This window comes from Vipera ursinii (assembly GCF_947247035.1).
Source record: "Vipera ursinii genome assembly, chromosome: Z".
Taxonomy (NCBI): Eukaryota; Metazoa; Chordata; class Lepidosauria; order Squamata; family Viperidae; genus Vipera; species Vipera ursinii.
This window is the reverse complement of record NC_139517.1, coordinates 20,978,660-21,050,748: the sequence shown is the minus strand read 5'-3', so window position 1 is coordinate 21,050,748 and position 72,089 is coordinate 20,978,660. Positions and strand designations below refer to the sequence as shown.

At 38.1% G+C, this 72,089-nt stretch overlaps 3 protein-coding genes and 1 long non-coding RNA gene across 8 annotated transcripts; all 4 read right to left on the bottom strand.

The window, feature by feature from the left end:
- Positions 1-27,818: 27,818 nt before the first annotated feature.
- On the bottom strand, positions 27,819-48,215 carry LOC310650328 (vomeronasal type-2 receptor 26-like). Of its 4 annotated transcripts, XR_014494350.1 has the most exons (7): positions 47,799-48,215; positions 44,923-45,049; positions 44,171-44,244; positions 36,419-36,918; positions 35,199-35,394; positions 28,492-28,528; positions 27,819-28,105 (listed from the first exon to the last, which is right to left on the bottom strand). XR_014494350.1 is itself a non-coding variant. In XM_083379229.1 (6 exons), the coding sequence occupies exons 1-6, from the start codon at positions 47,834-47,836 to the stop codon at positions 28,072-28,074; spliced, it is 810 nt and encodes a 269-aa protein (XP_083235355.1). In that variant the 5' UTR covers positions 47,837-48,215; the 3' UTR covers positions 27,819-28,071. The 4 variants fall into 4 exon arrangements, 3 of the variants coding, with proteins under 3 accessions (XP_083235355.1, XP_083235354.1, XP_083235353.1); XM_083379229.1 differs by lacking the exon at positions 35,199-35,394; XM_083379228.1 differs by lacking the exons at positions 27,819-28,105; positions 28,492-28,528; positions 35,199-35,394 and having other exon boundaries at positions 36,221-36,918.
- A 1,472-nt stretch (positions 48,216-49,687) lies between these two features.
- LOC310650367 lies at positions 49,688-52,528 on the bottom strand. Its single transcript, XR_014494352.1, has 3 exons — positions 51,979-52,528; positions 50,524-50,594; positions 49,688-49,734 (listed from the first exon to the last, which is right to left on the bottom strand). It is a non-coding gene; the product is annotated as an uncharacterized lncRNA (long non-coding RNA).
- Positions 52,529-63,793: 11,265 nt separating this feature from the next.
- LOC310650325 (vomeronasal type-2 receptor 26-like) lies at positions 63,794-70,963 on the bottom strand. The gene is made up of 4 exons (XM_083379219.1): positions 70,649-70,963; positions 67,673-67,900; positions 65,256-65,382; positions 63,794-64,775 (listed from the first exon to the last, which is right to left on the bottom strand). Exons 1-4 carry the CDS (start codon positions 70,685-70,687, stop codon positions 63,874-63,876), a joined length of 1,296 nt encoding a protein of 431 aa, XP_083235345.1. The 5' UTR covers positions 70,688-70,963; the 3' UTR covers positions 63,794-63,873.
- LOC310650334 (vomeronasal type-2 receptor 26-like) lies at positions 68,666-70,699 on the bottom strand. Of its 2 annotated transcripts, XM_083379240.1 has the most exons (3): positions 70,300-70,699; positions 70,137-70,207; positions 68,666-69,603 (listed from the first exon to the last, which is right to left on the bottom strand). In XM_083379240.1, the coding sequence occupies exons 1-3, from the start codon at positions 70,367-70,369 to the stop codon at positions 68,728-68,730; spliced, it is 1,017 nt and encodes a 338-aa protein (XP_083235366.1). In that variant the 5' UTR covers positions 70,370-70,699; the 3' UTR covers positions 68,666-68,727. The 2 variants fall into 2 exon arrangements, with proteins under 2 accessions (XP_083235366.1, XP_083235365.1); XM_083379239.1 differs by having other exon boundaries at positions 70,137-70,699.
- Positions 70,964-72,089: the final 1,126 nt, after the last annotated feature.

The window sequence follows — 72,089 nt, the reverse complement described above, 5'->3', positions numbered from 1 at the left end:
GTCCAAAAACACTGGAGTGCGAATATCACCAAAGAGGAGAAATATATTAGCTGTGCTGGTCATGATTCTATTCCATACTTTAAATTTCCATTTTTTAATATTCCCATATTCAATTTTCATTCCTATATTGTAGACCGTGTCTATAAAAGCAAAGCAAATGCCATGAGTAACAAATTCTGGAACCATAATTTGAAATATCCATTCAGAATTTATTCCAGTTGCAGTGAAAAATCCAACCCAGGTCCACCTGAAATAAAGAAGTAATTTGAGAATCTCCCTGTACTGGTGGGCTTCATTTGGAACCATCTGGTAGAAGTAAGTGGTATGGGTATGATCCGTTGTCAGTGGAGCAGAGCCATAGGAAAGCTAAAAAGATTGGTAATAAGAGAAGAGACAACGAATAAAATGGAATGGAGCAATATTACTGTGTCCATCTGCTTATTTTTCTTATTATTTCATATTTCTTCCAGGTTCAAGGGAAATATCTACAATGCTTTCTCCTCCTTTTCCCCTAAAAAGAAAAATAGTAAACAGAAAGACAGTGACTAGCCCAATGTCACCTAGAGAGCTTCCGGGGCTGAGAATGGAAAGTTCTGCTCTTTCTTTATCCATTATTTAAAATTCTGCAATGCATATCTATCAGTATTTAAAATGATAGAGTGTATCCTTTTGTTAGAACCCAAACCTCATTAATATGCTAAAGAGATAAACTATATTTCCTAAAAATATTGAAAATACTTTTGGGTAAAAAAGTACTTCCATTTTCTTTTGACTATCATTTAACATCATTCAATAAAAAGAGCATGGAAGCAAAACAGATTGTGATAAGCCATTCAAAAGTCAGACTTTTAAAATGTTTAAAATATGTACCAACATATGCAAATATATAAAACATATAAAAATACCAGCAGCACTGAAAACCTTTTTAACGCTGGAATATTCTGGGCTGATACTTCTCAGATCAGCTATATTGACATACCAATAAATTTGATATGATTACAGGAAGTAAATCCATATCTACCTAGAGAATGCATTAAAAAAGATAACTGGATCACTTCTAAAGTGACAGAACTCTCTTGGCTGACAGATTAGCTATGTTGCCACACCAATAAGCTTAATAATAATAATAATAATAATAATAATAATAATAATAATAATAATAATAATAATAATAATAATAATAATATCAATCTCTGTTTAGAGAATACATAAATTACTTATGAGAAAAAAATGATGATTGGATTACTACTAAATGCTTGTAATCCATACATATATCTTACCTGAGGCATCTTGTAGATGCTAAAAATATTTGGGACTTGATAGGAAGATTCAATGCCAAGTCCTTCAATGATTGCAAGAAGATTGTCTTTACTATCACAATGGTAATTGGGGAGAAAATGATTCTTTGGAGAAATAAGTTGCATTGCAGAACGAAAGGCCCATCTAGTATTGATATGGCTATCATAGATATGGAATCCAAGGGTAATGTTGGGTAAGATCTGGGGATCTTCATTGATTTTCTTTATTGCAAATACCAAGGCCAGAATATGCTGGTAGTTCTGAGTCATAACCCTGCAGTGGGATTTCCATTATGTGTCAGACTAATTTATATGCCATAGTATAAAAGGCATATAGTACTTGGTACACAAACTTGACCAATCACCCCAAAGATGATCTATCGATTAGAGGAAGACAGGGATGGACCCCATCTATGTAGTTTCTAATAAAATTACATAAAATGTGTGTGAAATTTCTAGAGTAAGGCAAATTAAGGATTTATCTTTTTTGGAAGAAATAAGATTCTCTGCCATAAAGGTGAGTTCTAGGCTGTAGTTTAAGAGTCATGCTTGGTATGATATTTTAAAAGTTTACCTCAGCCTGAGGGCCCCCAGCAAGCTAAAGGATGTGATTTACCTTTCAAGGTTTATTATTTATGGCAGGCTATTTTTAAAACAAAACAAAACTTGCACATTAAGGAGATGATTTATACTTTTCTAATATGCAAGCTTCTTTTCTTTCACTCACAGGTTGATTTTAGAATTCAAAAATGTAACTGTTGATGTATCTCTACTCAGACCACTAGTCAATTTTGGCCAATCACCCCAAAATGCTACTTTCAGAGAGTCCAAGAGAAAGGCTGAGGTGGACCTCTTCTATACATTACTTTCTACCAAGAAAGTTACATCAAACTTATGGGAAATCTTTGGGAGTTGAACCTGATTTTTATAAAATTTACATTGCCTTTTTACCTTATGTATGTTTATATTTGTATCTAAAGACATTTTCTGATTAATTTAAGATTGTTACACATCTCTGGTTCCTGTAGAGGGATAATTTCAAAAACAATTATACAGAGTAGAATTCTAATTTGAAACAATTGTTAAATTAAGAGAATCTTGGTCTAAATGAAGGAAAATGCATTCCTTAGTAAAAAGTTAAATGTGCATATTGCTCTTTTATGTATTTACCTAGCTACGTTTAGCAATCTTACTAAATTGTCTTAAAATCTAACTAAACACTATTCAGTCTGTAACATTTTGACTTCATTAAAAATATCTTAAACACTGACTATATAAGTAATATTTCTTTGGAGAAGCAGGGGAACAAAATCAGATCTGAAATCTTACTTGATTTCTAGCAAAACAACCTACTCCATTCCTTGCTGCAATAAATCGTACCAATAAAATTGATCTGCTGCATACAATCTGTGCAAAAGTTTACTGAAGGCAAACCCAATTCCTTACTGGTATTTTTCAGAGTATGTTGGAGATGGTGGTTTATCAAAAGTTTTTGAGCTGGAGACAAAGAAGGTTTGACAAACAAGGCCACCAAAGAGAAGATCCCCTGGCTGAAGATACATGTGAAAAATGTGATGGTGATCCACAGTTCGACACTTTACATTCATCTGGCATGTCACGCAAGGCAGCAGCAGAACAAACAATGCTATTACTATCAACATACTAAGTACAAATTGACCCTCTAAACTAAAACACAAATACATGTATAACTACATCCATGAAAACAAAAGATGGATTTAAATGAAAATTGAAATATTATTACTAAATCACAAAAAGCATATGTTTGGAATGATCTGACTCAAAACCTATCTGTAAATCTTGTTTAGTCCTGTATTTATATATATTTGTTACAAATGTCCATGTGTGTGCCCGTACACAAACATACATACACACATAGTATGAATACAACTACACAAGGATATGCTGTCATATGTGTAAACAAGTTGTGATAAAATCAACAGGGACCTTGGAAAGCAATAGAAATAATTATAGTTGTTTGAAACTTGTGAATACTCCATAGCTTTGCTGAGAAATAGGTTTATCTTCCCTTGATCATTTATTATACTTTTGCAGCCTGACAATTTTTTTTAGATATAAATTGTTGCACCATACCAAGTAATACTTTTTTCCCCCTTCTTGAAAGGATTGAAAGAATAAACCTAAACTATCCTTGCCTCATTTTTCCTACTTCTCCTTTTCCTTCTCCTTCTTCTGGTAAATGTGTGCCTTCCTTTCATACTGTCAGATCATGGCAAAATATCTTATATGGACTGGAAATCTCTGAAAATAGTTTGGAAGGGATTCTGTTGGTTAATTCTGTCGAGTGTTGTCAAGTAATCTCTGGTTCTACACAAACAGGTCATTAAAATATGTAACTCATTTTTATATCTGGGCAATGCATTATGTATTCTAGATATGGAGGGATTTCCATCATCCGATTGCCATGATAAAATTATATGATGTTGCAGAGTTTACTGATAACAATCTTTTATTTAATAAGAATTTTATTTCCAAAATTTTACAATAATCAACAGTATAAATAAAATGGTGTAAAAAAGGAGTAAAAAGCAATTCACAAAAATCAATATTACCATTTTTAGTAGCCCTTTCAGATATTAATATATTCATCTAGCATAAAACAATTATAGTTCTCCAGGTTAGCATAAAATATAAAATTGGATCATAATATTTGAGGAGATGATTGATAGCTACCCATGTGAGCCCTACATGGTATGAAAAGACCTAAATTGTTTCCAGGAGGTGCTTTGGGAATTTCCCAAACATCTAGCAGGACCTCAAATAAACCCTGTATAAATCACTGGCAATATACAAAAGAGACCGAGTGCCCAAACTGCAACCCAAAACCCACTTATATATCGCAAAGTGCCAGCATGGCAATTTAATCTGAATACTAATGTTTTAGTTTATGAAAAAAAACCTCATACATTAACATCTTTTGCCTTAAAAGAAAAACACAATAACAGAGCTTTCAATGATACAAAGAACTTTTCATTGAAAGGTAAAAGTTTGCATTTGGCATGCTTTTGAACAATTGATGTGATTTTTGCTGTTGTATGCATGCTGATAATTTGTCTAACCTTGGCTCATACTTTGTAAGCTTGAGAGCAACACATGCAGTACTCAGGTCATCTGTTAGTCTGTTTCTGGTGTCAGATTTGATAAAATTCAAAGCTGAAAACAGCTGCTCACAAGCATAAGATGATCCAAACAAAGTAAGGAAAGCAATCCCAAGTGCTTTCATTGACTTAAAATTATTTGGCAGAGAATTCCACACTATAAGGATTTCATTTTCAGAACTAACTGTGCTGTCCTTTGTCATCACTTCTATCTTCTCAAGTGTTTCACGCAGGTCATAGAATGTGTAGTGCATGTTTCCCATACTCAGGAGACATGCAGACCTCCATCATCCATACAAGCTCTCATTTTCCCCTTAGCAGGAGCCCAGGTTGGTTCCTATAGACATCAGCCAATACAAAGTTCCCCCTGATACAATGAGTGCCAGGCTTGTCCTGTCGTCTCATATAGTACACACACCAGCTTTTTCCTCACTGATGTAACCTCCTGTGCTGCTTCCCTTAGCCTTTGCTGTGCAGTGTAGAATGCTGGCTGGCTGGCTGTATGAGTGGCTAGAACATAGGAACATAAGAAAATAAGAAGAGCCCCCTGGATCAGGCCAATGGCCCATCTAGTCCAGTTCTTGTATCTCACAGTGGCCCACATGTATAATAAGGGGGTAGCACATAGTTTCAGGTCTAGTACCCATGATGGACTTTTCCTCCAGAAATTTGTCCAATCCCCTCTTAAAGGCTTCTAGGCTAGATGCCATCACCACTGCCCTTTCTGGTGGCTATCTGCTAGTGTAGTATAAAGTAACATTTTTTTACTATGGTAATTCATTATAAATACATCTTTGATTAAAGAGCTGACTTCTATGGGCTTTAAAGTTCTTGTGGAAAAAAAATAAAGCTTTGTTGTGTGGATATATACTGGATTATACACTTTTGTGCAGTGGATGAAAATCACAGAATCCATTTTATTTATCCTCATGTGTAGAAATATGTATGTTTGGGTAGTAAATTTGTGGGGAGTATTTCCAAAAGTAAACTAGGATTTCATGACTTTATATCATAAAAATATAGATTTGAACTTTTACAGCCCAGTCAAAAAAACAAATGTGATATACCCATCATTACTTTGGGAAGGATACCTCTAAACAAATAATTAAGATCATTTTAACCTTCCTGGATCTGACTACTGAGAACAATAAAAATACCAAAAATATTGGCCATTTCAGTGTTGTAAAGGACAGAAGGTAAGTGCTTCAGTACTTCCAATTCACGTGGATTACAATAATCCTAAATGGAAAGATTAAAATGGTCTCACAATCAAGAGCTCTTGTCTTTTAAGCTGATCTGTTCAGAGGAATAATAAAGAAACATTTCCATTGCTCAAATTTCAACAAGAGAGCCACAAAGCAACAACATGAAAGACAATTTGGGTTGTTGGTTAAGCACTAGGCTGGAAACAGGGAGATTGTGAGTTCTAGTCCCATTTTAGGCATGAACTTTAGGTCAGTTGCTCTGAGCAACTTTAGGTCAGTCATTCCCTCACAACTGAACTCATCTCACAGGGTTATTGTTGCTGTGGGGAAAATAGGTCGAGGAAAGAGTATTAGGCTTGAATTATTTATAAAGATAGGATAAACATGAATAAACATAAACCAAGATGTACCTCAGCAGAAGTGATGGTGGAAGTGAGGATGGAAGCCAACTGCGTAAAATTATTAAACAGACTATGATGTTAACAGCGCTATGAAGGCTACCACCAATGGCTTAATAAAATAACCAACCACCTTCATGGGATTAAAAATGGAGGAAAAGTGAACATGACAAAAGCTATGGTCCAAAGAATTTCCCCCTTCCCTCCCCGTCTTCGTTTAAAAGGCAGCTCTTATCCACCCTCAAAGCTCTGGGTGTGGCAAAGCCTTGGCCACTCACCTCAGGGCGGGGTCTGGGCAATTTTCTGATTAAGCATTGGCTTAGGAGGCATGTAGGTTGCGTTTTTGGGGGGAAAGATGGGGGTTTTGTGGGGTTGTTACTTTAAAACAGGGAACACCCGTTATTGTTAGCGGGAAAGGCTTTGCTTTGACATGTGGTAAGATAGTAAGTTCAAGGAGGCTGTTATATTCCATTCAGCCATGGGGTGGCTTTTCCATGATACAATTCTTGTTGTGCTTTAAACAATAGCTTAAAGGTCCTGGGGGAAAAATGCAGTGAGAGTAAGCAAGCGAAGTTTGGCATATGGGCTGCCTAAAGTGAAAGGGTTTTATAAAACCCAGCTTAAAAAGCCACTTGCCCAGAGAGATTTTGATGTAGGTTGCTCAGATGGACAGGACGGCATGCATGCCCACAGAGAGGGCTCTGAGTGCCCCCTCTGGCATGCATGCCATAGGTTCGCCACCACTGAGCTAGAATGCTATTACCCCCAAACAGTATCTTCCTAGACCTTTAATTAGGTCCTTTATTTCGGGAAATGAAGTACTTGAGAATGCCTGTGAATAATATTGCTGTGGGGTCCTGAGAGAAGGAACTGAAACAGTTTATGTCCAGAATGTGAGGGGTCTGTACATATTTTCTCAGTCCACCTTCTGACCCACACAATATACAGGTCTTCTATGGAAGGAAGGCTGATTGTGATTGTTTTTTTCTGCCATCTTAACTATCCTTTGGAGTCTGTATATGTCTTGTTTGGTTGTGTTACCAAACCATAGTTTAGTTGCAAAGCAAACTCTACAGTTCCTAAACTATGGAATTATAGTTTCTAAACTATGGAACTATAATTTAGGAACTATAATTTCTAAACTAGTTCCTACTGTTTAGGAGCTATAGAGGTTGCAAAGCAAGCACCAGTTCAGGTATCAGTCACTTTACTGGCACTTTACTTCCAGTTGTCACTGGTAAGCAACAGTTATTAAAGATGTCAATGACTTATTTCCAGGTAGAAAGGAAGGCATTTTTTTGTGCTTTCATTTATAAATCTTCAAATGTACAATTTTGTTGTGAATCTAGAAATAAAAAAGGGAGGGAAGGAAAATTACTTTCTGAAATATATTTGAAGTTTTATACTTCTATTTTCCCCTAAAGACAACTCACATTCAAAATTATGGTCAGTTAAAGCAGATTTCAGATTGTGATTAATTCTTGATGCAAGATTTACCTAATCTAAAAATTTCAAATAATAGGGCAGAACATAACTAATCTCTAAGGGTCATGGGAAGATTCTAAATTTGATAAAGAAATACAGTTGTACAAAAATTTATTAAAAAATAACAATATCTAAATAAACATTAGAAAAACAGATTGGATTCCAAAAATGTATAAATCCAGTAAAGGACAATTTATTTCTAGAAGTATACACTTGGGAGATGGGGTGATAAGTTTGGTCTATTTTCCAGATTTTGATTGAAGAGCTTTGTTTTGTTTATTTAACATTTCAGTTAATGTTTATTCACTCACAATAAGGAAAACTCAGGGAAGTAAAAATCCTTAGTTTAAAATTTCTAGTGAGTTTTGAATTAGATGCACTCTGCATGTGAAGCCATTGTTACAGCTACTATGCCAGTGAGAAAGACATTCTGTAAAAATAGCTTCAACACACTTCCTTGAGAGGAAATGCAGGATAAGGCTTTTGTTTATTATTTATTTTATTCTAAAGCTATTTGTATTTGTATTTGTTTTTATTGCTTTCTGAATAATGACAAAAAAGGAAAAGAATAAAATACAGTACAATAATGGTGCATATACAATGCAAATATTATGTATGCTTTTAATACATTAATATGGCTATCATTTTATTACATTTTTGTTTTTAATCTGCAGTATACTGAATAAATGACTTCCTTATTTCATTATATTTTTCCATTCTGAGTTTACATCTATAGGTATTCCATGCATAAGTGGCGTATGTATATTTTCAATGTTGGAACATCAGTCTTTTGGCCATAGTTGTCATAATCCATGTACTAGATATACAGTTCCAAATAATATTATCCTATGAAAACTTTATGTTTTGTCTAAATTTTGCATTCATAATTACATAATACACCACTTTCTCCAAACCATTTTTAAGCTACTGGTTTCTATCTTTATATCCTTAGCTTTGTACATATACATTCAATTTAAGTTTGTATTATATAACATTGTAAATGTGGTGCCTATATCAGTATATAAATGTATATATGTATATATGCCCTGAAAGAGGGAAAAAAACAATTGAAAACTACTTTTTTGAAGCAGAAACTTGGGAAGGTATACCAGTAGTATATTTGTCAAATGAGAGGACATGCAACTTGAGATGTGGATCAAATATATTGCAAAATACTGGCAAAATGTCTCACCCAGCCAGCCCAACTGCTTCAGAAACAATTCAGCATAATCGATTGTCGAGATTATTGTAAGGATGCAGTGAAGATACCTTTTGTTAAAGGTGAGAAATCTTGCACGTTCAGTGCAGATTGTCAAATTACCAACCTATACAACTGCTGAAAGAACTTACAACTCTTAGAAGAGAGTGAGGAAGTTCTACTGCAATTGTGTCTAAAAATGGGAACTAAAATTAAGTAAATTGTCTTTATCAATTTCCATTTCAATTCATGCCCACTGATTCTAAACACTTGTATCATGTTGTGTTTTAGCTGAAAAAGAAATAATTAAAATGAATATACAATAATAAACTGACAGTGACCTGGATATTTTTTTCCTTTATTGGAGTTTCAAAAGAGACTTGCAAAAGATTAGAATAATCTTGTGACAAAAGAAAAAATGAAAGGAAATAAAGTTCAACAACATTATTTGAATGGACTAAAGGTTAAGTTTGTTACACATAAAAGGAATGAATATAAAATTGGTTATTTGATCAAAGTTAGGTAAAATACATATGCTCCATTGCTGGTAAGCTTTAATGGACTTTTACTAATAACAGGACTGTAACAACAAAGATTTACCTATTTGTTTCTACATAATAAATAGGACATGGGAAGAAGAGGTCCTTTTGTTGTATTTAAAGAGGGTCTGATAAATTTCTAAAATTATATTTGTAATGAAAGTGTAAATTGTTTATATTTTTATTGTATTACTACTTTACTTGTTTTCTCTATTTTTTTCTTTTCTTTTCTTAACTTCTACTCTTTCTTTTTCTCTTTTTAGTTTGTAATAATTTTTATTTTTGTGGATATATTTTTAATAAAGTTTAGTAAATACTACCATACGAAAAGCAAATATACAAATCCCACCAGAATCAGCCCAGATAGTTTCAAATAGTGCATGAGTAGACTCTTGTTTTAAAGTGCGCCATATTGTCTTCTACCTGGAAGAGATGTTATAGATTCTTTTCTTCTTCAGTGGTTTCTCCACTTAAGTTGATCCCGGTTGTTCAGTTCAGGTCTCACAACAATAATGTACCATTTGGGGAAAAATACAAAACTCAGCAATCCAGCACCAGAAGCTAAAATAGAAAAAATCTCCACAGCAACCATGTATTTTCCTTTCGTGCTCAGGTAAGTTGGGACAAATGACAGCCACACACTGCAGAAAACTAACATGCTGAAAGTGATAGATTTGGCCTCATTAAAACTGTCAGGTAAATTCCTGGCAAAAAAAGCTACTATGAAACTGGCAATGGCTAAAAAGCCCACGTACCCAATCACACTGTAAAACATGATGGGGGATGCCTCATTACATTGCAGAGTAATTTCACCCATTCCTGAATGCATATCAGCATCCAGGAATGGGGGACTGGTTGACAGCCACATGGTACAAATGCCTACTTGAATAAGAGAACAAGAAATAACAATGGAACTGGCCAGCCCTTTCCCCATCCATCTTGTCTTTTTTGTCCCTGGTTGGGTAGCCATGAATGCCAGAACCACAGTGATGGTTTTGGCCAATACCGAAGAAAGAGCCACTGAGAAGACAATGCCAAAAACTGATTGCTGCAGGACACACATAACCTTCTGAGGCTGCCCAATAAAAAGGAATGTACAGAGAAAGCAGAGAAGAAGAGAGGCAAGAAGAATATAAGAGAGATCCCGGTTATTAGCTTTGATGATGGGAGTATTGTGGTGCATTCTAAATGTTTTTAACAAGGCAATAGTTATTAGGGAAAGGAAAAGACCTCCAGTGGTTAAACCTATTCCCATAGGTTCATTATAGGATAAAAAGGTTACAATTTTGGGAATGCAGGCATTCTGATGCTTATTTGGGTAAAGATCTTGTTTGCACTGAACACAATTGGGCATATCTGTAAAACAGAAGCTTAGTCTTAGATACACACATGTATTATACTGAGATAATTCATATAACTGTTAATGAGGAAGAACAGCAATTTTCTATAATAGATACTTTTCTCTTAAAAGATGGCCCATTGTTAATCAAACTTATTTTCCTAATATGTATCCCACTGAAATGCAATCAGTCCAATAGTGGGTCTACTAGCTTCTCTTGTTCTTTTTTTTATTCCCACCATTGAAAGTACTGAAGGAAAGTGTTCCATGTTCATTAATAGAAAGCATCATTTTATGGAACCTCTTTGCCATAAAACAAATATTGGCAGTATTCAGAACTGCTATTTACCAAATTCAGAACTGTTATCTACCAAACTACAGCAACTTTATATTTTGTTAATAGCTTTTTTCCACTAAGGTAGGTTTTTTTCAGTGAGTACCCAGATTTCCAGTGAGACAACATCAGGAATTCCTTTGTACTATTATCTCCTTCAGCCCCCATTTTCATTGTTACAATTTTATTTCTTCCATCTGCATGTTTAGCCATGATTCTTCTTCAGTGGAGGACTAGTATTATTAGTATTATGAATTTTATAGGCAGCTAGATAACCTGTTGGGTTACCATTTCAGAGATATTTTCTTACCTAAACAAATAAATACAATCAGTCCAACCCTCCTCCCTCCTCCCTCCATCTCCTTCTTCTTTCCTTCCAAGGATCCCATCAACTGGTAGGAATCTCTCAGGGAATGTTGAAAATGAGGTTGACATGAGTGCAGCAGATCATGGTAGCACACTGGCAGTGATGAAGCAACAAATATGCTTCCAAATTTCATTTCCTCAGAGAAATAGACTCTGGCATTCTTTAATTTAGCCCATTTGGAGTACTTTCCTTGACAAAGACTTGCTCTATGATGTACAGTTTCACCCAACTGAAGATTACAACATTTCAAACACAGAGAAGTGTTTTATAATATATAGATAAGGATATAAATTGCAAGAATAGCATATCATGGATCATTCCCAGAAGCTAATATTCCACATAAATCATGTGTAGAATAACAATTAATCAGAGTGAAAATCTCTTTGATGTTTAAAAAATTTACTTTAAAAACATATTTGAAAAGCTATATTTTTAATTTGGAGGGAGGGCATTTTCTGCATTAGAAAGCTTCTATATACACACAGCTTCTATATACACACACTTCATTAAACCCCCCCCCCCCAAAAAAAAGGAAGGAGATAAAATTGTTGCACTTTGTCATGAGTTCAAGATTCAAACATAATTTCTGAAACCTGCACAGCTTTTTTTTAATAGAAGTTTTATTGATTTTTTTAGTTTTACATCCAGGTATTTATGAAGCAATACTGTGGTTGGGTAGTTAAAAGTAAACAGTAATAAATAACAAAGTCATTTGTAGATAGGTCAAGTTACATCAGCAAGAATTCCCTCTCCAATTCTCTTAGTTATGATAGCATAGTCAAATTAATCAAATTAATACATTTCTAATTGTAACACAATCAGTTATAACAATTTTCAATATATTTTCACATATACATATCCATGTCCTGTTTTTAAGTTTTACTTAATTGGAATAATATATTCCGAACTAGCCTATAATATATAAAAGAAAACTTAATTTTTGGGTATCCCCCATTTCTCCCATTTCATTATATAGTAGTTATCCTGTCTAAAATACATATATTGTTCATTTCAGTGCATTCTTATGTTATACAAATTTATTCTATTTAACATCTTAATAGTTCTTTTGTTGTCTCCTTCCAAATTCTGTAATATAAGTCAATTCTAATAGGTAACTTTCCTTTCCTTTAAAGGTCTAAAAGTTAAGTATAAAGTCAATATGTATTTTTTAAAGATTCCCCTTAGCCCATTAAGAAATTTTTTTAGCTCTATCATTACAACAAATATATTCTCTTTATCATCTTAGTAGTTCATCAATTTTTAAAATAGTATCTTTTATTATATCATTGCAAATTCTATAATATAATTCAAAGTTATGTTCTGATAGCTAATCTATTTCATTATATAGTAATTATCATGTCTGCAATACATACATATTCTATTTGTCATCCTTACAATTCATCTATGGTTAACAAAGTATGTTTTATTGTTTGTAGCTAATTTTAATTCCCTTAAAAATCTAGATCCTAAGTATAGACTCAGTTTATATCTTTTGACAGTTCTCCTTGGCCCGTTGAGAGAAAAATGTAAGCTTTATTATTGCAAGTCCCAACACTTACAACAGAAAAAGAAGAAAAGTTCATTTTTTCCCTTAAATCTAATTCTAGCTTTCTTCTTGTGCCAGGCAGGGTTCAATATCATTGCCTTTAGCTTCTCAAATGTGTCTCCCTTTCTTCCTACGCACGTTGCTTGAATCCAGGAAGACCATCCAGTTATCCATTTTTCATAGAGAGTGACCCCTTTGCAGTCATTAAATTTTTGTTCCAGTAAATCCAATCTCCATGTTTGGTGTAGTGCAGTTGTCATTAATTCAATCTGGTCTTCTTCTTTCAAATCCATCTGGCTTAAGTAAGAGGTCATGTCTGGTGTTGTAGTTATTGCTTGGTTGGTTGAAGTCTTGGTGTACTGTATTTGAAGGCCTTTGGCATCCTCCATCTTAGTATTGCTTTCTTCAGCTTCTGTTGCTTATTGAATTGTAGGTTTTATAGTTGAAATCAATGTTTGGGCATCAAGGCTCTCAGTAGACTGTACTTGTTGTACTTTAAGGTTCCCTGTTTTGTTGTTAAATTCCTCATCCTCTGTTTGTTTTTGGATTGTCAGTTCATCAATTGAAGTAAGAGTCTCATTTGGTGAGTTTGTGCTGTCAGATTTGTCTTTAAGTCTGGCTTTTATTTCTGCAGTCATTGCCAAAATTGTATCAAGTATGAGTTTATAGTCAAGTGCTGGAATATATTCTTCCATTTCTTTAGTATTTTACAGATAGGCCTTTAGTGGAGGCTATTTTAATAAAAGTTAATAAACGTCCACCTCCACTAGTCCTAAAAGTTGTTTTCAGTGCCAGGTGTTCCCAGTTTTTATCTTTAAAGATAATGTCAAGGACAAATCTGTTAGAGCCAAATCTCAGAGAAAAAAAAAGGTTTACTTGCTATACCAGGTTTAGCCACAAGATGTCCTTAATAGCATGTATAATCCTTTTGCAGACTAATATAGTATAAGTCTTTTATCCAATTAATTCATTTTTAGTAGTAAATAGGGTAGTAGGTCCTCATAAAAATAAGCAATAAAAACTTTTTAGTGGCCCAAAAATTTCAGAGGCACAAATAAGGTTGCTTAGTTATTTAGCTTAGTCATTTGATTTCTTTTGAGGGTTTAAGGTTGTAAATCCCCAAGTAAGCAGTTGCTGATCTTTCAAGAATGAGGAAAAAGATTTTCAAGAAAGTCCCACAGGAAAGTAATTAGGGAAGTAAGAAGGGTAAGGTCTCACCCAAATCCTCCAGATTGCTTTGTTGTGCTTGGTAGTAATTTTGGCTTTTGGCAGGGAATGGCTTAGTGATCGGCCATGTTAATGGCCGATCTCTTCTTCTTCAGACCAGAGGAGTAACTCCAGATCAAAAGGAGGGCTGCTGCCCTTCCGCAATCACAGAGAGAGCCTCTTCACGGTGATTGCCCCTCCAGGGCGACTTTTAACCCTTTGGAGGGTCCTCTGAGGGAGAAAGACCAGATGGTGGGGGAGAGCTTCTCTCAGAACATCCGCCAGCACTGCACACACAAAGCGCAAGCCCCAAACCTGCACAGCTTTTGTTCAAGTTTAGGAAAGGACAGTGCTTCTTTACAGAGTAATCCAGAAATGGTGTCAGCTCAATCATATCCCTTTAGAAATACCATTTCCATTTCAGTGTAGCCAAGATCATCTTCCTGTTTATTACTGTTTCTTGGCCTTTCAACTAAAATAAATTGTAATTCACAATTTCCAGGATCCTATACTTTATTCTCTGATAATAATATTAGTCCATCTGTAGTTATTCACTGTTTAGTACCATTTAAATGAAGATAAAATATAATTCCATTCCTATTTGTTCAGAAATACACTTGTTGATTTTACAAAATGCAGAAGAGGGCAATCTATTCTCCAATCTTATATTGCAGCTCTAGAATGAAATTATTATTGTGCTAAAGACCTGAAGAGCACTGAATCCATCTCTTTCTCTTTTTACTGCTCAGAAATTTCAGAAAAACTTTATGCTTAAGAAAAAAAAATCAGGTATAAAGACTGACTTTACCTACTTAGGACACTACCTAACTTATCTACTTGGGACACCACCTACCTTCATATGTACCTATCTATTTTTTAATAATAACCTATTTTATTAAAGAACAATTAAAAATCTGTTTTGTCTCTATAATAGTAAAGCATATAACTGTTTGTCTATCACCAGTGCTTTTTTTGTAAAAGAAAAAGGTGTCGGAACTCACACATGTCATACAACCCGCCTTGCCTACCATACAAGGTTCCATCCAAAAAAGGTGCCGGAACTCTGTTTTGACGTTCTATGACAAAAAAAGCCCTGTTTATCACCTATCTATTTTCTCTTTAGGCTAAGAAAATGACTGCAACTTAAAACCAACATGAAAAAACTCAAACAATGCAATTTGCTTTTTTTCTGGGGGAATAGCACAATTAAAACTGAAAATGAAATTTAGTGGCAGCAATTGATGGGTAGGATTTTGTTTAAGCTCATAACTTCCAATATCTAAAGAGTAGAAGAATACATTAGAGGAAAAAAATTGTAACTCTAGTGTGATAGTTCATATAATTTCATATAATTTGAGAAAAGCACATCATCTCTTACCTTCCCACTCAGAAATCTTGCCTTCTGGGCAAGGAATGCAATCATAGCAGCAGAATGGTTTTCCTTCTTTCTTTTGTTTTCTGTAACCAGGTTGGCACTTATTACTACAGAGCGAGAGAGGTTGCACCTAGTTCACCAATGTGAGTGGATATCAGAAATTAACATCAATCTTCACAAGAAGAATTGCAGAATCTTTACAGACCTTTCACAGTTCAAAGTCCTTCAGGTTAAAATGTTCGGATGCCACACTATTGTTTTCTGACTTTGGATCAGCTATTCCAAGCTCACTGGAAGAACCCCAAATTTGAAACAGGCTATTCCAATCTTCCCTATGAGGAAATTCACTTGTTGCTAAAAGACTTACTCTTTAACATTGGTTCAAATTCATAGTGCCAATTATTCCATGTATTGCTTTTAGATACACCACTTGCAGATGTAGGTTATGTATTAATTATTAAAATTGAATATAGTGATTCAATTGGAACCAAGGTATAAAACTTTATATATAAACATAACTAGACACATGCATACAGTGCATTCAGAAAGTATTCAGACCCCCTTCACTTTTGTCAATTTTGTTATGCTGCAGCCTGATTATACAATTGTTGAAATTCATTTTTTCTCATTAATCTACACTTAGTACCGCAGTGAAAACAAAAGTTTAGAAATATGTGTAAATTTATTAAAAAGAAAAAAAAATGAAATATCACATTGGCATAAGTATTCAGATCCTCTGCAACAACACTTGAAATTTAGCTCTGGTGCCTTCCATTTCTCTTGAAGTTTGTACACCTTGATTGGAGTCAATCAGTGGTAAATTAAATTGATTGGACATGATTTGGAAAGGCACACACCTCTCTATAGAAGGCCTCACAGTTGACAATGCATACTGTAGCAGAGCAAAAGCCATGCCCGGCAGAGTTCAGAGACAGGATTATTGAAAGACATAGACCTGGGGAAGGCTGCAATAAAATTTCTGCTGCACTGAAGATTCCAAGAGCACAGTGACCTCCATAATTCTCAATTGGAAGAAGCTTAGCACAACCAAGGCTCTTCCAAGAGCTGGTCGCCCAGTCAAACTGAGCAATCATGGGAGAAAGACCTTAGTAAGAGAGGTGACCAAGAACCCAGTGGCCACTCTGACTGAGCTCCAAAGATCCTGTGTGAAGATGGGACAAAGTTCCAGAAAGACAACCATCACTGCAGCCTTTCACTGATCTGGGCTTTATGGCAAAGTGGCTAGACGTAAAACACAGTGTAAAACACATTTTAACCTGAAAGCCTGCTTGGTCTGATGAAACCAAGATTGAACTGTTTGGCCTCAATTTTAAATATTATGTCTGGAGGAAAGCTTGAAAAAAATGTTTTGCCAAAATATATCAAGAACCAAAATTGAAATGAACAAAAATAAATTCATCCTCCTATATTAGAATAAGAGCAGTAAAAAGAGACTATTATGGGTAGGATAAAATTATATATAATTTTTATATAAATGCATGTCCAATTATAGAAATTTGTTGCATAAATGTGCATGTTAGAGGAGCATAATGTTTGTACACTTCAGATGGAATTTGTTTTTATGCATCCATTAAAATCAGTATTAAGGTTGAAGAAATAAGAAACAGAGTAAAACTATACAATATTTTGCAAATATTCTTACTCATGGTGGGTAAGAAATATATCCTGAGTCATATTTTAAGATAGTTATCCTACCTGATTAAACCAGTCATGCCAAACAATTAGATTTTTGTTCATCATCAATTTGTGGTCACTTGCTACTTGTGAGTTGATCATTCCGACTTTTACTCCAATTAAAGACTCATTTGGAAACAAAACCCAGTTTATAACATCAAATGTTGTTAGAAGTACACCATTCTGGTCAAAGGAAATCTTTTCCCCTATGGTATTATTAAAAGACACTTGCTTCAGAAAATAGAGCAACTGAGGATGAAAAGGAAAACAAATGTTTAAGAAAATGTTCCAATACATGAAAGTAAACAAAGATGAGAACAATTGTGTCAGGCTCCCAAACCAGGAAAGACATGTGATGATTTCTTTCAAACACAGTTCTTTATTATTGCACACATATAATCAGAATTTTGCTACTTTACTCTTGAGAACTGTTCGGGAGGGGCGGTTTTCACCCTTTTCCCCTCACACTGACCTGCCTCTTATTCTTCTTGAATGCACTCCCCCCACCAGACTCTTACCTACTACATTCCATCACAATTTAAGTTAACACTAAACAAGTTGTTATACCTATATACCCACAGACACAAGCATATATATGTACTTAGGATTAATGAAAGATAAGAGACAGCCTCAAATGCCTCTCACAGTATCAAGTTCTAAGACAATCTAACTACTTTTTAAAAATCAAATTATCTTAACAAGGAAAAAACCATCTGACAATTCATTATTCATAGTGTTGAGAAATCCAGTAAATGGATCTCAAAAATATTGTAAATTAGGACTTCAGCGATAAAATGAACTTTGTGATGGAGATAAAGTTAGCTTTCATTCAAAAGGAAGATTTATTCCAACTGAAACCTAAATAGTTTGTGTGAGAGCCAGTCTGTGAGAGCAATGGTTAAGATACCAGGCTATAAACCAGAGCATGAGTTCTGGTTCTGCCTTAGACATGAAGCCAACTGGGTGAGCATGGATTCTTACTACAAGTTGGCCCACCAGGGTTTATATAAACTACTATTACTATGCTTTTATTGTAGTAATGGCCCCACCAGTGAAAATTATGCATTAATAGACTTTTTAGATTTACATTACCTTCCATGACTGCTGAGTCAGAGATGTCCATCTCTCCCTCTCCATCATTCTGTTGTGCTTGAATCTGGATGAATACATGGCATGCAAAGCATGAGCCACAGCGAAGGCAGCATTATAGATGCTGTAGCTATGCCCAGTAATGTTTTTTTCCAAAAGGTTTTCAGAAATGTTCTCCAAGCTCTCCAGCCCAGTGCAGAGATCACTATTTGTGTGGTTCAAAATCCAGTTGGGGAAGGTGCAACCAAAAGCAGAAGACCAAAAGTCTCTTATTAAGAAATCTTCTTTTGCATTGGAAGGCTTTCTCTCCAGAATGAATTGCAGAAATCCTGGCATCCCATTGGAATGGACAACCAATGATAAAGCTCCAGAATAGATAAGCTTAGCAGATTTCTGACCCTGTTTATTACTATAGGACTTAAGTTCTAGCTGAGCAGTCAAAATCCACACTTTCCCTTTTGCTGTGTTTGTTCTTTCACTGTCTCTTCCTAGGCCTAGCAACCAGTCCAAAAACACGGGAGTTTGAAGATTACCAAACAGGAGAAATACATTGGCTGTGCTACTGACAAATTTATTCCATAGTTTAAATGTCCATTTTTTAATATCCCCATATTCAATTATCATGCCAAAGTTATGGATTGTGTCTATAAAATCAAAACAAATCCCATGAGTGGCAAATTCTGGTACTATAACTTGAAGTACCCATTCAGAATTAATTCCAGTTGCAATGAAAAATCCAATCCATGTCCACCTGAAATAAAGAAGTAATTCAAGAATCTCCCTGTACTGATAATCTTCATTTGGGACCATTTGGTAGAAGTAAGGGGATAGGGTGTGATCCATCATCACTGGAGCAGAGCCATAGGACAGCTGAACAGATTGGTATTTGAAGAAATAACAAGGAATGAAATAGAATGGAATTATTTATTGTTGTGTGTGTGTGTGTGTGTGTGTGTGTGTGTGTATATATATATATATATATATATATATATATATATATATATATATATATATATATATATATGTAAATTATTCAAATTGCTAATAAAGAATTTGGGAGGCTGAGATGATCATTCCGAACTCTTTATGTTCTCATCAGTCAGTCATACCCTTATCTGAGATTCGAACCTAGGCTGATTATATATTAGGCAGTTGTTTTAACTTCCTGAGCCACAGGTTCTTTCTCTCTTTTATTAGCTAGAAGGCAAGGCAAATATGTGTTAAGTATTTGTCAAGGCTTTTGAATGAGCCTTGCTAATTAACTCTTTCTTTCCTCCTTTGGCCTGACTCAAGGCTTATCCACAGGATATACTCAACTTATGACAGCTCATTATTTGTGTAAATTATTCAAATTGCTAATAAAGAATTTGGGAGGCTGAGATGATCATTTCGAACTCTTTATGTTCTCATCAGTCAGTCATACCCTTATCTGAGATTCGAATATATATATATATTAAAAGCCTTGACAAATACTTAACATATATATATATATATATATATATATATATATATATATATATATATATATATATATATATATATATATATATATATATATATATATATGTGTAAATTACTAACAAAGAATTTAGAGTTAACATATATATATATATATATATATGTTAACTCTAAAGAGTTAACATATATATATATATATATATATATATATATATATATATATATATATATATATATATATATATATATATATATATATATATATATATATATATTATATATATATATATATATGTTTTCGTAGATTCTCACGGGTGTCTGTATGTGTAGATCTAGAGTCTCAGGTTTCTTCCCGCGTTCCTTTCATCTGGGCCGAGAGTCCGGCCAGCAAGCCGGGATCGGGCGCTGCCCGGGCGGGGCAGGAGGAAAAGGAAGGAAGGGAAAGGAAGGAAAAGGAAGGAAGGGAAAGGAAGGAAGGAAAAGGAAGGAAGGAAAAGGAAGGAAGGAAAAGGAAAGGAGGAGGAAGCGGGCTCTGCGAGGGGGTCCTGGCTGCCCAGTGGCGGCAGCCCCATTCTGACGTGCCCCTCCGGAGGGGCACGTCGGAACGGGGCTGCCGCCGCTGGGCAGCCGGGACCCCCTCGCGGAGCCCGCTTCCTCCTCCTTTCCTTTTCCTTCCTTCCTTTTCCTTCCTTCCTTTTCCTCCTGCCCCACCCGGGCAGCGCCCGATCCCGGCTTGCTGGCCGGACTCTCGGCCCAGATGAAAGGAACGCGGGAAGAAACCCGAGACTCTAGATCTACATATATATATATATATATATTCGGTTAGGCCAAAACAGGAAATAAAGATCTGTCCCATGTTTGGTAATCTAAATAGTTAACAAGCATTTAACATATATATATATATGTGTGTGTGTGTGTGTGTGTGTGTGTGTGTGTGTGTGTGTGTGTGTAAATTACTAACAAAGAATTAAGGGAGACTGAAATGCATTTCTAACTTATTAGTTTTCATCAGTCAGCCATATATATATATATGTGTGTGTGTGTGTGTGTGTGTGTGTGTGTGTGTTAAATGCTTGTTAACTCCCCTTGAATTCCTATATGTGTGTGTGTGTGTGTTTCCTTTTTTCTCACCTAGAGAGCTTATGTGGCTGAAAGTGGACTAGAGCTGGACATCTTACCAATGCATGATCTCTCTCCTTATTTCATTGTATAAAATATAGCAATGCATCTCTTTCTATATTCTAAAGAAGAGAGCTGATCCTTTTTTAGAACCCAAGCTTCATCAAAACACTAAAAACAATAATTAATTGCTACATTTTATAGTTCGAAGTTCTTTTGGATAAAAAAACATTTCCCCTTTTTTGTAACTATCATTTAACATTACTCAGTAAAAAGAGCCTTTAAGGAAAACAAATTCTATTTTGATAAGGTATTCATAATTTTAATATGAATAAACATGTATAGAAATACATACATACATACAAGCTATGGATACTACTTTGGAAAGGGAAGAAAGTTTAGGTTTGGTGATGTTATTTTCCCTCTCATTTCAAAATGTTAAAGAATTTCACAATGGACATTTCTGGCAGCATATGTGACTTGATATCAGTTGACCTGATATCAGCTGGGAGACAAACTCTGCAGCAAATGGGAGATCAAATAGATTCCTAACCTAACCAACCTAGCTGACAACTTTGTCATCAAAAAGGTAGTGGAGGGAACTTGAAGAATTAGAGGAAAAGCTATACTGGATGTAATTTTCACTAAAAGAGAAGCAGTGATAGAGAGAGCCTTTAAAAACTTCCATGATAAAAATCCTGAAGGGGAAAAAAATTCAAGATGTGTGGGAAACTCTACAAAATATGATCGTAACATCCAACACATTTCCATTGAAAATGAAAAACAAGAAATCCAAGAAGAAACCAGCATGGTTGCACAAAAATCTCTCTGATAAATTTTCTGTAAGATCTCCATTTACAATTACAGTATTTTGGCTGTTTGTTTACAATAAATTGTTTTGATTACATTTATAACATTTTTTCCAAAGTCCATTTCTGGAAATTGCTGGAACATGAATTGCCAGTTTACGTTGTCAAACAATTTCTGTGCATCAAGGAATACTAAAGCCATCTGTTTCCCTGAATGAATTTTGTAATACTCTAACACATCAAGAATAATTCTTGGATTTTTTTTATCTGACTTTTAGGTAAGAAACCATTTTGATCTGTGTGTATAAATTCAATCAAAAATTTCTTTAATCTTCTTTAAACACATGAACCCAGACATTATGCTGTTTGCTAAATATTGGGAATGTTATTTGGAAAAACCCCAACCTCAACCCTAATCCTAACCCTAACCCTAACCCAAATCCCAACCCCAACCCCGACCCCACCTTATTCCTAACCCTATAAAAACTAATGAAATTTATAAAAAAAAACTCTGATAAATTGAAACCCAAAAAGTACAAGTACAAAAAAATGGAAAAAGGAACAAATAACTAAGGCAGAGTATCAGCAGATGAAGTCAAGAAGGTAAATGCTCAGAATGAACAAAGACTTGCAACAAAAGTCAAAGATAATTTTAAAAAAAACGTTTATTTCAACATATAAATAACAAAAAAAGTCAAGGAAACAGTAGGTCCACTTAAGAGAGAAGATGGCAAGGAAGTAAGATGGCAAGGCAGCATAGAGAAAGTAGAACTGCTTAACTCATTATTTGCATCAGTCTTCATGCAAAAAGAAACTATAGCCCAACCTACCAAAAACATAACTGTAAAAGGCAGACTAGAAATAAAAATTAAAATAAGAAAGAAAATGGTTAGAAAACACCTATCTGATCTTGATGAATATAAATCAACAGGATCTGATGGATTACATCCTAGAGTTCTGAAGGAACTGGCAAATGTTATTTCAAAATAATTTAACAAAGTAGACCACAACACACTTCTTGATAAGCTAGAAAAATGTGGTATAGAAAACATCACCACCAGATGGGCTTGTAACTGGCTGACAAACTGTACTCAATGAGTTGTTCTTAATGATACTACATCTACATGGAGGGAAGTAAGCAATGAGGTACCAAAAGGTTCCACCTTGGGCCCAGTACTCTTCAATATCTTTATAAATTTCTTAGATGAGGGAATAGAAGGAAAAGTCATCAAATTTGCAGATGACACTAAGCTGGCAGGAATAGCAACATCTCAGAAGACAAACTCAGGATCCAAAAAGATCTTGACAGATTTGAACAATGGGCCCAATCCAACAAAAATGAAATTTAACATGGAGAACAGCAAGGTTGTACACCTAGGCAGGAAAAATTAAAGTTACAACTATAGATTAGGCAAAATATGGTTCAAAAACAATAACTTTGTGAGGGACCTTGGAATCCTAGTGGACGATCACTTAAATATGAGTCAGCAGTGTGCAGCAGCCGCCAAAAAAGCTAATATAATCCTTGGCTGTATAAACAGAGGAATAGAATCAAAATCACATGAAGTATTAGTACTGCTTTATAAAGCCTTAAGAAGGCCATAATTGGAATACTGCAAAAAGAGCAATTAAAATGATCAAGGGCCTGGAGACAAAAACATATGAAGAAGGGTTGCAGAAATTGGGTATGGCCAATCTAGAGAAAAGAAAGACTAGGGGCGACATGACAGCAGTGTTCCAATATTTGAGGGGCTGCCACAAAAAAAGAGGGGATCAACCTATTTTCCAAAGCACCAGAAGGCAAGACAAGAAACAATGGATGGAAACTACTCAAGAAGAAAAGCAACCCGGAATTAATAAGGAACTTCTTAAGAGTGAGAACAATTAACCAGTGGGACAGCTTGCTTTCAGAAGTTGTGGGTGCTTCATCACTCGAAGTTTTTAAGAAGAGACTGGAAAGTCACTTGTCTGAAATGGTATAGGGTCTCTTGCTTGACCAGGGGATTGGATTCCTGCTTGAGCAGGGGGTTGGACTAGATAACCTTCAAGGTCCCTTCCAGCTCTATTCTGATTGACTTAATGGATCTGCTGTGGTATCTTTTCATGGACAAAATGTTGCAAGAATTCATCCTTCCCAGATAATAAAGATTTTGATAGTTATTTGACAGTTGTCAGCTATTATTTAAATTTTGTGCAAAGAAATATTTTTAATGCTGGAACTCTCTCTGACAGATTAGCTATGTTGCCACTCCAGTAAGCTTAATATGATTACTGGAAATAAATCAATCTCTGTCTAGAGAAACACCAATAACTGATGAGAAAAATGATAATTAAATTACTACTAAATGCTTGTAATCCACATATATAACTTACCTGAGGAATCTTATAGATGCTAAAAATAGTTGGGATTTGATAAGAAGATTCAATGCCAAGTCCTTCAATAATTGCAAGAAGATTGTCTTTACTGCCACAGTGGTAATTGGGGAGAAAATGCTTCTTTGGAGAAATAAGTTGCATTGCAGAACGAAAAGCCCACCTGGTATTGATATGACTATCATAGATATGGAATCCAAGGGTAATGTTGGGTAAGATCTGGGGATCTTCATTGATTTTCTTTATTGCAAAGACCAAGGCCAGAATATGCTGGTAGTTCTGCGTAATAACCCTACAGTGGGGTTATATCATAGTTTAAGAGGTATACCTAGTACAAAAACTTAAGCAATCACCCCAAAAGATAATCTATAGATTAAAGAAAGGCACCCTTTTATATAGTGTCAAACAAAATTAGATAAAATCTATGTAAAATCTCTGGAGTTGATTTATAATATAGTTTAGATCTACATTTTATGTCTCTATATATTTTATGTACAGAAATTTTTTGATAGATTTAAAATCATTATATAATTTTGATTACTCTGGTCTAGAGGAAAACATTCAGAATTATTATTTTTTTTGGAAGAAATATGGTGATCTGGCATGAAGAAAAGTTATAATTTCAAGCAAGAATTAAAAGAAACACTACAAATGAATGAAAATGCATTTCCTATTAGAAAATTAAACACTGTAATTGTAACTTTAACCAAGAGAAATGTTGAATTCAGAAAATATTAGTCTAAATGAATGAAAATGCATTTGCTAGTTGAGTTTTAAATATGTAATTTATAGCTTTTTTATGGACTTATTTAGCTAAATTTAGGCTTCATAATTATATTGATAACTTTTAGATGTATTAAAAATATTTTAAATACCAGTATATAAGTAATATTTGCTTGGAGAAGTAGAAGAGCAAAAAAAGATTTCTAATTTGTTCTTTATTTCTCAAAACAATCTACTTCATTCCTTCATTGCAAAGAACCCCACTCATAAATTTGGTCTCCTACATGTAATCTGCACAGAAGCATTCAGAAGTCAAACTCAATTCCTTACAGGTGTTTTTCAAAGTATATGGGAGGTGGTGGTTCTTCAAAAGGATTTGGTCTGGAGAAAAAGATTGTGTGACAAACAAGGCCACCAAAGAGTAAATCCCCAGGCTGAAGGTACTTGTGAAAAATATGATGGTGATCTACACTTCGGCACTTTACATGTCTCTGGCTTGTCACATGGGGCAGCAACAAGAAGAGCAATGCGGCTATTATCAACATATTAAGTACAAACTGACCCTCTAAACTAAAACACCAATGGTTCTACAGCTACATCTATGATATAATAGCTATAATAGCTAGATATACATGAAAATTTAAATATAATGACTGAATCACAGAGTATATGCTTGAAAAAAATTGATTAAAATCTGTAATTTTTAGTCCTGACTTTATGTAAATACAAGATGTGTGTGTGTGTGCGTACACACACACACACACACACACACACACACACAGATACAATCACACAGGAATATGTGAACATACTTGCAAGAGGTTTTGATACAAACAAGAGGGAAATAGGAAAGGAACAGAGATAATTATATCTTTGTGATGGCTAGAATTGGTGAATCCTCTATAGCATTACTAAGAACTAAATGTGATATATTTCCCTTGAAAATGTATTGTATTCATGCTGTTCTGTAAATAAACATAAAAACATGTTTTAGAAACACATTATTTCTAATAAAATGCACCACTCCAAAAATGCTTTTTATTTCCTTATTGGAACCAAATTACAAATATACAATAAACACATGTAGAAAATAGGTAAATCCTCAGGTCAGAAGTTCTTATAGTAAGTAACTAAAGAAGCTGGATGACTGCCTGTAATATCTATTGGTAAAGTCTACTTTGGGAGAACCATTGCTCCATTTCTTTTCATCAACCCTTTCAGAAATAATCCTCCTCCTCCTCCTCCTCCTCCTCCTCCTCCTCCTCCTCCTCCTCCTCCTCCTCCTTATGTGCCTTTTTTGTGATTTAACATCATGGCCAAAAATATACCTGGAGTGAAAACGTCTGTTAATAGGCTGGAAGGGATTCAATCTGGACAGAGGACTACCATCTTTCCATTGGGTGATTTTATGGATAATTCTCAAATAATTTCTTGTTCTACACTACACTTATAGGCCATCAAAAAGTACATCTCACTTTTATCTCTGGAAAGGTTTTATAGGTTCTGGATATGGAGATGATTCCATGATCCATGACATGATCAAATTATATTATGATACAGAGGTAATGATAGCAATCTTTTATTTAAAACAAGTTATATTTCCCCCAAAAAATTCAATATCATAGAGAGTATATAAAATGGTTTTTAAAAAAAACAGTAATGAGGAATTCATGAATATAAACCTTACCATTTATTTAGTATTCCTTCTATAAGCCAGTCCCATTGGGGTCAGACTGATATCTAATATGGACCCATCCATGCAGAGCTTTAAAGGTGATCACCAACACCTTGATTTGCACCCAGAATCAGACAGGCAACTGGTCCAACTCATAGAAAACTGATGTTACATGGACTACTCTAGGGATCCCAAAGACTGCCCTTGCCACTGCATTCTGTATCAGTTGTAGCTTCCAAATTCTCTTCAAGGATAGTCCCATGTAGATCACATTGCAGTAATTCAGGCATGAGATGATTAGGTCTTGAATGATTGAGTGCAGGATAAAATTGTGACCCCTTCCTGGATCAAACCCTCCAAACCAGGAAAGGGCACATTTGGTACACAAAGTAAAGTTGTGCAAAGGCTCTCCTAGCCATGACTGCCACCTGCTCTTTGAGCCATGGTTGCAAGTCCAGAAAAACCCCCAAAGTTGCCTTCAGGTTCTGTCTGGGATAGTGCCACTCCATCCAGAACTAAAGATGTCTGGGGTAGTGCCACTCCATCCAGGACTAAAGATGTTAAAATTCTGGAATTTGAAGCTCTATGTACCCAAAACCATTTGTTCTTGCAAGGGTTCAGCCAAAGGCTCTTGTCCAAGCTCTCATAGCCTCTAGCCTCCCCACATTCAACTTATGGTCAGTGTAAGGCAGATTTCAATTTATGATCAATTCTTGAAGCACAGCCACAATATTACTTGGATCAGCAGGGATGCAAATGTAAAGCAGAGTATCATCAGCCTACTGATAATACCAAAACCCAAGGTGATGGATGATCTCACCCAGAGGCTTCATGTGGATGTTAAAAAGGACTGGAGAAACTACTGAGCCCTGTGCAAGCCACAAAAGAATGGCTAAGGGTTGGATCTTTCATTTCCTGTCAACACTGATTCTGCCTAGCCTTGAAGAAAGAAGTCAAACTAATGCAAACCTGTGCTGCCCATCTCCAAACCCAATAGCCACCCCCAAAGGATACCATGGTAACAAGGTATCAAAGGCTTCTGAGACATCAAGGAGAAAAAGGATGGTTGCACTACCCCCATCCCACTCTCACCATTGATCATCAACAAGTGTGACCCATACTGTCCCTATCCCATAACTGGATCTGAATCCTGACTGGAAATGATCCACATAATGTGTTTCATCCAGTACCTCTGAAGCTGCCAAGCTTTTCTACCACCTTCCCTAAAAAGGATGGGAAATTGGACAAAAATTGGCCAGGCACGCAAGTCAAGGGACCTTTTCTTCTAAGGAGAAGACAAACAGGTGACTTCTTAAAAGGGCCTGGGAATTTCCCCTCCTGCAGTGAAGAATTGATTACTGCCTGAACCCTCCTGCCAAAAGCTCAGAATGAACAAAGACAAAAAGTCAAAGATAATAAAGATAATAAAAAAAGTTTCTTTTTTTATAATAAGCTTTTTATTGTTGTTTTTTTCTCCTCTACATACATATGTTAGTTTTTCAAACAGCGTGTGATCTGGGTTCATAAAATGCTAATACATAATGAAGTCCTACTCTTTGGTTCTCTCTTCTAGCCATTTGTAGAATAAATTCCAGCTTTGGTAGTATTCTGTTTCTTCTTTGTCTTTCAGCCTCATAGTTAATCTGTCCATCTCCGCGCATTCCAGTATCTTTTTTATTACTTCTTCTTCTGAAGGTATTCGTTCATTCTTCCAACATTGCACATAGCTTATTCTTGCTGCGGTTATAATATGTAAAACAAAATATAAGTTTTGCTTATTACTCTTTTCTGGTACTATACATAATACAAAAATTCAGGATTAAATACTACATGTTCTCCTAATATTTTTTCTAGCCAAGCATGTATTTTTTTTCCAATAGGCCTTTACTTTGTCACATGTCCACCAGGTATGATAATACGTACCTAAATTATGTTTACATTTCCAACATTTACCTGATACATTTTTAAACATTTTTGCTAATTTTTCTGGAGGCAAGTGCCATCTATAAAACATTTTATACAGATTTTCTTTACACGCAGTTGACATCGTCAATTTATAATTTCTCTCCCATAATTTTTGCCATTTTTCTAATTCTATATTATAACCAAAGTTTTTCACCCACCTTATCATTGTCTCTTTAGTTTGTTCACTTTCCATCTCTAAAATTAAGAAAAAAATAATTAATTAAATTAATTAATTTCTCATCAGAAGTTAATAATATCTTATCAAATGCAGTTTGTCCAGTTTCATGTCTTTTTCATATCTATTTTGTATTTGTAAGCGTAGCCACCATGACATGTTGATGCCTTGATTTTCCAGCTCTTGTTTCGATTTTAATGTCCCATCAATATTTAAAATATCTCTATATGTCCAGGTTTTTTCCAAAATCTAACAAATTTGTGTGTGAAAAGGCTTCAATTGTTGATAACCACTCTGGAATTTTTACATATATTTTCATTTTAATTTTTTCCCATACTATTATCAAAACATTTCTAATACAGTGATTTTGAAAATACTTATGGATTTTGTTTTTCCCATACCACAAAAATTCTTTCACCCATGTTAATACAGATGCTTGATAATACAAAGCCCACTCGGGTAGGCCAAAGCCTCCATTTTCCTTAGCATCTTGCAACGTTTTCATCTTTATTCTAGCTTTCTTTCCTTGCCATACAAACTTCAAAATTAATTAATTCAACTCTTGAAAAAAAATTTCCCAAGTTTTATTGGAATTGTTTGAAACAAAAATAAAATCTTAGGCAATATATTCATTTTAACTGTAGCAATTCTTCCTAATAATGACAGTTTTAAATTCTTCCACTTTTCCCAGTCTAGCTTTATTTGTTTCAATAACCTTTTGTAATTATCTTCTTTTATTGTTGAGCACTTAGCTGATAAATATATACCCAAAGATTTTACCTTTTTCACTATCTGTACCTCTGTTACTTCTGACATTCAGCTTTTTTGCTTATCCGTAAGATTCTTAAGTATTATCTTGGTTTTTTCTTTATTTATTTTTAGTCCAGCTATTTCACCATATTGTTCTATTTTTCCCCACAATTTTGGGATCATCTCCAAGGGTTCTTCCAAAATAAATATTAAATCATCAGCAGATGCTTGTACTTTATAGGTTTACCCTTTATCCCCAACCCTCTAATTTTTGTATCTTGTCTTATATTTCGATTTAAAACTTCCAAAGTGAAAATGAATAACAGAGGGGATAGAGGGGTAGAAAGGCCTTGTGCCTTTCCTTATTTCAAAGCTCTCAGTACAATCTCCATTCACAATCACTTTGGCTGTTTGTTTATTATATATTGTTTTCACCATGTTTATAAAATTCTGTCCAAAGTCCATTGCTTGTAATTGATGAATCATAAATTGCCATGAAAGATTATCAAATGCCTTTTGAGCATCTAAAAATATTAATGCCATTTGTTTCCCTGGATGTAGCTCACAGTATTCTAATACATCTATTATCACTCTTAAGTTATTTTTAATTTGTCTCTTTGGTAAAAAGCCATTTTGATCCAGGTGTATAAATTCAACCAAGTATTTTTTTCAATCTCTCCACCATTATTGAAGTAAAAAAATTATAATCCACATTGAGCAATGAAATCGGTCTATAGTTCTTAATATGGGTCAAATCCGAATCTTCTTTTGGTATTAAAGTAATATTTGCTTCAATCCACGTCATTGGCATTTTAGCTTCTAAAAAAAGTCCATTATAAACATCTTTCAACGATTCGCTTAATATCTCTTGTAAGTTCTTATATAACTCTGCCGGAAGTCCATCTGGACCAGGAGTTTTCCCATTTTTTTCTCTCTTTATGGCCTCTGTTATTTCCATCATTGTAAACCCTTTGTCTAACATATTTTTAAATGTCTCTGAAATCTTTGGAAGATTAGTTTCTTCCAAGTATTTTACAGTTTTCTCTCTTGAAGTCTCCTCTTTATCATACAGTTCCTTATAGAATTCTTTAACTATCTTTTTTATTTCTTCATTTTTATATTGTAAATAACCTTTCCCATCAAGTAAATTATGTATCATTTCTTTCTGTTTTTTAAGTTTATAAGCTAGCCATTTTCCCAGCTTGTTGGCATTTTCAAAAAAAATTTGTTTCGCTCTTTTTATCTGTTATGCCACTTTTTCTGAGTCTAACAAATTTAATTTATGTTTTATTATGTCCATTTCTCTTTTTAAAATATTTTTTGTGGATTTCTTTGCAGTTCTGATTCTAACTTCCCAAATTCTTCTTTTAGTAGTACATATTGCTGTTTTCTCTGTTTATTTTTCCTTGCCATATATGTTATAGCTATACCTCTGAAATACGCTTTAGCTGTATCCCATAGATTTTGTACTGTAGTATCTTCTTTTTTATTTTCTTTGAAGAATTCCATTTCTTTTTTTGTTAACTCTATAAATACTTTTTCCTTTAATATGGAACAATTTAAAATCCATCTTGGCCCTTTTTGTATTCCTTTCCAGGTCATTTTCAAGGGATTATGATCTGCCCATATGCCTGTTTATATTTCAATGTCCTGAACATTCATTCTCAGATCGGCAGTCATCCAAATCATATCAATCCTTGACTAGGATTTCTGGCTATTTGAATACAAAGTATATTGTAATGTTTGTGGATTCATTCACTTCCCTCCAAACATCTTGAATTCCAATTTCCTCCGCCATATCAAAAAATGTCTTAGGTAATCTTCCTCTTCCATTTTTCCCTGTTTTGTTACTTTTATAATCAATTTTTCCATCTATTATTGCATTGAAATCTCCTAGTAAGCAAACATTTTGATACTCCATTTCTATTATTTTTCTATGTAGTTTTTTGTAAAAATTTTCTTGATTATTATTCGGTGCATAAATTGCCACTAATAATATTTGCTTTGGATGCAGATAAATTTCTACCATTAAAATTCTTCCTTCCTTCATCTGAATATACCATTTTAGAATCTATTGTCTCTTTAATATATAAAGCGACTCCTCTTTTTTTCTGTTGTGCTGATGCATAACAAAGTTTTCCAATTTTTGGATATTCCAATAATTTATGATGCTGTACTTTTATGTGTGTTTCTTGCAAACAAATTATATCCAAATTCAATTTACGTAATTTCCTAAAAATCTTATTTCTTTTAATTGGAGAATTCAGTCCATTTATGTTTACTGAGAAGATTCCATTTTCTTTATCCATTTCCATTTATTTATATTTTGGTCTAGTAGATCTAGTAGTCCTTTGTTTTCTGGCAAGTCCTTCATCCTCGCCCTTTTGGTTATCTTCCTATTTCTGTCCTTCTGTTTGTGCAGTTGCTCCTTGAGTCCTCTCTTCTGTTTGTTTCTGCTCCTTACTCTTCCCTTGACTTAGTTTTACTCTTTCATCTAAAATTGACCAATTCCTCACATCAAAATCTTATGCTTTCCAAATTGAGTCCAGTCTATACCTTGTATTGTTCCAGTTTATTAAGATACTTTCTGGCATCAACCATCTAAAATTTATGCCATTGGCAATCAATTTCATAGTCAAAAAATGGTACTGTCTTTGTGTATCTCTAACTCTCTTAGGTATCTTTAAGACCACATTTTTTTTTATTTTTATATTGTATTGGTTCATCTCTAACTTTCCGTAGTACTGCATCTCTTGTTGTCTTCTTTGTAAATGGTACATGTACTTCTCTTGACAGCTTATTTCTTCTTGCATAGCTTGAATTGAAGTGAAATATGTCATCTAACTCAAGTTGAATTTCTCCTCGATCTGCCTTCAAAGTCTCTTCCAGGATGTCAATAATCACCTCCGCTATGTTTTCTTCTCTATCCTCAGGAATGTTTTGAAATCTTAAATAATGTTCCGCTTTTTCCATCTCTAAAATCTTAATTGCATTCTCCAATTTTTCATTTTCTTGTAGTAACATTTCTATCTTTTTATTATTCTCATCTGTTTTTTCTTCAATTTTGTGTATCTTCTGTTGATTTTTTTATTATCATTTGATTCTGAGTTTCAAATTTTCCCTTTATATCAAAAATTTCTTCATTTAATTTCTCCAATTTACTTTGTGTACTTCTGTGATTTTCTTGCATTTCTAAATGGTTCTTCTCCAAAATTTCTTGATTCTTTAACATAAGATCTTGAAGAAATTTTAATGAAGTCTGTATTTCACTTTGAGCAGTACTTATCTTTTCACATTGCAACATTGCTTCAATAGATCCCTGTGTTGTAGGACTGGATTGTCCTACCGAGGGTGCAGAAGAAGTTTTCTTCATGAGTCTAGTAATATTCGATGAAGTCATTTTACAGCTTACAATCTAAAGCCAAAACAACGTCTGTTTAAATTTAGCCAAATTCAATAGAAGTAGCTTTGAATCTCAATCTCAGAACAAGGCAGTCTTATCATTTGCAGGTGTCTTTTGTCAAGGTTAACTTCAGTCAACAACAGAATATCAGAAATTTTGTTCTTCTTTCACCACTAGATGTCCTCCTTGGCTTATTTATCAATGTCTGATATTTTTAACAAAGAGTTTTTTCCCCCATTTATAATTACTTGCAGCTCTTAAATGTTCTGGGGGTCGTTAGTTTCCAACCCTTTCCCATCAGGGGCTCAACATTTATAATCCTCAAGGAGAAGGAAAGAGAAAATCTTGCTCACCCAGCTTCAGCACGCAGTTGAAATTCCACTGATTTATAGTCCTTTTTCTTTGTGTTGAAGACGGCTATGGCTGGTAAAATCTTAACAGGCTTTTCCTTTGTTTTTCCAGAGGGTCCTACAGTTTACTCCGATTGGGTGCCTCCTGATCTTAGCTCCTGAAATATCCCTCCTCCTTCATTGCCCCTCCAGGGCAACTTTTCAACCCTTTAAGGGTCGCTAGATGAAGAAAAACCTAGCTGGAAAGCCAAGCACTGGCTTTTCCCAGTTGTCCCAATGGCTGCCAAACAGGAAGTCTCCAATAGAAAAAAAATCTTTCAACATATAAATAACAAGAAAAAGAAATTAAGGAAACAGTCAGTCCACTTAAGAGAGAAGATGGCAAGGAAGTAACAGGCAGCAGAGAGAAAGCATTATTTTTAATAAAAGGCATCTCTCCAAAGAATCCTTTTTATTTCCTTCCTGGAATCAGATCGGAAATATAAAAGCATATAAAATATAGGCAAATCTTCAGGTCAGCAGTTCTTAAGTAACTAAAGTAGTTAGGTGATTGCCCTTAATATAAAGGTAAAGTCTATTTTGGGGAGAACCTTTGCTTCATTTCTTTTCATCAGCTCTTTCAGTCAGATCTCCTCCACTCCTCCTCCTCTGGAAGGGATTCAGGCAGGAAAGAGGACTACCTTATCCTTCCATTGGATGATGGATGATCTTCCATTGTGCCAATAATTTCATGGTGACTCTGGAAGATATTTTAATACTTCAAAAATGCAAAGAAATGGTAGAAAAAGTGAGAGGGGTAATTAAACTCTGAGATATATCTGCAGCTTTATACTATTTCTCTCTAAAGCTCCCCACATTCAACTTATGCTCAGTTAAGGCAGATTTCGATTTGTGATCAATTCTTGAAGCAAGATTTTCCAAATAATAATGTTGAATAAAAGGCAGAACACATCTAATGTGTAAAACAGTTTATTCAAAATAACCATATCTTAACTAATACTGGAAAAATAGATTGGGTTCCAAAATATTTAATTCTAGTATTATTATTTTTCCGGAAGAAAATTCATTTCTGAAAATATAGTATAATCCTGGGAGATGATATGATAATGCTAGCCTATTTTTCACATTTTGAGTGAGCAATCTTTGTTTTTTGTGTTTAACATTTCCATTAACAATAATATAATCTTAATATAGGTAATCCTTGATTTACGACCACAACTGAGCCAAAACTTTCTGTTGCTAGGTAAGATAGTTGTTAAGTGAGTTTTGCAACCCTTGCTACAGTTGTTAAGTGAATCTGGCTTCTCCAATGACTGCTTGTCAGAGGGTCACAAAAGGGGATCATATAACCCTGGGACACTGCAAGCATGATAAATATGAGCCAGTGCCAAATGTCTAAATTTTTAGTGCATGACTATGGGCATGCTGCTATGGTCATAAGTGTTTAAATCAGTCATAAATCACTTTTTTCAGCACTGTTATAATTTCAAATGGTCACCAAATGAACTGTTGTAAGTCGAGGACTATCTCTAGGCAAAAATCAGGGAGGCAACAACTTAAAAATTTTTACATCCACAAAGCCATTTGGCTAATCTGCAGTATGGATCAGCAACCATTTTCAGAGGGTAGAAACAGATGATGTCACCCTCCACATCACCATAGTGATATCTTGGCACTTTTTCTTCTTCTACCTTCAAAGTAATATTTTGTGGGTTTGTGGGTTTGTTTGTTTGCCTATGGTAGATATCAGATCATGATTTTTTCCCCTGCTAGCTTCACTTTCTTCTAGGCTCAGACAGTCATGAAAAGGGTTAAAATCTGGCCAGCAGGTACTCTCAGTCAGGACTGCTTTGAAACCACTGACTGGAGTGTATTGGAAGATCAAGACCTGGATATATATATATGGATGCCGTACTCTCTTATATCAAAGCGTGCACCGACAGTGTGACAACAGAAAAGTGCATTAGAATTTACAGGAATTGCAAACCCTGGATGACTGCAAAGGTACGAACACTCCTGAAAGCCCGGGATTCTGCCTTTTAGGCAGGGGACAGGGACACATATAGAGAGGCCAGGGCAAACCTCAGAAGAGGCATTAAGGGAAATATGAGGAACACGGTTAATACTGATGCCTTGTTGGCAGAGGAGCTGAATATCTTCTTCCCTCACTGATTCTCATCCACTCACCCTGTGTGAACATCAAGTGAAAGCTGTATTGAAGGCTTTGAATCCCAGCTAAGCTGTAGGCCCAGATAGGGTGATAGGGATAGTGGTTAAGATCTGTGCCAATCAATTAGCAGGGGTCCTGACAAGGATCTTTAACATCTCCTTGCAAACGGCCTGTATACCATCATGTTTGAAAGCAGCTACCATTCTTCCAGTCCTAAAGAAAACAGCAATTGAGTGCCTGAATGACTACAGACCTGTTGCATTAATGTCTGTAGTGATGAAATGCTTCAAAAGGCTGGTTCTTCAACATCTTAGGACATGCCTCCCACTGGACTTTGACAAACATCAGTTTGCCTACAGGGAAAATAGGTCAACAGACAATGCCATACCTCCTGCTCTACATTCTGTAGCAAGCCATCTGGAGAAATCTGGAAGCTAAGTCAGGATGCTTTTTGTTGATTATAGTTGAGCTTTCAACACCATTCTGCTGAGCATCCTGATTGAAACGCTGACTGACTTGAATTTTCCCCCCTCCATCTGCAATTGGATTAAAGACTTTCTAAGAGACTGGCTATAAAGAGTGAGGGTTGGGTCTGTTTTATTCACCCCCCTGAAGCTTTGCACGGGCTTGGCACAGGGCTGGGTGCTTAGCCCGTACCTGTACTCACTGTACACATATGATTGTGTATCGTGTGACCCATCTACTGTGATCATTAAGTTCACAGATGATACTACCATAGTGGGTCTTATTACAGGTGGAGATGAAACTGTCGCAACCCATCCACAGAATGAAGCACACACAGCCGACAGCAGGAACAGGTGACAACCAAGGATTGCTTTAATCAGCCTCAAACAAGGATAAAGTCAGCGTTGGCAGCACCATGCTCCCAACACTCTTTTATGCCTGCATGCGAAGTAACTCCACCCCCGATGCAAACCAAAATCCATTCCCGTGCTCATAAATCACCCCTCCCCTTTGTTCCTTGCGCGCCCGCGCCATTCATCCCAGCATGCCACATGCCATAGGGTAAGTACCCAAAATGGCTCCTGCCCTAACCCCTGGGGATCCCCCCTCACCCCAAATGGCCACGCTAGACCACCTCCAGCCCAGGATCACCCCCTCTTGTCTGAAAACCCGTGCGCATCACCACTAGGGAAAAGCGGCAGAGCCGGCAAGGAGCCTGCATCAGCTGCAGCGACCGAGATCCCAGACCGCCAGTCCTCAGCTGCTGATCTACCTGGGTCCAACATGCCACTTGCATGCTGTTTCCCTAACCAGGGAACAGTCCGTCCAGCCATCGGCCCCATTCGGGCAGAGTCTCTTGCCAACGAGCAGGTGGTGGGGCTCGGCCTGCCCATCTGGATGCCTGTGGGGCCTGCTGGAAAGTCTGTCCCCACAGGCGCATCCATCAGCTGGCAGGCGGAGGTGGGTAGCGGGGCCGGCTGTGTTCCAGTGAGGCCCGCCGCGGGGTCCATGTGTGCAGGCCCGATCCTGGGCAACAGAACGCCTGTCCGTCCAGGTATGTCTGTTGGCTGGCAGGCATCAAAAGGTAATCTGGTCAGTCGGGCATTGGCAAAGCCCTCTGAGGGGTCCGCCCACTCAGACCCGGCTTTGTGAGGCATGTGGAAACTGGATGCCGGGTGAGGTGAGGCAGGAGAGCTGGCAAATGTGGCTTCCCCCCCTTGTAATGTCGGGCCCATGGGGCTCGACAGGCAGCTCCCCCTACCAAGGTTCCACCTGGAAGACAAGAGGTGATAGGTGAGCAATTATCCACCCAGGCCAAGGGTTCTACCCGCCTCCCACCCATATTTGCGGTGGAGTGCCTGAACCAGACGAGGTGCTTGAATGTCTGCCTCCACTACCCATGAGGCTTCCGTCATGGGATACCCTTTCCATAGAAGTAGGCACTGTAGTTTCCCTCTTCGCACCCTTGAATCAAGGACTTCCTGCACCTCATAATGATTGGTATGAACAGGTCCAGGAACACCTTTCCCTGGAACCGGAGTCACCGCCCTGGTGAGCTTCAGCAGGCTGCTATGAAATGTTCCATCGCTTTCTATGGGGGGGTGAGCTCTTACCCCCCGTGGATAGGGCTCGCAACTTGGGAGTCCTCCTAGATTCACGACTTACCCTGGAAGACCATATAGTAGTCATGACTAGGGGGGCTTTCGCCCAGGTTCGCCTGGTGCGCCAGTTGCGGCCCTATCTGGACCGGGATGCCCTGTGTACGGTCACTCATGCGCTCGTGACCTCTCGCCTAGACTACTGTAATGCTCTCTACATGGGGCTTCCCTTGAAGACCACTCGGAGGCTCCAACTGGTACAGAATGCGGCCGCGAGAGTTGTCTTGGGAGTTTCCCGGTACTCCCATGTTACACCTTTGCTCTGCGAGCTGCATTGGTTACCAGTTGTCTTCCGGGTGAGGTTCAAGGTCTTGGTTATGATCTTTAAGTCCTTACATGGCATGGGTCCGAGATACCTCGAGGACCACCTGCTGCCGGCGTCAACTCCCCTCCGCCCTGTGCGTGCCCACAGAGAGGGCCTCCTCAGGGTGCCTCCAGTCAGGGAATGTCGACTGGTGGCCCCCAGGGGGAGGGCCTTCTCTGTGGGTGCCCCGGCACTATGGAACCAACTGCCGGTTGAGCTCCGGATGGCATTGGACCTCCGATCCTTCCGTCGCGGGTTGAAGACCCACTTGTTCGAGTTAGCTGGTCTGGCCTGAAGGGGAATATGGGTTTTCTAACTGGTTTTATTATTTTTTATTGCTGTATTTTAATTGGGCATGGTTTAATTCTCTTTTAATTTTTGTACACCTATTTATATATGCCCTGTGAACCGCCCTGAGTCCCTAGGGAGAAGGGCGGTATAGAAATCCAATAAAACTAAACTAAACTAAACTAAATACTGGGTGAATCCTACCCAGGAACTTTGGCAACTGAAGCCATACCTTCACAGGGTTGATTACCTGGATCACTTGGAATGGGACTATGAATTTGGGGCCAAGCTTTTTACTCAGCACCTGAAGCTGAAGGTACTTGGTAGACAAATAGACCAGATCCTCCACCTTGGGAGGTTCAAAGGTTTTTCGTTTTCTGTCTGCCTTTTTCTTGGTCATAACCGCAGCCCTCTCTAAAGCCTAATTGGCTGCTTTCCACACTTCTCCCATTTGTTCCATCCACTCCCTGGGCTGGCATGGGAGGGGCTTCCCCTGTTCGTACTCAGGGATGGGAACAAACTTGTAACCCAACACCACCTGAAAAGGAGAGAGCCCTGTACTGCTGTAGACCGCATTGCTGTGTGCCACCTCGGCAAATGCCAACAGGTCCACCCAATTTGTTTGTTGGTATGATACGTAGCACCGCAAGTACTGCTCCACCGTGGTATTGGCCTGCTCTGCTGCCCCGTTGGTACAGGGGTGGTATGCAAAGCTAAGGCCCTGGGAGGAACCGATGAACTGAACTGGACGAACTCCCTCCAGAACTGAGCTGTAAATTGCACCCCTCAGTCCGAGATGATATGTTGGGGTACCCCATGCAACTGATAGACGTGGGTGACAAACAACCAGGGTAACCGCCTAGCCGACGGCAATCCTTTGCAAGGCATGAAATGAGCCTGCTTTGAAAATAGGTCTGTAATTGTCCAGATGACATTGTACCCATGACTTTCTGGCAGTTCAACAACAAAATCCATTGCTATATCCTGCCAGGGCCTTATAGGGTCGGTTACTGGCTGAAGGAGTCCTAGAGGTTTCTTTGCCCGTGGGTTTGCTGTCACACAAATGTGGCAGTTCTGTACATATTCCTTGATGTCTTTCTTCATATTTGGCCACTAGAATTGCCGACGTGCCAGATGCAACGTCTTCAGAAACCCAAAGTGCCCAGCCTGCCTGAAGTCATGGCACTGGTGTAACACTTTGGGTCTTAGTGTTAGAGGTACATACATCTTGTCCCCATGCCAGGCCAGTCCATCTCATACAGTCAGAATGTTTGGATTGTTCTGTAACCATTCATCTCCTTTGATAGACTCCCTCAAGATGGCACGGGGGTAAAAGTGCTTGCACCATGGCCTGTTTCTTACTGCGAGAATGCGTCTTCCAAATTCCCCCCCCTCCGGGAATGCTGACTTACTGTCGCAACCTGTCTGCAGAATGAAGCGCACACAGCCGACAGCAGGAAGGCGTGACAACCAAGGGTTGCTTTATTCAGCCTCAAACAAGGATAAAGTCAGTGTTGTCAGCACCATGCTCCCAACTCTCTTTTATGCCTGCATACGCAGTAACTTCACCCCCCCGATGCAAACCAACATCCTTTCTCGTGCTCATAAATCACCCCTCCCCCTTTGTCCCTTGCGCATCTGCGCCATCAGCCATCAACCCTGGCATGCCGCGTCCCATAGGGTAAGTACCCCAAACGGCTCATACCCTAACCCCTGGGGATCCCCCCCACACCAAATGGCCACGCTAGACCACCTCCAGCCCAGGATCACCCACTCTTGTCTGAAAACCCGTGCGCATCACCACTAGGCAAAAGCGGCAGAGCTGGCAAGGAGCCCGCATCAGCTGCAGTGACCAAGATCCCAGACTGCCAGTCTTTGGCTCCCGATCTACTTGGGTCCAACATGCCACTTGCACGCCATTTCTCTAACCAGGGAACAGTCTGTCCAGTCATCGGCCCCATTTGGGCAGAGTCTCTTGCCAACGAGCAGGTGGCGGGGCTCGGCCTGCCCTTCTGGATGCCTGTGGGGCCTGCCGGAAAGTCTGTCCATGCAGGCGCATCCAGCAGCTGGCAGGCAGAGGTGGGTAGCCAGGTTGGCTGTGTTCCATCGAGGCCCGCTGTGGGATCTGTGCGTTCAGGCCCGATCCTGGACAACAGGACACCTGTCCACACAGGCATGTCCATTGGCTGGCAGGCGTGAAAAGGTAATCCAGTCAGTGAGGCATGTGGAAACTGGATGCTGGGTGAGGTGAGGCAGAAGAGCTGGTGAACGTGGCTGCCCCCCCTTGTAGTGTCGGGCCCATGGGGCTCGACAGAAACAGCGTTCAGGGGGGAGGCACAAAAACTATCCATATGGTGTCTAAAGAACAACTTGTATGTGAACATCGGCAAGACAAAGGAGATGGTGCTAGACTTCCAGAGGAAAAGAGAGGAACCTGTCCCACTTTAAATCAGGGGGGAGAGCTGTGTGGAAAGAGTTTGCTCCTTTAAATTCCTGGAAGTCTATCTCTGTGAAGATCTTACCTGGAAAGTCAATACAACCCAGGTGGCCAGAAAGGCCCAACAGAGACTCCGCTTCCTCAGGGTCTTGCGGAAGAACAGGGTAGAACAACAGCTAATGACTTTCTTTTACCAGTCTACTATAGAGAGCGTCCTCTCGCACTGTATTGTGGTTTGGTATGCTGGCCTGACAGACACAGATGGGAAAATATTACAGAGCACAATATTACAGAGCACAGCACAAAACATCGTGGGCTGTTCCCTGACACCACTGGATGACATCACCAGGGCTTGCTGCCTTGGAAGAGTGAGGAAAATTCTCAGGGATGACTCACACCCTGGTCAGTACCTCTTTACTCTCCTACCATTTGGTAGGAGATACAGGAGTATAGCCAGCTGTACCAACAGACTGAAGAACAGCTTCTATCCATAGGCTTTCAGGCTCTTGAACGGGAAATAACTTTATGTATGATTGACTGGCATGGCATCCATCCCTCTCAATTCCTGACAAATAGATGGGGAAGAAATGGAGGTAGTGACAGATTTTATTTTCCTGGGCTCCAAGATCACTGCAGATGGGGACTGTAGCCAAGAAATTAAAAGACGCTTGCTCCTGGGGAGGAAAGCCATGGCAAATCTAGACAGCACACTTAAAAGCAGAGACATCACCCTGTCAACAAAAGTGCGTATAGTCAAGGCTATGGTCTTCCCAGTTGCAATGTATGGCAGTGAAAGTTGGACCATAAGAAAGGCTGAGCGCAAAAGAATTGAGGCCTTTGAACTATGGTGCTGGAGAAGACTCCTGCGAGTCCCTTGGACTGCAAGGCGATCAAACCGGTCAGTCCTAGAGGAGATCAACCCTGACTGCTCTTTAGAAGGCCAGATCCTGAAGCTAAAACTTAAATACTTTGGCCACCTAATGAGGAGGAAGGACTCACTGGAGAAGAGCCTAATGCTGGGAAAGATTGAGGGCAATAGAAGAAGGGGACGACAGAGAATGAGGTGGCTGGATGGAGTCACTGAAGCAGTAGGCGTGAGCTTAAATGGACTCCAGAAGATGGTGGAGGACAGGAAAGCCTGGAGGAACATTGTCCATAGGGTCGCGATGGGTTAGACACGACTTCGCAACTAACAACAACAACAACATGATTGACTAGTGAGGCTGGTGTGTTGTGCAATTATCTCACATGGTGTAACAAGGTGGTGGGTTTGTTGTCACTGTGAGTTGGGGGGGCACAAAGGGAGGCTCAGCCAATCTCAATGTATACATAGTTGTAATTTGACAATAAAGGTTCATTCACTCTGGTGAGGCACTAATGTCCCTCACCTCATTTTCTCAGCTTTTTTTGAATACAGTCTCCTGTACTTTCCTATTTCTTCTTTTCTTGGTTCTTCTTCTTGAAATAACTGTTATAACATGGTTAATACAGGGAAAGAAAAACACTTAGTTTTAAGTTTCTAGTTTGTTTTGAATTAGATGCACTCTGCCTGTGAGTCCAGTGCTATAACCATTATGCCAGCAAGAAAGACCTTCTGTAAAAGTAGCTTCAACACACTTCCTTGAGAAACAATTGAGTAAATGCAGAAAAAAGTTTTTGTTTATTATTTATTTTATTCTAAAGCTATTTTTATTTGTATTTATTTATTTTTATGCTTTCTATATAATAACAAAAAAGAAAAGAACAAAGCACAAAGGCAATAACAGTGCAAATATAATTCAAGTATGTATATTCTTCTAATATGTTTATATGATTACCATTTTGGTGTGTGTGTTAATCTATAGTATATTGTATAAATGAGTTCTATATTTCACTGCTATTTGTTTTTTTCTGCTGGGCTTTATATTATTCTAGGCCAATGCCTGAAGTTTTGCTTCTGGGTCAGATACTAATAGCCTCATTTCACTTTCCAAGCTTTTCCTTTACTATGTATTGTTTTCTCTTAGCAATTCTTGTTGAAATAATTTTTATAACACAAGAAACTTCGTACAGAACATTGCTGGTTCAGAATCAGCTAATTCAAGGAAAGAAAATATTTGTTTCAAATTTCTTGTGAATTTTGAATTGGGTATATTCTGCATGTGAGCCTATGACAGTAAGAAAAATATTCTGTAACAGTAGCCCCAGTTGTATTTGCTGAGGAGAGCTGATGAAATGTGGCAATATTTATTTTATTTTATTTGTCTGGATTTTTTTTAATTTAAAAGCTGCTTCTTTTCTATTTCTGTTTATTTAATTTTATGGTTTTTAAATTAAAAACAAAAAAAGAAAAAGAAACCAAAGATAATAATGAAGAAGATATATAAGTGTCAATTAGAAGAGAAAAAATGACATAGAAAGTAAGAAATATAACAAAGGAAAAAAATTGTGTGAAATGTAATAACAACTATAAATAATTAGAATCTTATATATACTTCTTTAATGCAAACAGTATTCAAATGTGTATAATTCTCTAATAAATTTGTATGACTGTTATATTTAACCTACAATATTTCATCAACATGAGTCCCATATTTCACTGAAATCATCTGTCTAGAGATTTAAATCCAGTCCCCTCATACATTTATTTTATTTTATTTATTTTAATCCCATTTATATCCCGCCCTTCTCCAAAGACTCAGGGCGGCTTACAAGCTTAGCAAGTGCAGTGAGATGTTCTATCCATTGAGTAAATGGGGTCATATATTTATCTTTCCAATGATGCAATATCAGGTTTTGACCATAGTAAGAGCAAAGAGAACCCATTTACGTTATCTGGATGTCAAAATCCATGTGTTAGGCATATTGTTCAAAACATTACTTTCTGAAAATTTTAACTTTTGTTGCACAATCATATCTATATACTCCATTACATTACCCTGATTAATATTTTTAAAAGTAGTATTGTATGCCATGTTGTATGGAATGTATGTAATAGATGTGGCTGGCTGAGGCAGCTTTCTTGCTTTTTCAATGGTTTCTCCACTTAAGTTGCTCTCGGTTGTTCAGTTCAGGCCTGACAACAATAATGTACCATTTGGGGAAAAATATGAAACTCAGCAATCCAGCACTGGAAGCTAAAATAGAGAAAATCTCCACAGCAACCATGTATTTTCCTTTGGTGCTCAGGTAGGTTGGAACAAATGATAACCACACACTGCAGAACACTATCATGCTGAAAGTGATGAATTTGGCTTCATTGAAAGTATCAGGTAAATTCCTGGCAAAGAAAGCTACTATGAAGCTGGCAATGGCTAAAAAGCCCATGTACCCAATCACACTGTAAAACATGATAGGAGATGCCTCATTACATTGCAGGGTAATTTCACCCAATCCTGAGTGCATATCAGCATCTGGGAATGGGGGACTGGTTGAAAGCCAGACAATACAAATGCCTACTTGAATAAGAGAACAAGAAATAACAATGGAACTGGCCAGCCCTTTCCCCATCCATCGAGTCCTCTTTGTCCCTGGTTGGGTGGCCATGAATGCCAGAACCACAGTGATGGTTTTGGCCAATACTGAAGAAACAGCCACTGAAAAGACAATGCCAAAAACTGATTGCTGCAGGACACATATCACTTTCTGAGGTTGCCCAATAAAAAGCAATGTAGAAAGGAAGCAGAGCAGAAGAGAGATGAGAAGAGTGAAAGTGAGGTCTCGGTTATTGGCTTTGACAATGGGAGTATTGTAATACAGTACAAATGTTTTTAGCAAAATAGCAGTGATCAGAGCAAGGGAAAGAGCTGCAGTTGCTAAACCCATCCCCATAGGTTCTTTATAGGATAAAAAGGTTACAATTTTGGGGATGCAGATATTCTGATATTTGTTTGGATAAAGTTCATCTTTGCACTCAATGCAATCAGGCATATCTGGAAAAGAGAAACCTAGCTTTAGTTATACCAATGTCTTATACTGAAATTGTAAAATTGATAAATGTTAGTCAAGGGTCTAAGAGTGAGGCAGTAGAGAGATTTTCCATCGAAACTATTCTTTCCTTGAGAGATGATCCATTGCTACATTTATTTATTTTTTATTTTAATCCCATTTATATCCCACCTTTCTCCAAAGACTCAGGGCGGCTTACAATTTAAGCACAAACCAATGTGCTTAGCAATAGCCTTCATTCTATGTATATGCCTGGTTATTAGGGCTTTCGCCCCCCCAAGCGACATTATTACAAAGTCAGCTTATTGCCCCCAACAATCTGTGTCCTCATAAGCCTAATTTTGCCTTATCTGCATTGAATAGAAATGTACTCATTTCTACTCTGAGTGTACTGATTTCTTTATTTTATCTCTCTTTTCCCAACATTGGAAGTACTGCAGGAATACATTAATTAAGAGAGTGATTGTCTTTAACATGAGCATCCATTGACTAAGAATTAGGACTAATCTATCCAAACCTTAAAATCTCAGATCTGTTAGTGTTTTCCTGAGCTACCAAGATAGAGAATATACGCTTATGAAGCAAGATGATAGGAATCATCTTATACATTCATGGCTTTGGTAACTAACAAGCTTTAAAAAAAACTGGAGTATACTTCTTACCTTCCCACTCAGAAATTTTGCCTTCTGGGCACGGAATGCAATCATAGCAGCAGAAGAGCTCTCCTTCTTTCTTTTGTTTCCTGTAACCAGGTTGGCACTTGTCATTACAAACTGAGAGAGGTTGTACCTAATTCACCAAGGAGAGTAAAAATCATAAACTAACATAAAACTTCACAATGGTAAGTTTAGAATTCTTAGAGTTTAGAGGACAACATGGCATGCAGTTACCTATTACTGGACAGATTCTATAATGGTATAGTGCTATGGAATGGTATATAAGTCTAAATACTATTGCTATTGCTGTAGGTTAAAATACTCTGGCCTCAAAATATTCTGTTCTACTAATTTCCTATCTGTATGTGTTGCATAACCTAGTCCAACCATTGGAATAACACTGATTCATTTGTTTGTATGCTTGTTTGTTTTGGTTTTGGCTTTCATTTTTATTTTCTTTATTTAAATAAACATAAGAAAAAGAAAAAATAAATTAAGAAAAAAAGAATTAAGAATAAAAAGAATAAAGAACAGTAATTTTGATATTTTTGGCCCTTCAACATTCTTTCAAAAGATACAATGTTACTGCCATTAAAGATGGGAATGGTAAGATATGTAGCTTTTCTAAAGTTATACCTTTTCCTTTTTTAAAAAAGGTATTATGTGCTAAATCTGAGAAAACAGAAGATATAGATGTTTTTATCAACCTGAATTCTAATAATAACAATAACAAATAAAATAACCAGATTGCATGAATATACTGTGGATTAGTATACAACATTTATTAATATTCTTTTGTATCGGATATATGAATTTTATCTAGTGTGTCCACACAAATCAGTTTTGAAAAGTGATATTGCGTGTATTAGTTATGCAAAAACCTCATAAAGTGTGTATGTTATGTCCTAATTAGATCTTCCTAGACAGATACTGAAGCTGTAGCTCAAATTCCTTTACCACCTAATGAGAAGAGACAACTCATTGGAAAAGACTAATGTTGGGAAAGATTGAAGGGAAAAGAAGAAAGGGATGACAGAGAATGACGTAGTTAGATAGTGTCATCAATGCGATGAATTCGGTCAAATTCCAGGAGACAATGGAGAGTAGGGGAGGCTGGCATAATTTGTTCTGTGGAGTCATGAAGACACAACTTAATGACTGAACAAACAAAAATTAGATTCTGACTTAATAGATGAATGTTGCCATTACAAATAAACTACTGTTTCAGTTAACAATAGACCACTGAGTCATTTCTCCAGTAGTTAAGAATCGTCAAATGGACTTTATGACGAGTAGATATATTTCAGAATATATTTGGCTGATAGTATATTTGATTGATTGAATTCAACAAAAACAGAGAAAGCAAAATAATCTTGACTCAGCAGATTAAGTAGCAGCATAAACACTGCAGGTCCTTAACAGAATAACAGAGTTGGAAGGGACCTTGGAGGTCTTCTAGTCCAACCTCTTGCTCGGGCAGGAAACCATATGCCATTTCAGACAAATGGTTCTCCAATCTCTTCTTAAAAACATCCAGTGTTGGAGCATTCACAACTTCTGGAGGCAAGTCATTTCACTGGTTAATTGTTCTAATTGTCAGGAAATTTCTCCTTAGTTTTAGATTCTTTCTCTCCTTGATTTGCTTTTCGCTGGGCTCTTCCCTTTTCCCACCTCTTGACTGTTCTATGCTAAATAGGATTTTCCTAATTTGTTTGATGTGACAAGCAAGATGATTCAAACCCTCTGGCTTTGTTGCTCTCCCCACTTTGGGGATCACCAGCCAGAAGGGGAAACATCTGTCAGTGCTATTTCAGTGAGAATAGGAGGGGTTTGGCTACAGACCTCTACTGGCTCTTCTCTTTCTTTGCTCCTTCTCTTACACTTACATCCTGTTGGGTCATAACTCAGGCAGAGTTGTTTTCATTTTAAATAAACAGGAGTCATGAAGGACCTGAATCTCAAGTTTTATTTAGGATTTCCTTTCATTCCTCATTTAGTTATTAAAATCCTGCCGTTTATCTGAAGCTCAGCTTAAAGCTGTACTTGCAGCTCTCCATCTTCCTATTTTCCCCCACCAAAAAGAAAATAAATCTCATGATATAGGTCAGGCTGATTCATTTGAGTTCATCCAAGGAGACACATATGACAATTACCAGATTCCTCTATGCTATTTTTTGGGATGCAAATGACAAGGATGTTTGTGTGCTCATTGTTTATTTCAGCCTTGAACTCTCATCCTATTACCTGAGCATTCTTGCCCCATTTCTTTCTTCTGCTAGACAAACATTTCTTGCTCACAAACAAGTTTTAGAAAGACATTAGAATGGCAGTATGCAATAATGTTCAGACTAGAGATGAGGAATGGGCTCACATCAGTCTAAAACAGATAATAAGCATCATTCTGATCACTTTCACTGTGCAATTGGTAAAGCCAAAGGTAATGACCTCAGAGAGGCAGACATGTAAACAAGCAACTACAATAGGCCTGAAGTGCCTGGGATCAAGTCTTGTGGTGAAGGAGACACTTACAATTTCCTAGATTTGGCTTGCCAGATGTCTTTTGCAGGAGTTCAGACAAGAATGATTTAAGGAGTTTGAAGGGATCAGGTAAATATGCTACAAGTATCCCTCAATTGATTCAATCAGAAGAAGAGCTGGAATAGATCTGGAAAGGACCAAGCAGGAGAAGAAGAAAAAGAAAAAGAAAAAAAGAGGAGGAGGAGGAGGAGGAGGAAGAGGAGGAGGAGGAGGAAGAGGAAGAGGAGGAGGAGGAGAAGGAAGAGGAGGAGAAGGAGGAGGAGGAGGAGGAAGAGGAAGAGGAGGCACCCCTTTATTAATTATACTATGGGGTGACTTCTCAGTGGTTGGTATTTATATCCTACCTGGTTAAACCAATAGTGCCATACAATGGGTTTTTCATTCATTATGACTTTTTGATGTCCTGGATGTTGAGACTTGATCATTCCAACTTTTACTCTAGTGAAAGAGTGGTTTGGAAGCAAAACCCAGTTCATGACATCAAATGCTGTTAGAAACATACCATGCTGGTCAAAGGAAACTTTGTCCCCTATGGTATTATTAAAAGACACTTGTTTCAGAAAATGGAAGAGCTAGATGGAAAGGGAAATAAATGATTAATAAACTTTTTCAACAAGGGACTGAATATTTGTGAAAATATCCTCACATTCAAAAGCCTATATGCACTTTAAGTACTTTTACTTGAGAAAAGATCCTTCAAATATAAGTCTCAAATCCAAACATTTCATATTCAATGGAATTTTGTAATATATGAGATAATTCATTTTTTTTAAAAAAAATATTTTGTCTGAAATAGCAGTTAGCCTTAGCTAGCATGGCCAGTGATGAGAGTTGATAGTTCCGGTCCAAAGGCATCTGACCAAACATATTTTTTATCATTTAGAAGTCACTTAAACAATTCTCAAAAGTTACAGAGTTTGTGCTTGACAACTTCATAATGGAGAACTTTCATAGATTTTTGAGTGTAAAATCTAAGTGTAGATTTTATTCACTATTGATATTATGTGAAATATAAAAATATATAAAAACATGAGGTAAAATGAGATGTGAATATATTATTGAACTCTATTACTGACCTCAGTGATTTATTGTAGGAACTAATTTTATTGTCAGTTAAATAAACATCAGAATTCACTTTTTTTCCATAGTTTTCTCAAGGAATTTATGTGAAGAGATACAATGTTACAGGTACAAATGCAAGTTAAAATGGATGCAGTTTTTCAAATTTCTCTATTTTTTAAGAAACTGGGAAACACAGATAGTAAAATAAACAGAGCTATGCTGCTCTTGCATTCATAGTAACCCTTTCTACTGAAGATTTTCTATAAAACATTACTAACAAAAGAATATTTATGGCATTAATGGCTACATCATTGAAAATAAAGCAGCAGTGGAGTTTCCAAATTACATTACCTCCCATGCCTTTTCAGTCAGAAATGTACATCTCTTCTTCTCCACCATTCTTTTGTGTTTGAATTGGGATGAACACATGACATGCAAAGCATGAGCCACAGCAAAGACAGCATTAAAGATGCTGTAGCTATGTCCAGTAATGGTTTTGTCAAAATATTTTTCAGGAACATTCTCCAGTCTCTCTAATCCTGAACAGAAACCACTGTTTGTATGGTTCAAAACCCAGTTGGGGAACGTGCAGCCAAAACCATAAGACCAAAAGTCCCTTATGAAATAATCTTCTTTTGCATTGGAAGGATTTCTATCCTGAATAAATTCCTGAAATCCTGGCAATTCACTGGAATGGACAGCCAAGGATAAAGCACCACGGTAGACCTGCTTAGCAGCTTTCAGTATTTCTTCATCACCATAGTTTTTAAGCTCTAACTGGGCAGTCAAAATCCACACTTTACCCTTTATATTGTTTGTTATCTCACTGCCTTGTTTCATAGGAAGCAACCAGTCAAGAACCAGAAAAGTGCGAAGATCACCAAACAGGAGAAATACATTGGCTGTGCTAGTCATGATTGTATTCCATAATTTAAACACCCATTTCATTATACCCCCATATTCAATATTCATGCCTACATTGTAGACTGTGTCTATAAAAGCAAAACAAATGCCATGAGTGGCAAATTCTGGAACCATAACTTGAAAAATCCATTCTGGATTAATTCCAGTTGCAGTATAAAATCCAATCCAAGTCCACCCAAAACTGAGAAGTAATTCAAGAATTAGCCTGTACTGATTGGCTTCATTTGGAACCATTTGGTAGAAATATGGGGATTGAGTTTGATCCATCCTCACTGGAGCAGAGCCATAGGACATCTAAATAAATTGGTAATTGAAGAAATGACAAAGGAAGATTAATGTTTATATCCACTTGTTGTTATTATTAGTATTAGTATTAGTATCATTGGGATCATATTTCAGGAAATGGACTAATTGTTGAAAAATAATATTGTCTAACACAAAAATGTGGCAATTATTTGTCCTTTTGAGGAAAATTGCAGCTTTTGATAACACTGGCCAACCAAAGTCACTCCAACAGTGAGATGGGCAGCCTGATCTCCGCTCCTTCCGGTGCAATCTTAAAACCTACCTCTTTGAACAAGCTGGCCTGGCCTGATGGGATGGGGTCAGGTTTTATAAATTGATCTTAACCTTTTAATCTGTATTAAATTATTACGGGCATTTCTATTTAATTACTTTTTAATTTTTGTATCTTGCTTTTTATTATGTATTGCCCTGTTCACCACCCTGAGTCCTTCGGGAGAAGGGCGGTATACAAATTAAATTAATAAATAATAAATAAATAAATATAAATTTAATTGTAAATCATGAATAAATAAATCATTATCAATTTTAATTGCCACTCATCTTAAACAAACTGGCTTTGTGGAGAAGAAAATAATGAATGTTATATTTATTTTAATTAGTTATGAAGTGAGATGACTTTACACTAGCAAAAATGAAAGATGTTTTAAGCTGACACTTCTTAAATTAGTTCTGTTGCCATACAAATAAGTTCTATATATTTAAAAAATACCTCTATCATTACTACATAAATCATCAGGAGGGGAAAAATAATTTTTAAAAACTGAACATACATCATACCTGAGGAATCTTGTAGATGCTAAAAATGTGTGGTATATGATGAGAAGATTCAATATCAAGCCCTTCAAGCACTGTAAGAAGATTGTCTTTACTGCCACAGTGGTAATTGGGGAGAAAATGCTTCTTTGGAGAAATAAGTTGCATTGCAGAACGAAAGGCCCACCTGGTATTGATATGGCTATCATAGATATGGAATCCAAGGGTGATATTGGGTAGGATATGGGGATCTTCATTGATTTCCTTTATGGCAAAGACCAAGGCCAGAACATGCTGGTAGTTCTGAGTCATGACCCTACAGTGGGATTTCCATTATGTGTCAAACTAACTCAGCAACAAAATTATCAGCTATAATTTAAGAAGCATTTTTGGTACAAAATTTAGTCAACAAAACTACCTCACTATAGGAGCCAAAGCAAGTTAAATCAGTATATCAGTAAATATTTGGAACAGAGTATTTTAAAAATAAAGGGAAACTTAAAGATTATGGACATGATTTATAAGTTTCTGATATACCTGCTTTTTTTCCTTTATCACAATTGATTTTAGAATTCATTAATGCATCAGTTGATATACCTCTGTTCCATTAGTGAGGAGTTAATATTGGCCAACCAACACAAAAGGCTGCTATCAGGGAATCCAAGACCTATAGATTGGAGGAAGGCAAGGATGGATTCATTCTACACAGTTGCCAAGAAATTTACATGAAACATGTGAATTCTCTGATCATTGATTGTGAGTTAAATTAAACTTTACACACACACATACATAATCTGATGGTTTTAGGTCTCTTATATATTTATTCCATTCTTATCATAGAAAAAATTCAAAAGTTGTCATAAATATATTAAGAGGAAACTGTAGTGAGAAAAACTAAATAATTATGTATCTTTTTTAAAAAACATATTTAATTTTAATTTTTTAATTTTATTAAATTTATATACCGCCCTTTCCCGAAGAACTCAGGGCGGTTTACAGGGTATTTAAAATCAAACAGTACAAAATACAAAAGTTAAAAAACGATTTTAAAAGATTAAATTATCCCTTAACTAAAAACCTCAGTTAAAAATTCTCAGCCTGGGATTGTTGTGATTTATCATGACAAAGAATAAATTTCTAAGTTTTGAACAAAAAAATGAATTAAGAGAATCTAGGTCCAAATGAATGAAACTGAATTCCCTAGTTAAAAGTTAAACATGCCTTATTGATCTTTTATCTATTTGAGTACCTAACTTTACATTGACTGAGCTAAGTATGTAACATTTGGGTTTAATTAAGCATATTTCAAGCACCAGCTATATAATTAATATTTCCTTGAAGAAGTAGGAGAGCAAGAATAGATTTGATTTCAGTAATATAATCTACTCCATTCCTTGCTGCAATAAATCATACCGATCGAGCTGCTTTTCTACATATCATTCTGCTCAGAAGCATACAGAATGCAAACCCAATTCTTACTGGAAGCTTTCAGAGTATGTTGGAGGTGGTGGTTCATCAAAACGTTTTGGCCTGGAGACAAACAAGGTATGAGAAACAAGGCCACCAATGAGTAGATCCCCTGGATGAAGGTACTTGTGAAAAATTAAATGATGATCCATAATTTGACAATTAATTTTTTTCTGCCATGCCACGTGAGGCAGTAGTAGAAAAAGTAACACTACTACCATCAACATACTAAGTAGAAATTGACCTCTAAGATAACACAAATACCAGACATGAAAAACCTTTATGAAAGCAGTGGTGAGATTTGAATGAAAATTGAAATGTGTGTCCTTGAATTGATCTGACTGAAATCTGTCACTAATTTTTAAATCTAAGTATATATATACATACAACATATAAACTCAGAAAGATGCACTTATGTCTAACCACACACACATATATACTTTTATTTTTGTCAACAAGTTTGATATTTCACAGCACAGAGATTGGAAAGCAGAGAAATAATTATAGGTCTTTGATAAATTATCTAAAATTGGCAAATCCTCTGTAGCATTGCTAAAGATTGCTTTTGTTGTCTTCCCCTTGAAAGTTTATTATGACTGATGCAATTTGTAAATAAAACTTTTTTTGTGGCAGACTTTATTTCTATTAACTTGCATCATTCCAAAGAGCTATTTTTCATCTTTGTGGAGACAAATGTAGACATTAGAAATTAGGCAAAAATTTAGAGCAGTAATTCTTAAATATCTAAAATACTTGAATGACTGCAGCTACAGTACATATCAACACAGTTACTTTGGGGTGGACCCTTGCCCTTTCATCATTTTCACCAGCATCGTCATCAGCATTTTAAAACAACCTCAGTGAAACTATGGAAGGCTTACTAAGGCAGCCCTCATTTCTTTCCTTCAGCTTTCTTGGATCTAATGTCTGAAATCTAATCATTATTTTCTTCTTCATCCTATCATTTCTATCAATGCCATCTCTAATATATGTGAGTTAAACACTGTTAAACTTAAAGAAACGCAAGTGACAGCTTTTTGACTGCTGACAGCTCCACACGCGGCTATTACTGACAGCTCCACATGCAGCTTCTGCTGACAGCTCCACACGCGGCTACCGATGACAGCTGAAACTGACAGCTGCACACGAAGTCCGTGCGGATTGGATAACACCAAAATGGCGGGAGAATCCACGAGTGGGGATTGGCCAGAGGCTCACCGGCACCACTATTTAAGGGGGTTCAAAACATGCTTGCTCGTTCCTGTGGAGGTAATAAACAGCTGATCATACCTGAGCCTGCTGTCCTCTTTACTGGGAACCCGCCGCAGACGTTACATCTGGCGATGAGGGTGGTACTGCTTCACAGAGCTATCTAAGAGCGAAGTCACAGAGCTAAGTCACTAGGGAAAAAACTCAGTCCCGTAAAAACCGTGAAGCAGTATTCACCAGGACAGCATGGCAGCAGTAGGACAGATCAAAGAATTTGACCTCAAATATCCAGAACGATGGAATCGCACCTGGAACAGGTCGAAGTCTACCTCCTGTTCAATAGAATCACAGAAGACCGTATGAAGGCAGCGGCTCTACTATGCCTCAGTGTTCAGCTGTATATGACGTCGCTGCCAGACTCTGTAACCCGGACCCAGTCAACACTGTTCCCTATACGGAGCTGACTGACATGCTGACAAAGCGCTTCAGACCTGCCCGATCAGAGCTCTAATGACGACTACGATTCGCCCAGAGAACCCAACATTCTGGGGAAGCTGCGACCAACTTCGTTGCAGCCGTTCAACATGCCGCATGCTGGTGCCACTTCCTGGACCTGGTAGATAGGATCCAGGACCAGATTGTCCTTGGACACCTGGACAAGTGGTTCCAAAGAAAAATAGTCACCAAACCGACTATGAACCTAACAGAGGTAGTGAGCAAAATCCAGGCTTACGAAGCTACCCACGAAGAACACCAAGACCACCCCACCAACGGGCCCAATGGGTCAGTTCACCACTGCCTTTCAGCCAACAGCGAGGAGGAAGCCACGGAGCCTGACAACAAAGTTAATGCACTTCAACAACAATACACAAAGCCTCAATCGCAACAAAATGACAGAAGAGGCCCTAACAGATCACAGAACCCCCGCACAATGAATTCCAGGCAAAGATGCACCAGCTGTGGACCACCTCACCCAAGGGCATCCTGCAAATTCAGGAACGCCAGATGCCACGATTGCAGCAAGACTGGGCACATTCATACTGTCTGCTGCTGCAGGAACTGCGGGACCATCAATGACCTGGACTCATCCCTGCCAGGTATGACTAACCCCATTCACTCATGCACAGAGCCCCCGAAGCCCTTGGTACAGACTACAAACTGGCTAGGGAACCCTGACAGCCATTTAAACATCCACCAATTGCTGAGGCCCAAGATTAGAATCATGGTCCAATTACAGGGAATTCCTTGTGAAATGGAGGTGGACTCAGGCTCCTCCGTCTCCTTAATCTCAATAGACACCTTCAAAACCATCTGTGGCCTCAGCAAAAAGAGGATTCCCTTAAAGCCCACCCTTATGAAACTGGCTGACTTCCAACAAGCCCCAATTACCATAAGGGGAATAGCTAAATTAAGTGTTAAATATAAAAAATTCCAGGGACCCCTTGAAGTCTTAGTCATCCAGGGGAATGGGGCTAGCCTGATAGGACTTAATTGGTTCAGGGCTTTGGGTATTTGGTTAGGTGGAGTTCATCATATACAGGCCAAAAGCCTCAAATCCATCTGTAAACAGTTTGCAGACGTATTCGACGGCTCCCTGGAAAAATACACAGGGGCTCCAATCTCCCTAAAACTTATACCTGAAATCCTCCCTGTTAGAATCAAAGCCAGAAGGGTTCCATTTGCCCTCAAAGAGAAAATTGAGGATGAACTGGAATGCCTGGTTAAACTTGGGTTCTAGAGCCCGTGGAGGGAGGAACCTGGGAGACCCCTATTGTCACCCCATGAAACCTAACGGGGAGGTGCGCATTTGCGCCGACTATAAGGCCACCCTCAACCGGGCCCTAAACCCCCATGCTTACCCTGTTCCTGCAGTGAAGCACGTCCTCTCGGCTATTCAGTCTGGCACCATCTTCTTTAAGCTAGATCTCACGCATGCCTACTTGCAGCTCCCAGTTACTAGGGAAACGGCGGATGTGCAGACTATAGTGACACACTACGGGGCTTTCAAAGTTCACAGACTCCAGTTTGGCATTTCTGCTGCGCCTGGGATCTTCCAGGAAATCATGGAGCGAACTTTGAAAGGCATCCGGGGGGGGGTGTCCGTAGTTCGATGACATCCTTATCGCGGGTGAAAGTGAAGAGAGGCTGGCAGATCGGTTAGAAACAGTGCTGGGTAGATTTAGAGCCACAGGGTTAAAACTCAAAAAGGTGAAATGTTAAATTGGTGTGCACTCCACTGAATTCCTTGGATTCAGGATAAATGCTCAGGGAATTCACCCCACAGAATCCAAGGTCAGAGCTATAAAAAAGGCACCTGCACCCAAAAATAAAGCAGAGCTACAAGCCTTTTTAGGGCTCTTAAACTTCTATCACACCTTCCTCCCTCACAAAGCAGCTAGAGCAGAGCCCTTACACAGGCATCTAGATAAGAACACCCCATGGTAGTGGACCACCCTCCATGAAACTTGTTTCAGGGATCTGAAACAGTTATTGTCCAATAACTCGACTATTACCCACTATAATGAACACAAACCTATCTGTATAGCTTGTGATGCATCCCCATATGGGGTTGGCGCCGTACTCAGTCACTTAGAGTAGGGGGGGGGTACAGAAACCAATATCGTATTGTTCAAGAACATTATCAAAGGCTGAGAGAAATTATGCCCAGATTGATAAAGAGGCATTGGCCATTGTCGCAGGGGTTAAAAAATTTCACGATTATTTATACGGTCGGGAATTCATGATTTACACCGATCACAAACCCTTGTTGGGACTTTTCACTGTCAATAAACAAACGCCCCAAATACTGTCCCCAAGGGTTCTGCGCTGGTCCACATTCTTATCAGCTTACTCATTTAAATTAATCCACAAATTGGGTAAGGAAATGGGTCATGCTGATGGACTAAGCAGACTTCCCCTAGCTGATATTGAGTCAGACCCAGCACCCGGGGGACAAATCCTGGCCATCGAAGAATTGCCAGATTGCCCCCTGCACGTTAAAAACAGAGCTTCAGCTACAGCCTCAGACAAGCTTCTCAGCAGAATACTAGTATGGGTAACATCCGGGTGGCAGAGCCAATGTCCAGGGCCTGAATTCCAGGCCTATTTCAATAGGAAAAATGAATTGTCAACTCACCAGGGGTGTGTTTTATGGGGGAGTAGGGTAGTCATCCACGAAAGACATAGGGTCAAGGCCCTCCTAACACTGCATGAGCGTCATCCTGGCATAGTAAAAATGAAGGCCTTAGCAAGGAGCTAACTTTTGTGGCCAGGAATAGACAAACACATAGAAGAGCACGTAGCCGGTTGCTACCCATGTCAGCAGTCTAGACCAGGGCCTCCTCATGCACCACTACACAAGTGGGAGCCTTCACAAAGGCCTTGGTCAAGGATCCAAATAGATTTTGCTGGACCCTTCCAAGGACAGCTGTTCCTTATTGTAATTGACAGCTATTCTAGGTGGCTAGAGGTCATCCCCGTTAGAAGTCTAACCACAGCCAGCACTGTACAAGTGCTTAGGGGGCTCTTCGCCACTCACGGTCTCCCAGATATAATAGTGTCTTACAATGGACCACAATTCAGTTCTGCTGAATTCCAGATTTTCACCAAGACCAACTTAATTAAACATGTCACCTCGGCTCCTTTCTGGCCTTCCACTAACGGCCTGGCAGAAGTCATGGTAAGGACCACCAAAGACTTGTTACACCGAATCATCTCCGGCAACTGGCACCAATGTCTGGCTTAGTTCCTGTTAGCACAGCACTCGACCCCCTGCATGGCCACAGGCAAGAGCCCTGCGGAATTACGCTGGGGCCGTCGCCTGATCACCAGACTGGACAGACTGCACCCAGACAGGGTAGCAACTGGACCAGAACTACCACCCCCTCTGCAACATTTTGACATTAGGGATTCCGTATGGGCCAGGAATTTTGGACTGGGAGACAAATGGATACCCGGGGCAATTATTTTACGCACAGGGACAGTTTACTATCTGGTGGAGGGGGAAGGGGGCTGGCAGGTAAGATGCCCCATAAACTAGTTAAGGAAAAGGGGACCAAGTAACCACCCCCCTGCCCCCAAGGAGCTCCCAGTTGCAAGGGAACCAGTAAACATTACTCCTAGCCTTGTGGATTCACCCCAGCATGAGGAGACCAGGAACCTCCCAGACCCAGGGGAAATCTCTATCCCACAGACTAGGCACCCAGACAACCAAGACTCCAAGATGGCAAATCCCTTACCCCGACCCAGGGAGCGTACAGAGGGCCAGCCCCCACGTCGCTCCAGCAGAACCAGGAGATCACCTGCATACCTACAGGACTTTGTTTGGCTGAAACCCAAGGGCCAGGTCAAATGAACACCATACTGCAATACCATGTAAAATAGTTAATTGTTTATTTGTTGAGGGGGAAGGGATGTAATATATGTGAGTTAAACACTGTTAAACTTAAAGAAACGCAAGTGACAGCTTTTTGACAGCTGACAGCTCCACACGCGGCTACCAATGACAGCTGAAACTGACAGCTGCGCACGCAGTCCGCGCGGATTGGATAACACCAAAATGGCGGGAGAATCCACAAGCAGGGATTGGCGGGAGGCTCGCCAGCACCACTATATAAGGGGGTTCAAAACATGCTTGCTCATTCCTGTGGAGGTAATAAACAGCTGATCATACCTGAGCCTGCTGTCCTCTTTACCGGGAACCCACTGCAGACATTACACCATCATCATTTAAAGGCAAATGTGTGCCTTCCTTCTATAATTTAACATGTCTTTGTTCCAATCTTTAATCCAAACAGTCATTGGAAATGACAAAATAAAACTTGTTGTAAAACGTCTTGTAAACCTAGGACATATTAGGTTTAACAGGGGCATTTTGCTTCACTGAGCCAAGTACATAGTCAAAAGAAAATTGTAAGAAGTGTCCCTTGCTTAAAATGGTGGTGCCCATGCTGCTTTATTAGTTGGGGTGGGTTGCATTGTTGTCACTGCAAAGCCAAAGCACTAAATTGGAACTCATATATTTTAAGAAGTTGCATGAGACATTCTCCTATTTTCTTTTTATGAAAGGATAGATTTGAGGAATTAATCCAGTTGATCATGTCCATTCCACCTAATAACCTCCTGTTCTCATCAAAGGAGATATGGTCTCCAGCACTGTTGTTGAATGAGACACTTCTGAGAAAGTGATGAAGCTGGATTGAAAAGGAAAATTCAATTCAGTCCAAGTGGTTAGCAAGGTAAATGCTGGTTCACCTTCCAACCCCTAAGGCATATAAGCTCTAACACCAGGCATATAAGTAATGAGTCCCTTTGCTGCAAACAAACTACAAAGAGCAGAGGGGACATTCTTTTAGTCAAGGCCAAAGGTCTGATGACATCTATGTCAACCATCCCACATGCCAGTACTGACCTTCCATGTGAGTGTGCAAAGTGAATAGATCCCTAACTTATCTCTGGAAGAAGAACTTTCCTGCCTCAAACACAGGAAGAGTCCAGCCCCTTGTTACATTGGCCATGCTGAACAGGAAGGTTTCCAAGGGTGTAGTTTCCATGGCCAATCCATGTATACCAGTAGGGGATATAAGTGCGCAGATTCAGCAATCTGTTATGTTCAAAAGCTGAATCAATGCTTGCATATCCAGTATATAGGTGTTGGAGCCCCAAGTCCCCAAAGAGGGACTGGGAAATTAAGGACCACCTCCACATAATGGAACCTGTTCACCACCCATAATCCCCCCTGCAAAAAAGAGCATGGAGTAGGGAAGGAAAAACAAGACAGAGTACCAAAAAAAGAAAGGATGCACAACCCAAACAAACAATAAAAAAACAGATGTCAGCAAAGAGAGAGAAAAGCGACACCTGTGGTATAATTAAGTAGGAAGCCGGTGAGAGGAAATTGCCCATGTAGAAGTCCAGCGGGCTCAGGTATCACAATGAGCAAAACATCCTGGCATACAGATCAGCATTGGTCCTCAAACAGAAGCTTCAGCCCAAGGTCTTCCTCAGCACCAGGGGCCACAGTCCAAGCAACTCGGTCCTCAGTGTCATAAGATGGTGAAGAACAGGAAAGATGAGTGTGACAAATCCAAGCACAAAGTCCAGCAATCTTGACCACCATGTGGGTAGCAAGAATAACAACAAAGGGCCCTGTCCAGCAGTCAGCTAAAGGGCCAGAAGCAGTCCAGGACGTGACAAGCACCCAAACAACAGGAAGAAAAGGATGGAGTAGATGATCCACCCCTGTACAATGGAGGGCTTAAACAGCTTGAGAAATGGAAGAAACATCATTAGCAAGAGAGTGTATACATCCTCTGAGGGCCTGGTCTCCAACAACAGAGAGGGAATTGGATAAGGCAAATGAGAAAGAAAGGGCTGATCATGCACCAACCCAAAGGAAAACAGTCCTCCCCATGTGAACTGAAGACTGGAGCCTATAGGACAGATGAAAGCACCAAACAATACCCAGGGCCTGAATTTGCTGCTGGATAATGGCAGGGAAAGGCCTCATTCCTTCCAGAGAAAGCATCCACAAAAATTTACAAGTACCTAAAACCCCGCATCAATGGCAACTCAGTAAAATTAAATTCCCCAAAACTAGCAGGATCGTGGCCAGCTCCAAGCCTCCCCAAGGGGAACTTAATAATTTCCACAGGTCATTACATCCACAAACCACACATCGTCTGATCATTGTTAGGGCCCTGTGATAGTTCCCAAGACAAATATAGTCCTTTATAAGAAACTCAGCCATGGCTTTGTAACCCCAATGAGTGCTGGCATGCAAGTTCTGTAACAGGGCCCATAATGCATTTTTGGGAGAAGGCACTTCCCATCCTTCTCCAGCCTACGTGCATGATAAACAGCACCTAGCTCCGAAGCCATGTGCCCATCCAGTGCATATATGTTGGAGCCAGCAGAGGCAAACATGAGGGTACAAGTGCACCCATATACCAAGGGGACAGTGGATCTGATGCAGCAGACTTTAAGGTGCAGCCAGCCAAGGCACTTCCTCTTCCATGCACAGTACCAACCCTAACATGGGCCCTAACATGCATGAGGGAGCAAAACAGTACCCAATAGACTTAAAATGTTCTGTCTATATTTAATAGGAGCAGTGATTGAACGACACTCTGTCTATAATGCCCCACATGCATGCATAACACAAACCTTCCCACAAATTCACTATCTATAAATATATCAACCGCACCATCTGACCTTTCAAGGCCCTGGTCAAGGCAATGAGTTCAGCTTCCTGAGCTGAAGTATTTGCAGGTAGAGCTGCTGCTTCCACTATCTGGTCCAATGGCTAATGACCTTCTTTTACCGGTCTACTATAGAGAGCGTCCTCTCGCACTCTATTCTGGTTTGGTATGCTGGCCTGACAGCCACAGATGGGAAAATATTACAGAGGGTGTTGAGCACAGCACAAAACATTGTGGGCTGTTCCCTGACACCACCAGGGCTCGCTGCCTTGGAAGAGTGAGGAAAATTCTCAGGGATGACTCACACCCTGGTCAGTACCTCTTTACTCTCCTACCATTGGGTAGGAGATACAGGAGTATAGCCAGCCGTACCAACAGACTGAAGAACAGCTTTTATCCATGGGCTGTCTGGCATTTGAACGGGAAATAACTTTATGTATGATTGACTTGCGAGGCCGGTGTGTTGTGCAATTATCTCACATGGTGTAACAAGATGGTGGGTTTGTTGTCACTGTGAGTTGGGGTGGGGCACAAAGGGAGGCTCAGCCAATCTCAATGCATACATGGTTGTACTTTGACAATAAAGGTTCATTCACTCTGGTGAGGCACTAATGTCCCTCACCTCATTTTCTCAGCTTTTTTTGAATACAGTCTCCTGTACTTTCCTATTTCTTCTTTTCTTGGTTCTTCTTCTTGAAATAACTGTTATAACATGGTTAATACAGGGAAAGAAAAATACTTAGTTTTAAGTTTCTAGTTTGTTTTGAATTAGATGTACTCTGCCTGTGAGTCCAGTGCTATAACCATTATGCCAGCAAGAAAGACCTTCTGTAAAAGTAGCTTCAACACACTTCCTTGAGAAACAATTGAGTAAATGCAGAAAAAAGTTTTTGTTTATTATTTATTTTATTCTAAAGCTATTTTTATTTGTAATTATTTATTTTTATGCTTTCTATATAATAACAAAAAAGAAAAGAACAAAGCACAAAGGTAATTACAGTGCAAATATTATTCAAGAATGTATATTCTTCTAATATGTTTATATGATTACCATTTTGGTGTGTGTGTTAATCTATAGTATATTGTATAAATGAGTTCTATATTTCACTGCTATTTGGGTTTTTTTTCTGCTGGGCTTCATATTATTCTAGGCCAATGCCTGAAGTTTTGCTTCTGGGTCAGATACTAATAGCCTCATTTCACTTTCCAAGCTTTTCCTTTACTATGTATTGTTTTCTCTTAGCAATTCTTGTTGAAATAATTTTTATAACACAAGAAACTTCGTACAGAACATTGCTGGTTCAGAATCAGCTAATTCAAGGAAAGAAAAATATTTGTTTCAAATTTCTTGTGAATTTTGAATTGGGTATATTCTGCATGTGAGCCTATGACAGTAAGAAAAATATTCTGTAACAGTAGCCTCGGTTGTATTTGCTGAGGAGAGCTGATGAAATGTGGGAATATTTATTTTATTTTATTTGTCTGGATATTTTTAATTTAAAAGCTGCTTCTTTTCTATTTCTGTTTATTTAATTTTATGGTTTTTAAATTAAAAACAAAAAAAAGAAAAAGAAGGAAAAACCAAAGATAATAATGAAGGAGATATATAAGTGTCAATTAGAAGAGAAAAAATGTCATAGAAAGTAAGAAATACAACAAAGGAAAAAAATGTGTGAAATGTAATTATAACTATAAATAATAAGAATCTTATATATACTTCTTTAATGCAAATAGTATTCAAATATGTATAATTCTCTAATAAATTTGTATGACTATCATATTTAACCTACAATATTTCATCAACATGAGTCCCATATTTCATTGAAATCATCTGTCTAAAGATTTAAATCCAGTCCCCTCATACATGGCAAGTGCAGTGAGATGTTCTATCCATTGAGTAAATGGGGTCATATATTTATCTTTCCAATGATGCAATATCAGTTTTTGACCATAGTAAGAGCACAGAGAATCCATTTACGTTATCTGTTTGTCAAAATCCATGTATTAGACATATTGTTCAAAACATTACTTTCTGAAAATTTTAACTTTTGTTGCACAATCATATCTATATATTCCATTACATTACCCTGATTACCGTATTTTCCGGCGTATAAGACGACTTTTTAACCCATGAAAATCACCTCAAAAGTTGGGGGGTCGTCTTATACGCCCAGTCGTCTTATACGCCAGAAAATCAGTGGATGGCGTCTGGCGGGAGCCGGCAGGGCAGTCCTGCGCACACGCGCACTCCCCGGCTGCTCCTTAGCAGCTGGGGAGTGCGCGCGTGTGCAGGACTGCCCTGCTGGCTGCCGCCCGACGCTCTTCCCTCTTGAGGCAGCATCGCTCCCTGGCTCCTAAGGAGTCCTCGGGGATGCTGCCTCAAGAGGGAAGAGCGTTGGACGGGAGCCGGCAGGGAAGTCCTGCACCTGCGCGTGCATGCAGGACTTCTTTGCCGGCTCCCGTCCGATGCTCTTCCCTCTTGAGGCAGCAGCTGCCTCAAGAGGGAAGAGCGTCGGATGGGAGCCGGCAGGGAAGTCCTGCACACGCGCGTGCACGCCAGCTGGCTCCCGTCCGACGCTTTTCCCTCTTGAGGCAGCAGCTGCCTCAAGAGGGAAGAGCGTCGGACGGGAGCCGGCAGGGAAGTCCTGCACACGCGCCCGTACGCAGGACTTTCCTGCCGGCTTCCGTCCGACGCTCTTCCCTCTTGAGGCAGCTGCTGCCTCAAGAGGGAAGAGCATCGGACGGGAGCCAGCAGGGAAGTTCTGCTCCCGTCTGACTCTGCGATTCCGCCGGGCGGTGCTGGTCGAGACAAGCCAGCAGGCAGCCGCCATGAGCTCGGCGCTGAAGGGAAGCGGCAGGACGGCCCAGCGCCTGCAGAACGGCCAGCAGCCCCATGCGCAGCAGCATACGCCGGCTCAGCAACAGGTCCGAGCGCAGGAGCCGCACCGCCAGGCTGCCCAGGAAAAGCAGCCACACCGAGAGGCTGCATGCCCAGTCCAGCTCCATGAGGGGCAGGGCGGGAAGCCGGCCGGGAAGAGGGACCGGGAGCCCAGGCCGAGCGTGCCTCGGCCGACGGTGAGAGGGAAGCAGCACATGAAAAAGAGGCTGCGGGGGAGCTGCCCCCCCTGCCCCGAATGGGAGAAGTTCAAGGCCTGGGGGGGAAGCAGGAGGGCGCCGGCAGTGGCGGGGTGGCACCTGCCCTCCGGCGCTACCTGCCGCCCGGGAAACACTGCGCCTCGGGGGCTGGCAGAAGCGCGGGAGCAGCGGGAGGGGCGGCACGGCCAGTCAGGCCTTCGCCTCCTCTGTGACGGACAGGGAGGGCAGGGCATGTAAGTATTTTCCGGCGTATAAGACAAAAAACCTTGAAAAACTTCTTAAAAGTAGGGAGTCGTCTTATACGCCGGAAAATTCGGTAATATTTTTAAAAGTAGTATTGTATGCCATGTTGTATGGAATGCATGTAATAGATGTGGCTGGCTGAGGCAGCTTTCTAGCTTCTTCAGTGGTTTCTCCACTTAAGTTGCTCTCGGTTGTTCAGTTCAGGCCTGACAACAATAATGTACCATTTGGGGAAAAATATGAAACTCAGCAATCCAGCACTGGAAGCTAAAATAGAGAAAATCTCCACAGCAACCATGTATTTTCCTTTGGTGCTCAGGTAGGTTGGAACAAATGATAACCACACACTGCAGAACACTATCATGCTGAAAGTGATAGATTTGGCTTCATTGAAAGTATCAGGTAAATTCCTGGCAAAGAAAGCTACTATGAAGCTGGCAATGGCTAAAAAGCCCATGTACCCAATCACACTGTAAAACATGATAGGAGATGCCTCATTACATTGCAGGGTAATTTCACCCATTCCTGAGTGTATATCAGCATCTGGGAATGGGGGACTGGTTGAAAGCCAGACAATACAAATGCCTACTTGAATAAGAGAACAAGAAATAACAATGGAACTGGCCAGCCCTTTCCCCATCCATCTAGTCTTTTTTGTCCCTGGTTGGGTGGCCATGAATGCCAGAACCACAGTGATGGTTTTGGCCAATACTGAAGAAACAGCCACTGAAAAGGCAATGCCAAAAACTGATTGCTGCAGGACACATATCACTTTGTGAGGTTGCCCAATAAAAAGCAATGTAGAAAGGAAGCAGAGCAGAAGAGAGATGAGAAGAGTGAAAGTGAGGTCTCGGTTATTGGCTTTGACAATGGGAGTATTGTAATATAGTACAAATGTTTTTAGCAAAATAGCAGTGATCAGAGCAAGGGAAAGAGCTGCAGTTGCTAAACCCATCCCCATAGGTTCTTTATAGGATAAAAAGGTTACAATTTTGGGGATGCAGATATTCTGATATTTGTTTGGATAAAGTTCATCTTTGCACTCAATGCAATCAGGCATATCTGGAAAAGAGAAACCTAGCTTTAGTTATACCAATGTCTTATAGTGAAATTGTAAAATTGATAAATGTTAGTCAAGGGTCTAAGAGTGAGGAAGTATAGAGATTTTCCATCAAAACTATTCTTTCCTTGAGAGATGATCCATTGCTACATGAGTCTAATTTTGCCTTATCTGCATTGAATAGAAATGCACTCATTTCTACTCTGACTGTACTGATTTCTTTATTTTATCTCTCTTTTCCCAACATTGGAAGTACTGCAGGAATACATTAATTAACAGAGTGATTGTCTTATCATGAGCATCCATTGACTAAGAATTAGGACTAATCTATGCAAACCTTAAAATCTCAGATCTGTTAGTATTTTCCTGAGCTACCAAGATAGAGAATATACGCATATGAAGCAAGATCATAGGAATCATCTTTTACATTCATGGCTTTGGTAACTAACATGCTTTAAAAAAAACTGGAGTATACGTCTTACCTTCCCACTCAGAAATTTTGCCTTCAGGGCAAGGAATGCAATCATAGCAGCAGAAGAGCTCTCCTTCTTTCTTTTGTTTCCTGTAACCAGGTTGGCACTTGTCATTGCAAAGTGAGAGAGGTTGTACCTAATTCACCAAGGAGAGTAAAAATCATAAACTAACATAAAACTTCACAATGGTAAGTTTAGAATTCTGACAGTTTAGAGGACAACATGGCATGCAATTACCTATTACTGGACAGATTCTATAATGGTATAGTGCTATGGAGTGGTATATAAGTCTAAATACTATTGCTATTGCTGTAGGTCAAAATACTTTGGCCTCAAAATCCTCTGTTCTCCTAATTTCCTATCTGTATGTGTTGCATAACCTAGTCCAACCATTGGAATAACACTGATTCATTTGTTTGTATGCTTGTTTGTTTTGGTTTTGGCTTTCATTTTTATTTTCTTTATTTAAGTAAACAGGAAAAAAATAAAAAATAAATTAAGAAAAAAAGAATAAAGAATAAAAAGAATAAAGAACAGTAATTTTGATATTTTTGGCCCTTCAACGTTCTTTCAAAAGATACAATGTTACTGCCATTAAAGATGGGAATGGTAAGATATGTAGCTTTTCTAAAGATATACATTTTCCTTTTTAAACAAAGATATTATGTGTTAAATCTGAGAAATCTGAAGTTATAGATGTTTTTATCAACCTGAAACTAGAATTCTAATAATAACAAGAGCCTTGGTGGAGCAGTGGGATAATGCCTCCAGTAGTTAAGAATCATCAAATGGATTTTATGACGAGTAGATATATTTCAGAATATATTTGGCTGATAGTATATTTGATTGATTGAATTCAACAAAAACAGAGAAAGCAAAATAATCTTTACTCAGCAGATTAAGTAGCAGCATAAACATTGCAGGTCCTTAACAGAATAACAGAGTTGGAAGGGACCTTGGAGGTCTTCTAGTCCAACCTCTTGCTCGGGCAGGAAACCATATGCCATTTCAGACAAATGGTTCTCCAATCTCTTCTTAAAAACATCCAGTGTTGGAGCATTCACAACTTCTGGAGGCAAGTCATTTCACTGGTTAATTGTTCTAATTGTCAGGAAATTTCTCCTTAGTTTTAGATTCTTTCTCTCCTTGATTTGCTTTTCGCTGGGCTCTTCCCTTTTCCCACCTCTTGACTGTTCTATGCTAAATAGGATTTTTCTAATTTGTTTGATGTGACAAGCAAGATGATTCAAACCCTCTGGCTTTGTTGCTCTCCCCACTTTGGGGATCACCAGCCAGAAGGGGAAACATCTGTCAGTGCTATTTCAGTGAGAATAGGATGGGTTTGGCTACAGACCTCTACTGGCTCTTCTCTTTCTTTGCTCCTTCTCTTACACTTACATCCTGTTGGGTCATAACTCAGGCAGAGTTGTTTTCATTTTAAATAAACAGGAGTCATGAAGGACCTGAATCACAAGTTTTATTTAGGATTTCCTTTCATTCCTCATTTAGTTATTAAAATCCTGCCGTTTATCTGAAGCTCAGCTTAAAGCTGTACTTGCAGCTCTCCATCTTCCTATTTTTCCCCACCAAAAAGAAAATAAATCTCATGATATAGGTCAGGCTGATTCATTTGAGTTCATCCAAGGAGACACATATGACAATTTCCAGATTCCTCTATGCTATTTTTTGGGATGCAAATGACAAGGATGTTTGTGTGCTCATTGTTTATTTCAGCCTTGAACTCTCACCCTATTACCTGAGCATTATTGCCCCATTTCACTCTTCTGCTAGACAAACATTTCTTGCTCACAAACAAGTTTTAGAAAGACATTAGAATGGCAGTATGCAATAATGTTCAGACTAGAGATGAGGAATGGGCTCACATCAGTCTAAAACAGATAATAAGCATCATTCTGATCACTTTCACTGTGCAATTGGTAAAGCCAAAGGTAATGACCTCAGAGAGGCAGACATGTAAACAAGCAACTACAATAGGCCTGAAGTGCCTGGGATCAAGTCTTGTGGTGAAAGAGACACTTACAATTTCCTAGATTTGGCTTGCCAGATGTCTTTTGCAGGAGTTCAGACAGGAATGATTTAAGGAGTTTGAAGGGATCAGGTAAATATGCTACAAGCATCCCTCAATTGATTCAATCAGAACACAGATAGAATAGAGCTGGAAAGGGCCAAGCAGGAGAAGAAGAAAAAGAAAAAGAAAAAAAGAGGAGGAGGAGGAGGAGGAGGAGGAGGAGGAGGAAGAGGAAGAGGAGGAGGAGGAGGAGGAAGAGGAGGAGGAGGAGGAGGAGGAAGAGGAGGAGAAAGAGGAGGAGGAGGAGGAGGAGGAGGAGGAGGAGGAGGAGGAGGAGGCACCCCTTTATTAATTATACTATAGGGTGACTTCTCAGTGGTTGGTATTTATATCCTACCTGGTTAAACCAATAGTGCCATACAATGGGTTTTTCATTCATTATGACTTTTTGATGTCCTGGATGTTGAGACTTGATCATTCCAACTTTTACTCTAGTGAAAGAGTGGTTTGGAAGCAAAACCCAGTTCATGACATCAAATGCTGTTAGAAACATACCATGCTGGTCAAAGGAAACTTTGTCCCCTATGGTATTATTAAAAGACACTTGTTTCAGAAAATGGAAGAGCTAGATGGAAAGGGAAATAAATGATTAATAAACTTTTTCAACAAGCGACTGAATATGTGAAAATATCCTCACATTCAAAAGCCTATATGCACTTTAAGTACTTTTACTTGAGAGAAGATCCTTCAAATATAAGTCTCAAGTCCAAACATTTCATATTCAATGGAATTTTGTAACATATAATTCAATTTTTTAAAACAAATATTTTGTCTGAAATAGCAGTGATAATCATTAGCCTTAGCTAGCATGGCCAGTGATGAGAGTTGATAGTTCCGGTCCAAAGGCATCTGACCAAACATAATTTTTATCATTTCGAAGTCACTTAAACAATTCTCAAAAGTTACAGAGTTTGTGCTTGACAACTTCATAATGGAGAACTTTCATAGATTTTTGAATGTAAAATCTAAGTGGAGATTTTATTCAGTATTGATTTTATGTGAAATATAAATACATGAGGTAAAATGAGATTTGAATATATTATTGAACTCTTTTACTGACCTCAGTGATTTATTGTAGGAACTAATTTTATTGTCAGTTAAATAAACATCAGAATTCACTTTTTTTTCTTCCATAGTTTTCTCAAGGAATTTATGTGAAGAGATACAATGTTACAGGTACAAATGCAAGTTAAAATGGATGCAGTTTTTCAAATTTCTCTATTTTTTAAGAAACTGGGAAACACAGATAGTAAAATAAACAGAGCTATGCTGCTCTTGCATTCATAGTAACCCTTACTACTGAAGATTTTCTTTAAAACATTACTAACGAAAGAATATTAATGGTATTAATGGCTACATCATTGAAAAAAAAGCAGCAGTGGACTTTCCAAATTACATTACCTCCCATGCCTTTTCAGTCAGAAATGTACATCTCTCCTTCTCCACCATTCTTTTGTATTTGAACTGGGATGAACACATGACATGCAAAGCATGAGCCACAGCAAAGACAGCATTAAAGATGCTGTAGCTATGTCCAGTAATGGTTTTTTCAAAATATTTTTCACAAACATTCTCCAGTCTCTCTAATCCAGAACAGAAACCAGTGTTTCTACGGTTCAAAACCCAGTTGGGGAAGGTGCAGCCAAAACCATAAGACCAAAAGTCTCTTATGAAATAATCTTCTTTTGCATTGGAAGGATTTCTATCCTGAATAAATTCCTGAAATCCTGGCAGTTCACTGGAATGGACAGCCAAAGATAAAGCACCGTGGTAGACCGGCTTAACATCTTTCAGTATGTCTTCATCACCATAGTTTTTAAGCTCTAAATGGGCAGTCAAAATCCACACTTTACCCTTTCTATTGTTTGTTATCTCACTGTCTTGTTCAATAGAAAGCAAATAGTCAATAATTACAAGAGTGCGAATATCACCAAACAGGAGAAATACATTGGCTGTGCTAGTCATGATTGTATACCATATTTTAAATGCCCATTTCATTACACCCCCATATTCAGCATTCATGCCTAAATTGTAGACTGTGTCTATAAAAGCAAAACAAATGCCATGAGTGGCAAATTCTGGAACCATAACTTGAAAAATCCATTCTGGATTAATTCCAGCTGCAGTATAAAATCCAATCCAAGTCCACCTGAAACTGAGGAGTAATTCAAGAATTAGCCTGTACTGATGGGCTTCATTTGGAACCATTTGGTAGAAATATGGGGATTGGGTTTGATCCATCCTCACTGGAGCCGAGCCATAGGACATCTAAATAGATTGGTAATTGAGGAAATGACAAAGGAAGATTAATGTGTATATCCACTTGTTGTTATTATTAGTATTAATATTAGTATCATTGGGATCACATTTCAGTAAATGGACTAATTGTTGAAAAATAATATTGTGCAACACAAAAATGTGGCAATTATTTGTCCTTTTGAGGAAAACTGCAGCTTTTGATAACACTGGCCAACCAAAGTCACTCCAACAGTGAGATGGGCAGCATATAAATTTAATTGTAAATCATGAATAAATAAATCATTATCAATTTTTATCGCCACTCATCTTAAACAAACTGGCTTTGTGGAGAAGAAAATAATGAATGTTATATTTATATTAATTAGTTATGAAGTGAGATGACTTTACACTAGCAACAATGAAAGATGTTTTAAGCTGACACTTCTTAAATTAGTTCTGTTGCCAGACAAATAAGTTCTATATATTTAAAAAATACCTCTATCATTACTACATAAAGCATCGGGAGGGGAAAATAATCTTTAAAAACTGAACATACATCATACCTGAGGAATCTTGTAGATGCTAAAAATGTGTGGTATACGATGAGAAGATTCAATACCAAGCCCTTCAAGCACTGTAAGAAGATTGTCTTTACTGCCACAGTGGTAATTGGGGAGAAAATGCTTCTTTGGAGAAATAAGTTGCATTGCAGAACGAAAGGCCCACCTGGTATTGATATGGCTATCATAGATATGGAATCCAAGGGTGATATTGGGTAGGATATGGGGATCTTCATTGATTTCCTTTATGGCAAAGTCCAAGGCCAGAACATGCTGGTAGTTCTGAGTTATAACCCTACAGTGGGATTTCCATTATGTGTCAAACTAATTCAGCAACAAAATTATCAGCTATAATTTAAGAAGCATTTTTGGTACAAAATTTAGTCAACAAAACTACCTCACTGTAGGAGCCAAAGCTAGTAAATTCAGTATATTAGTAAATATTTGGAACAGAGTATTTTAAAGTAAAGGAAAACTTACAGATTAAGGACATGACTTATAAGTTTCTGATATACCTGCTTTTTTCCTTTATCACAATTGATTTTAGAATTCATTAATGCATCAGTTGATATACCTCTGTTCCATTAGTGGGGAGTTAATATTGGCCAGCCAACACAAAAGGCTGTTATGAGGGAATCCAAGACCTATAGATTGGAGGAAGGCAAGGATGGATTCATTCTACACAGTTGCCAAGATATTTACATGAAACGTGAATTCTCTGATCATTGATTGTGAGTTAAATTAAACTTTACACACACACATACATAATCTGATGGTTTTAGGTCTCTTATATATTTATTCCATTCTTATCATAGAAAAAATTCAAAAGTTGTCATAAATATATTAAGAGGAAACTGTGGTGAGTAAAACTGAATAATTATGTATCTTTTTAAAAAATATTGTGATTTATCACAACAAAGAATAAAATTCTAACTTTTGAACAAAAAAATGAATTAAGAGAATCTAGGTCCAAATGAATGAAACTGAATTCCCGAGTTGAAAGTTAAACATACCTTATTGATCTTTTATCTATTTGAGTCCCTAACTTTACATTGACTGAGCTAAGTATGTAACATTTGGGTTTAATTAAGCATATTTCAAGCACCAGCTATATAATTAATATTTCCTTGAAGAAGTAGGAGAGCAAGAATAGATTTGCAATCTGTACTTGATTTCAGCAATATAATCTACTCCATTTCTTGCTGTAATAAATCACACCCATCAAGCTGCTTTTCTACATATCATTCTGCTTAGAAGCATACAGAATGCAAACCCAATTCTTACACGTAGCTTTCAGAGTATGTTGGAGGTGGTGGTTCATCAAAAGATTTTGGCGTGGATGAAAAAAAGGTATGAGGAACAAGGCCACCAATGAGTAGATCCCCTGGATGAAGGTACTTGTGAAAAATTAAATGATGATCCATATTTTGGCAATTATTTTTTTTCTGCCATGCCACGTGAGGCAGTAGTAGAAAAAGTAACACTACTACCATCAACATACTAAGTAGAAATTGACCTCTAAGTTAACACAAATACCAGACATGAAAAACCTTTATGAAAGCAGTGGTGAGATTTGAATGAAAATTGAAATGTGTGTCCTTGAATTGATCTGACTGAAATCTGTCACTAATTTTTAAATCTAAGTATATATATATATCCATACAACATATAAACTCAGAAAGATGCACTTATGTCTAACCACACACACATATATACTTTTATTTTTGTCAACAAGTTTGATATTTGACAGCACAGAGATTGGAAAGCAGAGAAATAATTATAGGTCTTTGATAAATTATCTAAAATTGGCAAATCCTCTGTAGCATTGCTAAAGATTGTTTTTGTTGTCTTCCCCTTGAAAGTTTATTATGACTGATGCAATTTGTAAATAAAACTTTTTTTGTGGCAGACTTTATTTCTATTAACTTGCATCACTCCAAAGAGCTATATTTCATC

Coding starts and splice junctions, on each gene's coding strand:
- LOC310650328 (XM_083379227.1), bottom strand. CDS start 47,954: ATGTTTCTAACAGCATTTGATGTCATGAACTGGGTTTTGCTTCCAAAC. Junction 45,050..47,798: donor GGCACTATTGGTTTAACCAG/GTAGGATATAAA, acceptor TTGGTGAATTAG/GTACAACCTCTCTCAGTTTG. Junction 44,245..44,922: donor CAAAATTTCTGAGTGGGAAG/GTAAGAAGTATA, acceptor TCTCTTTTCCAG/ATATGCCTGATTGCATTGAG.
- LOC310650334 (XM_083379239.1), bottom strand. CDS start 70,280: ATGCAACTTATTTCTCCAAAGAAGCATTTTCTCCCCAATTACCACTGT. Junction 69,604..70,136: donor GCATCTACAAGATTCCTCAG/GTATGATGTATG, acceptor CAATCTATTTAG/ATGTCCTATGGCTCGGCTCC.
- LOC310650325 (XM_083379219.1), bottom strand. CDS start 70,687: ATGAATTCTAAAATCAATTGTGATAAAGGAAAAAAGCAG. Junction 67,901..70,648: donor GTGATAAAGGAAAAAAGCAG/GTATATCAGAAA, acceptor CTTTCCATCTAG/CTCTTCCATTTTCTGAAACA. Junction 65,383..67,672: donor GGCACTATTGGTTTAACCAG/GTAGGATATAAA, acceptor TTGGTGAATTAG/GTACAACCTCTCTCACTTTG.